The sequence below is a fragment of the Hevea brasiliensis genome, chromosome 9, assembly GCF_030052815.1.
Source record: "Hevea brasiliensis isolate MT/VB/25A 57/8 chromosome 9, ASM3005281v1, whole genome shotgun sequence".
In the NCBI taxonomy this organism is placed as follows: Eukaryota; Viridiplantae; Streptophyta; class Magnoliopsida; order Malpighiales; family Euphorbiaceae; genus Hevea; species Hevea brasiliensis.
In genome coordinates, this window is record NC_079501.1 from 16,196,153 (window position 1) to 16,268,241 (window position 72,089).

General features: G+C 34.5%; 5 protein-coding genes across 8 annotated transcripts; 2 read left to right on the plus strand and 3 right to left on the minus strand.

Annotated features, from left to right (window-relative positions):
- Positions 1-1,404: 1,404 nt before the first annotated feature.
- On the minus strand, positions 1,405-12,618 carry LOC110632344 (kinesin-like protein KIN-7H). Of its 2 annotated transcripts, XM_058153159.1 has the most exons (15): positions 12,391-12,618; positions 11,774-11,959; positions 10,960-11,194; positions 10,423-10,512; positions 10,196-10,296; positions 9,986-10,099; positions 9,828-9,909; positions 9,679-9,746; positions 9,519-9,584; positions 9,314-9,438; positions 4,958-5,294; positions 3,760-3,864; positions 2,724-3,662; positions 2,019-2,338; positions 1,405-1,928 (listed from the first exon to the last, which is right to left on the minus strand). In XM_058153159.1, exons 3-15 carry the CDS (start codon positions 11,168-11,170, stop codon positions 1,601-1,603), a joined length of 2,886 nt encoding a protein of 961 aa, XP_058009142.1. In that variant the 5' UTR covers positions 11,171-11,194; positions 11,774-11,959; positions 12,391-12,618; the 3' UTR covers positions 1,405-1,600. The 2 variants fall into 2 exon arrangements, with proteins under 2 accessions (XP_058009142.1, XP_058009143.1); XM_058153160.1 differs by lacking the exons at positions 11,774-11,959; positions 12,391-12,618 and having other exon boundaries at positions 10,960-11,687.
- Positions 12,619-18,490: 5,872 nt separating this feature from the next.
- On the plus strand, positions 18,491-20,049 carry LOC110632334 (glyoxylase I 4). The gene is made up of 3 exons (XM_058153161.1): positions 18,491-18,769; positions 19,209-19,311; positions 19,445-20,049. The coding sequence occupies exons 1-3, from the start codon at positions 18,606-18,608 to the stop codon at positions 19,736-19,738; spliced, it is 561 nt and encodes a 186-aa protein (XP_058009144.1). The 5' UTR covers positions 18,491-18,605; the 3' UTR covers positions 19,739-20,049.
- A 19,228-nt stretch (positions 20,050-39,277) lies between these two features.
- On the plus strand, positions 39,278-47,010 carry LOC110632342 (probable serine protease EDA2). 2 transcript variants are annotated; one of them, XM_058153163.1, is made up of 13 exons: positions 39,278-39,560; positions 39,747-39,872; positions 40,609-40,764; positions 41,684-41,866; positions 42,097-42,213; positions 42,334-42,387; positions 42,467-42,538; positions 44,814-45,019; positions 45,165-45,259; positions 45,694-45,768; positions 46,306-46,389; positions 46,700-46,798; positions 46,896-47,010. In XM_058153163.1, exons 1-13 carry the CDS (start codon positions 39,384-39,386, stop codon positions 46,904-46,906), a joined length of 1,455 nt encoding a protein of 484 aa, XP_058009146.1. In that variant the 5' UTR covers positions 39,278-39,383; the 3' UTR covers positions 46,907-47,010. The 2 variants fall into 2 exon arrangements, with proteins under 2 accessions (XP_058009146.1, XP_058009145.1); XM_058153162.1 differs by having other exon boundaries at positions 39,280-39,560; positions 46,700-47,010.
- Positions 47,011-47,508: 498 nt separating this feature from the next.
- Positions 47,509-50,318, minus strand: LOC110632343 (fructose-bisphosphate aldolase, chloroplastic-like). Its single transcript, XM_058153164.1, is given in 4 exon segments — positions 47,509-48,496; positions 48,499-48,580; positions 48,804-48,918; positions 48,920-50,318. Coding segments are annotated over 4 exon segments (480 nt in total). The 5' UTR covers positions 48,973-50,318; the 3' UTR covers positions 47,509-48,266.
- Positions 50,319-50,455: 137 nt separating this feature from the next.
- LOC110632348 (protein CHAPERONE-LIKE PROTEIN OF POR1, chloroplastic) lies at positions 50,456-55,106 on the minus strand. Of its 2 annotated transcripts, none has more exons than XM_021780552.2 (5): positions 54,847-55,106; positions 54,412-54,610; positions 54,200-54,306; positions 52,611-53,055; positions 50,456-50,880 (listed from the first exon to the last, which is right to left on the minus strand). In XM_021780552.2, the coding sequence occupies exons 2-5, from the start codon at positions 54,555-54,557 to the stop codon at positions 50,724-50,726; spliced, it is 855 nt and encodes a 284-aa protein (XP_021636244.2). In that variant the 5' UTR covers positions 54,558-54,610; positions 54,847-55,106; the 3' UTR covers positions 50,456-50,723. The 2 variants fall into 2 exon arrangements, with proteins under 2 accessions (XP_021636244.2, XP_021636243.2); XM_021780551.2 differs by having other exon boundaries at positions 54,412-54,564; positions 54,847-55,099.
- Positions 55,107-72,089: the final 16,983 nt, after the last annotated feature.

A 72,089-nucleotide genomic window follows, 5' to 3' on the forward strand; every position in this document is an offset into this window, starting at 1 on the left:
CCTGCAGTTTAATGCAAATAAAATGGTAACGGTCCTATATTTTTGTATATTCAATAAAATTGAATCCCTTCGATAATATATAATTAAATTTAGAATAAATTTAAATTTAAAAATTAATAACCACATAAAATTTAAATTTTATGTATTAAATATTTATTATTTAAATTTTTATATGAATAATTAATTAAATATAAAATTTATATTTTTATAATAATATTTATAAATTTTTTATATTATATTTTAAATAAAATTTAAATATTTTATAAAATTATTAAAATATAAATTATTAATAAAAATATATTTTATATAAATTATTAATTTAAACATATTTGAGTATTATTCAGTTAATAATAATAATAATTAAATTTAAAATAAATTTTGATAATTTAAAATAAAATTAAATTTGAAATAAATTTAAATATTAAAAATTATGAATTATGTTTGGATAAAGTGATTTTTCGGAAAACTTATCGGTTGGATTCTTAATTGCAAGGATAAAATCATATGGCCTCAAAATTTTCCTTCTACACGTTGTATTTGGGAAAAGAAAAAGGGCATATAATTTAATTTTTAAAACCTAGGAAAAGGATTTGGACTCATGACTGTTACCTGTAATCATCACTAATTATTGCATCTGCTGAGTCAATCCTTATTTTACAAGTAAGGTGCATCCCTGTTAATTAATGAAAGTATGGAAGATGCAGCCTTCTTGCAAACCATACAAAAATCATTTTAACTATACTAAATTCTCATTTGATATTGTGTTTTAAAGTTTTAAATTATTTTTTTATTAAAAATATTATTTTAAATACTATTAAAAAATTAATTTAAAAAAATTATTTTATTATTTTAATATTTTTATAACTAAAATTGATCATATTTAATTTTTAATTATATTTTAATAGTATTTAACATTTTTTTTAATAGCAGACAAACAAACCCTGAATGAAAGAAGCATTCGGAATCATATAAATCATGAAAATGGCGACATCAACTGCGTGTACAACAGCTTTTTTTTTTTTTTTTTAATAATGAAATTTGACTGAAAGTTGAACTTAAAACTTAGAACTTAATAGTTTGGAGACGTTCTCAGTATCACAAACTAAAACTCATTGCCAGAACAGTCTAGATTTTGGCATTTCTTCCTTGAATCAATAATAATAAACATTATATATATATATATAGCCTAGAGCATTTGGAAGTACATGCGCATATGATTTCGAAGTGGATTCTCACGTTGAGAAGTTGCTAAAGAAATATAAAAGAAAAATGGCATTCAGAAATACTGCAAGTAGGAGGAAGGATATTCATAATTTCCTAAATTTATACTTCTGATCACTAAAATAAAGAAACTTTCATATTAACTTCGCAGGCCCAAAAAAAAAAAGGAAAATTTTAAGGAGAAAATGGAAACATCAGCCTTGCAATAACACCATTTCTACCATGAACCGATTTACAGGCTCTCTCACGAACAATTACAGTTAGAATGAGAAAATTCTCATGAAAAATACCTTTAACTCGAACATTTATCAGTGTATTGGTGCTGTCTGAATCATCGATTAGCTATGATACTTTTACTCTATGTTACTCCACAAAAAACTTACAAAATAGACAACACAGTGCGTCTCCAAATAGAAGATTTCCCTCTCCTTAGGTGCTGCGGTGTAAAATTGAGAAGCCCATACATTTCCTTCAACGTTTGCTCTTGCCCTTCAAAACCAATCAATTTTGCAACAAGAGTGGCACTCTCGGTAATATGGTCCGTATCTGTTGTCTTAGTCCACAGGTTGTGGACCAACTGCATCCTTCTATTGCTTGAACTCAATGAAATACCCCACTTCAGGAAAATGTTCTCTCTCTCTTCTCTACAGAGCCTCTTCTGCATTTGCCTACACAGCATCTGCCTTTCTTGATTCAAAGCCCTCTTGCTGTTCACAATAGAAAAACATATTATCATACTGCATTTGCATACCTACCCACGTGTATGTATTTTGTGTTAAATTTGTAACAAAATATACCTTGAAGTGAGACTTAGACTTCTTCCATCAACCAGAGTTTCATTACCCCGGGAAAATGTGTTCTTGAGGAAGGACAGCTTCCTGAGCTCGATCTCCATGTAGAAAGAATCTGTTGGATCACCCTTAAACAGCAGGAAGAAGTAGGTCCTGTGAATCAATGAGACACTGCAAGTATGCCAAAGTTCAATAATCTCCCCTTGGAGCCTCTTAAATTCTGAAGCCCACTTCACAGCACTATCTAAGTCATCTTGGATTGGATCCAACCCAACATCTTTTACATTCTTTGTCGATTCAATGGCTTCTGATTTTGTTTCTTGTTCCTATCAATGATGATAATCAAGATAAAGTGAATGAACTGTGAGCTCATCAATCAATCTGATATTGGTCCACCTTCAAATTCAACAAAGGGGAAAATGGATGGACAGTGAAGAAGCAGAGAGAATTTATTAAAAAAAATGATAATAATAAGAAAAAAAGATTTATGATACATCCCCCTACATAGCTGAATAGTTTTGGCATTCCTTCTGGATTTGATAGTTATAAATAGTCAATGATGTACAAACAAAAAATATGGCCTTAATTGTTCCCATTACTATCTTCTAATAAAGTCCATAATTGAATGATAAAGTGATAAACAGTGCGGAAAGAAAAAAGGCATTGAGATATTAGAAAAAGAAATCAGGATAAAAGAAAACAAAGACTCACCGGATGATCAATCAAGTACTTTATTCCCCCATCTGAGTTACTGACACTGGCAGTACTCCTCCAACCAATTGAATTTTCAATATTCTGCAATTGATGATCATCAACAGCAGGACTACGCACAGAAGTCGATGAGCCATTTCTTGATAACTCTTCAGCATCATGGCCCTGCTTCATTGCAAAAAATTTTCTTCGAGAACCCTCATATCTTCCAATTAAATCTTTCTCAAACCTCATAGATGGTGTGCTGTCATTCCATTCTACCTTCTCAAACAAACATGCCGGCATACTCATGAGTCTTGCTCTACAACTTCTACTCCTGATCATCTTCACACTTCTAGTCCTAGACATGCCTTCTTCCACCAACCATGGAGATGGTTTTTCTGGTGATGGTACTATAAAATTAGAAAGCAAGCAATTCAGCTCTTTCTCTTCCTTCAATTGGGGTGACTCTAATTCTTGATCTTGTCTATCTTCATTCTCAGCCTCTGTCAATCCTGAGGTGCCTGTGTTTATATTAGGAGATGAAACATTAGATTCTGTGTATCTCTGCGGGCTAGTCTCTGATATTTGTGAATTTTCATATCTGTTTGCGCTTGACTCATCCATTGTGATGCATTGAACTTCCTTGACGAAATTGCCTGGATTTTCATGAGTCAGTTCCTTTCTGTCCTCCACATGTAGACCATCATCAACAAGATTAGAAGTACAAATTGACAGTTCTGGAGTTTGAACAAAATTCTCTTCAAAGTCTACAAGTTGGATGAAGTTCTCATCAGAATTGCTACTATTGTCTACAGCAGAGCACTGAGACGCATCAAAAGACCTGATGCCAATATCTAGGAAGCGAGGATCCTCTGAAGCAAGTGAATATGATACTGAATTTTCAGATTTAAATGAACTTCGCACTCTCAATTTTGGGTAATGATGATCTGTATCTGCCTGGACAAGGAATAAACCTTAGAAAAGACAAATGGAAATAAATTTGGATGCTTTTGGCTAGATAAAATGTTGAGGGAGAGGTGGAAGATGTGCATACTGATATTGTTGAAGATCCATCATCTTCAGCCACTCGTAGTAGATTCTCAACCTGGGAATTAACAAGTTCTAGTTGCTGATTCAGTTTCAAAACCTCTTTCCTTAGCTGCATGAGAGGAGAAAAATTGAAAATTCAATATTTAACCAAAAAGAAAATAGATAAGTATTGCATCCATGAATGAAAAAAATTATTCATGTTCTGAACTCCTGCAGGCTATGAACATAATTGTTTGGCACCATTATTGAAACAATGAAATAAAAAAGTTATAAAAAAAAAAAAAAAGGAGAGGAGGAGATACTGAGACTCGATGAAAGTTACATGCACAAATTTTTGAGGATAAAAAAAAGATTGGACTAATTCATAATGGGGGATGCTCCCAGATCTAATTTTAAATATAAAGGTCAATGAAGGCTAGGGGAAGTTTCATTATGACATATGGGAATGCGATAGAGAGCTGGTTTCCAGTGGAATCAACTTCATATAATGGTTAAATTAACTTCTTGTACAAGCTATCTTTCCCTGCTCTGGTTGAATTCTAGCAAATGAAGAAAGGCCCACAATAATTTAACAAAAAAAAAGGCCCTCCAAGATTTTGCAGTCAACCAGCTGAGGTTACACATATAATGTCAAAGTCAATATATGGTCAGCCCATGGGTAGCCTCTGTGGCAATTGGACGTGCTTCCTAGTTGGTCAACATTCTGAATCCAGGATTTTACCTCCTGACAGTTACCTGGGGCATGGAAGGGAACTGGTTGACAAAGTTTCTAGGGTTGATGCTCAGGAATTGGGTTCAACATTGAAACATATATCATAATATGGATATGTTTCCATGGATGCATATATGTGTCAAATGAAAATATGTTCTTGTTGGAGAAAGAAAATATGCAAAGGGAGGTTTATAGTTCACGCAATTTGCAGAAGATGAACATATTGAGAGCACCGAATGCAGGAATTAAGTTTCGAAGCTTTAACAATGTCTTTTCCTGATAAGCATAAAGATGAATTAATATTTCTTTATTTATTTATTATGGCTAGGCTCTATGAGGCACATATATGATATACCTCATGCATTCAATATTATTGATATGTACCTCTATTTCGTTAATTCAAGTGTTCTTTCATAAAATCAAGAAGCAGGCTGATGGTAAGTAGGAGTTAACAGGTGCTTGATGTGATGCAAGGAGCCTATTACATCACCTTTTCAATCTGAAGATCTTTTTCTCTAAGTAATTCTGTGGAATCTGATATGCCGGAGTTAGATCCTTTACTTCTCAACTCACTCTCCAATCTAGCTAATTCTCTTTGCAGTTGCTTTACCATTGCTTTATCAGACACAACAACATTGACACGTGCATCGGTTGTCACTTCTTTAGCACAACTTGCAAACAGGAGGGTGTTTCTAGATTGCTCAACATGGGTTCGTGCAGGGCTTATAGTACAGATGATGGCAGTCCTAGCATTGCCTCCTAAGGAAGACTGTAATATGCGAGTCAGCTTTGAATCTCTGAAAGGAACATGTCCATGTCTTCCTTTGCTGCATCCAATGTTATATAAATTAGCAACGCATTTGATATTCAATAGGACTTGATTTGCGCAAACACTAAAGGGAAAAGAAAAAAAAAAGGCTCCAAAAAATGCAAAAGATTTAATATACCAATTAGATGAAGAATTACATATAAATAAAATAGCTTCAGGAAAGGAAAGACGATGGCAATACCCACATCTAAACTTTCGCATGAATAGTTAAATTATAACTTATATAGTTCATAAAAAATCCAATTATAAGGCAATTCTATCTATTTTTTTCGTAAAATAATAGACTATGATTTATTTAAACACTAACTAATCAAGTGAGTGGGCCACCTGTTGTCTGTTTTCAACGAGATTGTTCATTGTAAGCTTTGCCAACTATTATTGCCAGAGAAAGGAAACAGGAAAAAAGAAGTCTTTGTAATGAACGATAAGTAAGCAACTACAGGAGAATAGAATTAATGCATCTAGCCCATATTTCCATGCATCAATCCATGTCCAAATGATACACTTAGTCATATTGTGGAATATGGATAACATTGTTATGAGAGGTGGTTATGGAGGGAAAAGCTAGTGTTGCAGTTATAGATATCATAGAAGAGTAGTTATAACTGATAGAAGCAGTTACTAGCTAGAAGTATAAAAATAGAAACAATACTTGTAATCACTTCAAGAATAAATGCAAAGAATTATCTTTCTTCTTCTCTAATTCTCACTAAATCTTATCCCCTTTTTGTATTTTTTCTCACTTGGTCTGTTTTTATCTCTTTCTCCCCATTTCTCTGTTTCGAAGGGCATAACAGGTCTAATACGTAACGGTTGGAATCAGAGCTTAAAGTGGATGGTCATTGCTGGATTTCTACTTCTTCAAGGTCGCAATCATTTCCTGAACCCAAATTCCAGGTTTCTCTTTGTTCCTCTATCTTTCTCTTTTCTTTCCTTCTATTTCTTCTTCCTTTTTCACTCTATTTCTTCTTTCTCTCCGTTTTATCTTATGTCCTTTTCTTCTCTGTATGGATACTCCATTTCTTCTTTGTTCTTGGCAAAACCCTAATTCTTCTTCTTCTTCCTTTCTTCTTGGAATCGAGATTTCTTCTACTCTTATTTCTATTATTGTTCTTCGTTCTTTCTGTCTTGCAACTCTTGAAATTCCAGGAAATATCTAAAATAACAATCTTTCTACTCTCTCTGTCTCTCTCTGCAAATATCTCCTTTCTTTTCTCTATAACTTCTTCCAATCTCTTTTTTCTTTCATTTCTATTTTGTTAGGATTCCAAAACCCTAACTTTTTGAATATTCAAGAAATATCAAGAATCAATACAAGAGTATCTTTCTACTTCTCTTTTCTCTGATTCGTCCAATCATTTTTGTTTCTCTTCTCAACTAATCTCTCTCTCAGATTTATCATTTAGGGTTTCCATTTTCATTTCTCTGTGTAGAACCTCTGTTTCATATCTGATTTTGTTCCAGGTGACAACTAGGAGAAATATCAAGAAAATATCTCATTCTTTCCTCCTGAATTTCCTCTCTTGTTACTCTATTTTCCCTTCTGTTTTTTCTGTTCTCCTGCACTTGGAAAGTTTTTCTCTTCAAGAATTGTTAGGGTATCCATGAACTAAAACCTTGGCAACAAAAGATCTTGCTGGATGTGCTTGAACATCTCGAGAGAAAGCAAGAAGAGTTACGGGGAAAAAAAGATTGGAAATGGGGAAAATCTGAGAAGCTTGATGTCAATGAACAGAAAACTGATGAAGATTACCTTCTTGGAAATTCAAACAAACCAAATGAAGACCAAGATGGCTCAAGTTAAGTTTCCCATAAGAATGACTAGGGCACTGCTGAGATGGAGCAGGATTTTCTTGTTAATATGTCTACTGTAAGTGAGGACTTTGAGGAGAATGATGAAGATGTAGAAGACATAAACCATGGAACTGAAATTTCTTGAAATAATGGCAATGAAATGGGATTGTTGATTCAAAAAGGAGAGACAAGGGATTTTGAAGTTAAGAAGGAGACTGACCGTCTTGATGATGCAACAATTCTTCATGGTGATGGAGAAGAGAAAGAGGTTGATATTATTGGTAATGGAGAAGAGGAAGAGGCAATATTGTTGGTGATGTAGATGAGGAAGAGGTTGATATCATTGGTGATGGAGAGGAGTTTGCCTTTGATCATTCAAATTCAATTGAAAAAGAAGACATGGCTGTTGGTGATACTATATTTCATCGACATCAAATGGTATTGCATGCAAGGAAATATTGGGTACAGAAATAGTGGATTAAGTTTTCAATTTGAGTTGTGATTCATATAAAAATGTTGAAGAAATATCCAATTTGTCTTTCTCAAAGGAAAGAGTGTGGAATATGCATGCGATTCTCATCTTTTCTATGTCAGTATTATTCATATTGAAGTTGGGAGGGTAAGGTTGCAGTAGGTTGGTGACAAGGTTCCTATAGCTTAGCTTCTATTCCCAGAGATACTCTTGCTCTTGGTATTCAGCAACTCATTAATAGGCACTACAAGGTGTTTGTGGAACAAAAGTTTGAAGAGAAAATTTCAAGGAACCAAAAGGATGTTTCTCTTATTGAGAATGTTTTGATTAAAGAAGAAAACATCGGAAATTTTTTAAGAAGAAAGGTATTCGGATCTTGGTAGTTTTTTATTTGAGCTGAGATCATGTAATCCTACAAAATGAGAATGAGTATGAAATTAGGAGAAGACAGAGAAAGAAAATATGTTCTTTGAAACACTACAATCATTTACTGTTCAAAGAGAATGAGTTTGAAACAAGGAGAAGGCAAAGAAAGAAAATCAAGCCTTGCTACAACTGTTTGTTTGCCAAATGACTTTCCAATTTTAGTATGGAGGATATTAGTTTTGAACAATAAAATTCATTACAGGTGCTAGTACTAGTACCTGGTCTATAATTGCAATATGTTATGCTGATTGTTGTTCCTTTCTTCATTCTTGAGGACAAGAACAATCTCAACTCTCAAGGTGTGGGGTAGAGAGCGTTATGGAGGGGAAAGCTAGTATTGCAGTTACAGATGTCATAGAAGAGTAGATATAACTGATTGAAGTAGTTACTAACTAGAAGAAGTATAAAAAAATAGAAACAATACTTATAGCCACTTACTCAAGAATCAATACAAAGAATTATCTTTCATTTTCTCTAATTCTCTCAATATTCTCCCCTTTCGGTTTCTTTTCTCAACTCTGTCTATTTCTCTCTCTCTCTCTCTCAAAGAATTCTCTCTCAATCTCTCTCTCTCTCTCTCTCTCAAAGAATTATCTTTCATGTTCTCTAATTCTCTCTCAATATTCTCCCCTTTCTGTTTCTTTTCTCAACTCCGTCTATTGATACATAACATACGTATGGAATCCTATCACTGTATCTTGTTTGCATCATTCTAATGCATGATGAAGTCTTATTCTGCAAGAGAAGTGACACCTCATTCTGATTTATTTTCCCTTTTCTATTTTTGAATTGGTTTTAAAATCCGAAGACGCTTCAATGATCAATGTAAATGCACAGATACAGTAGTTTATGGATAAAATAACATTATGTTCGGTTGCTTCAAAGTGACTTGATAATGTTGTCTTTCTATTTTCTCCTTAGAAATCCTATAACTAAAGTGTAGGTAAATATTTTTCATAGTGCATTGATTGATTACAGGAAGATAAAACAAGGGAAGCTTCCAGGTCTACACTTGATAAAGTGATGAAGGAAGCATAATTTGTGCAATTTCTTATCTCACTGCATCCAATAACAAGGATGTCAAAATTTGAAATTTTATATAAGTTAAAATAACAGCAAATGCATCTGATGGGCTAAATTTGAAGTCTTACTATCATACTTAAAAATCTTGCAAAATTAGCTGCCAGCAACACTATTTCTTAAGTATTATTGAAGTTCGAAAAGTTTAAAAAAAGGTTGCAAAAGCTCACCTTAGCTTACGGATAGCAGTATTTCTTAAGTATTATTGAAGTTTGAAAAGTTTAAAACAGGCTGCAAAAGCTCACCTTAGCTTACGGATAACAGTCCCCAATGTCAGTAAACTGCGATTTATATGGCAGCCTTCTTTTAACCTCATGCCAGCTGACAAAGACTGAGATGCACGCTCACTTCCTGCTAGATCAACAAAATTCTGCATGGAGAACAATTGTTATTACAGATATTGCTGTTAGTTTTACCAGATGAACCAATGACAACTTTAAGGATTCATACCACGGTAGCTGCAAGGATGCTTGACTTGTCATTGCCTAAATACTCAAGTGCAGAACTTTCAATTGTCTGACATAACTCATTATCAGTAAAACAATACAAAAAATAATTATTTGGCATTGCTACTTTGAATTTTATAGTGAAAATAACCAAGGAGTTATACCAGTCTCAGAATTTGATGAGATCTGGAGCTTGTTTCATTCATGGAAGTCTCCCCTATTTGTCTCTGTGCTGCAGCAATGCACCAGGACATTGTTAAATATGTGGCCACTGGTCTTCCAGTGAAAGCAAAAATTATTCAAGGGGACTTGCCTTCACAGATAGATAGAAGTTCTTTGAAATGATTCCAGTCCCTTAGAGTTTCCTCTGTCAGTCTCTCGACAATGGTTCCTCTCTGTTAACGATGACAATTGTTATTGCATTGGAAAATGCACATAGCAGTTCTTCACAATACAAAAAACTAGAATTACCTCTGGGTCGTCTAGAAGTCGAAGAGGAGTTGTATCCATACTAAGGAGGTCTCGGACCGATTCATTGTAAATTTCCATGGCAGAGAACTTCAAAATAAATTCCCTTTTCTTGTGCTAAGAAAGGGAAAATATAGAAGGTTTTCACCAAATCAAGGAGGATCCCAAAAAACAAAATAAAACACTGGATTAAGAGCAGCAATTTTGCATTACCTTGTTTATATAATCATATATATCTGCTACAGTGTACTCGGTAATTCCACCCATGGTGTATGTCTTTCCACTACTTGTTTGTCCATATGCAAATATACTTGCTGAAATAATTATCATTAAAAGGAAAATGAGAAATGATAAAAAATAAATAAATAAATAAAGAAGAAGTTGGAGTAAATTTCATCCAAAATGAACAATGAAAGAAATTAACTGGAGGCTGTACTTACAGTTTATACCATTGACAACTGAAAGTGCAACTTCCTTGGCTCCTACGTCGTACACCTGCCTTGTGGAGGAATCAGGCCTAAATACTCTGTCTACAACCAACAAATTAACCAAAGAATAGAAAGAACAATGTAAGAGGATGGTATGATGAGAAAACATTTGGTGTCAGATAAAGTGCTAAAATAACTCTCTAGAAATACATTACTAAGAAAAACATTAATGAACACATGTAAAAACAAATACAACCAACTTCACAACATGGCAGTGGAACAAAATTATCTCTCAATGCCTAAAAGTGCATAAAGTCAGCATTAGTATACCAATAGACAATAAAAAAAATTAAGAAAAAACAAGCAATATGATATCCAGGTTCCCAACAACAGAATAATCTTTGTATCAAAAAATTAACTGTGGTGGCCTGGCCACATTAATTCTTCTCTATATCAACAAATTTTGGCAAATCTGGGACACAGAATTGGAGATGCAGTTAAAAGACAAAACCAAATTATATTGAACAGTGAAATAAGCAAATTTCTTACCAAATGTGTAGACAGTTGGGTACATGGAACTCTCAGCAACTGAAAGGTTATTCCTATAAATGAGGGTGTTATCGTTGATGCATTCCCAATCTGATGCATCATTCCTTGCAGTTTCCTTCTCATTCAAGGGCCTCAGCCGAACTGAAACAAGAATTTTCTCCTCACCTCCAGTGGACCCCTGTATCGGCTCCTCCTCATCAGCAGCCCCCATCTCTTACCTTTTGTCTCAACAAGACTAGAAAATCATACAATATGTAAAGACGTCAATGTATGCTCATACAGACCACACAAATATATCTTGCCTCTTTTCATCGGCTTCCTCTCTTTTCCTTATTGTTAATTTAATGCATTATGGTTGGGATTTGTTTAATAAAACAGGTTTGCTGGACTCATCGAGAACATAAATGCCACGCAACCTTAACTACCACAATCATATACATCGGCAAACTAATCATGGGTTAGTGCTAATTCACCGACACTTTTGGTCAGTTCTTTGTCTCAAGCAAGAAACCCGATTTCTTTTTCTTCCATTTCTCAATTAAAAAATAAAGGCATGAATAAATACATGTGCCCATTTGTTAGCTATCATTCTTGGAGTCAAGCAAATGGTTGTTGTCCATTTAATGGACGAATTTGGATTTTTCTAAAATGGTCCCCAATAACAAATTGCAAAAACACTTCGATCTTCTCTTGTTATCTTTACACTATCTGGATATAGAATATGTTTCGTAATATAAACTATATATATAAAAAATAAAATAAAACTGCAGTAGTGAAAGTGAGAAATAAAATAAAATAAAATTTCTTTTTTAACCTTGGAGAGTGAAAATTCAGAGTCTCTTTCCAGGAATGTTTGTGGCCTCTGGAAGAATCCTTAATGACAGCATGTGCAGATTATCTGTACTACAACCAGCCAAACCTAACTGAGACGAAGGCGCTTGGATTTTCTGCTCCAAGATTTTCGTGCTTTCGGCTGTTTCAATATCGTCTAAATGTAGCCCTGTAACAAGCAGAACTCTCATCACAGGTAGCCCAGAATCCCAAAAGCAAATATTATTGCAACTTATTTTAACCAACATTACCAAAACCAACGCATTACAAAACAAAATTTGCCTGCATCTAGCAAATGAAGAAGAAGAAGAATGAGCCTGAACTTGGAGTTCAACTAGTCATTTTAAAATCCAAAATCATGAACCGGAACCACAAAAAGAAAATCAAAATACAAGTGAGAATTGAAAACACGCAGGAATTGAATTCCAAACAGAATCCAATTAAACGCAACTAGACAACGCCCTGGCAACAACGGCAAATGAAATTTGAATTTTTTTTTTTCCACGAAATTCTCTGGATCAAATCCTTCAAATTTAAGAAACATGCTCAAAAATCATTCAAGAAACAAAAAAAAAATGTAGAGGATTATTATTCTCTGACCTGAAGGATCTGTGATCTCATTTGAGAAACCGCGAAAATTGAAAATAGAGGGAATGGAGATCGAGAGAAAACGGATTCTCCCTCTCTCCCTGGCCTGCGACGAATTTTGTGGGAATGGATTATAAGAGGAAATGGAAAACGGAAAATTGGAAAATGGGAGTCGGTTTGGTTAGTTGCTTTCTCAGGCTTCTAGTCTTGGCTGCTTTTTGGATGTTATTATTAGCCTTTGATTTGAAACTACCGCGCTAAAGTTCTGAACCTAAGCTGACAAGTTTTTAGCCTAATTAAGTCATTATTATGTTTTACCTAATATGCTTCCTATTCAAGCTTAAATAATTCCCTAATCGCATTCATTGTTTTTCAGTTAGTTCGATGATAACTAATCAATTATTTTTAAGTTTGGTCAGTGAATTGGTCAGGTCATCATTTAATCACTTTGATCATTTTGACTTGATTAAAAAATTATTTTATTATTACAAAAAATTTAAATCAATATATTAATAATTGTTAAAGTAAATTAAAAATTAAATAAGCCAAACCAATTTAGCTAATTAGGTCAGCTTTTAATATGAAAAATAAATTCTTCAAAAAAAATTGTCTGTCACACACATATATTTATCTAAAAGGCCTAATTACAAAATAAATACAAATATATTATTAATATTTTTAAAATTATTATTATTATTGAATAATTAGCTCATACTAAATCAATTATTATGAAACTATATGTTTATTTTGAGTTAATTTTTCAATCATATAATTAATAAAAACAATTTAAAAAAAAAAGTGTGAGCCATTGATAACTTCAAAAGGCGTTTAAGAATTTCAATGGTTTCCTATAAATAAAATATTAATATTGTTGATAATTTTTTGCATTTTCTTTTGTAAATGTTGACCTCCAAGTTTGCATGCATGAGAATAAGAATACATAAAAATGAAATATGGAGAGGGAGTTTAAAACATGAGCAATTATTCAGCACAGATGATTGTATTCTGTATACAGTATCTGAAAAGTGGAATGGTTCTTCTCCAGTAATGTTGCGTATTGTAGCAAAAGCTTATTGCAAGCTTTTTGAATTTTCTTGGCTCCACAGTCAGACAAACAATAAAGCTGATATACAAATGCAAACCATGAGAGTGGGGACTGTTTTTGACCAAACACCCCATGTGATGAGAAGGAAGCGACTAATAATAACAATTTTTTTTTGAATTGGATTGCAATTTCAGCATGAGACTTTACACAATTAAGAGGAAAGATAAAACTCATTAATTCTAATGAAATTAGGTTTAATTGTTACAAGAAGTTAATATATAGTATCCTATAATTTTTACAAATAGTATTAAAATTACGTTTGATAAGATTATATAATTATGAAATTGTGATTATATTATATATATTTTACTATTTTATTTAATTATATAGAAAAATAATATAATAAAATAACAAGATTTAGTAAGTCTAAAGCGTTTAGAATCCACTCGAGCATGCGCCCATTTCATTACTTACATTTCATTAATAAGAAAAATAATATAATAAAATAACACCGTTACTTAGTTATTATCAATATTTTATTATTTAGTTAATTACATTTCATTATATAATATTAAATATAAAAAAAAGACTAAAATATTGATTGTTTTATGATTAAGTCAAGTCAAAAGTAGACCATCCACACATGATGTTTCACATGGATCTCTTTATTATTCATTTTCTTTTTCCTCTTACCATTTTTTTTTTTTCTTGCATGTGTAAGAGGGAAAAATATCGTGAAGAATCTACTTTTTGATAAAGAAAAAAGAAAAACATTTATGGATATGTGGTCATTTTCAATTTTGAATTAATGAGTTGTGTTGGACTTTAGAAATGCAGATGCATGTGCTCACTTCCCTCAATCTTTTCTCTTTAAGTTTGCCTCTAGTTAAGAGTTTAAAGTCAGTTTTCCTTTTTCTCATTTAAAACATTTCTGGTGGCATTCCTCTCTTTCTATTAAATAATTGTTATGAGATTTTCTTATAGAACCTTTAGAAACATATATGATGATAGTTTCTTATTCATGCTCACTTAATTTCTATTAAAAAAAAAAAAAGCATAAGCACAGGGAACCGAGTGAAGGTGCATTGGGGCATCTCAAATGGGCTGTTTGGACCATTTTGGTTCATGATTTCGCCGAGGCTGTGACTAAATCTTCTCAAGGTTCCGCACATGCAAGGGTGAATACTATTTAGCTTGAAATTGTATAAATCGAATTGAATCATTTTAATTCAGTAATTTTATTTGATTTTTAAGATAATTTGATTCGATTTTATATTTTAAAATTTTTTATTATTTCGATTCTATTTGATTTTGGAGAGAACAAAATTGGTTGAATCGAACTGAATCAATTGCTTTATTAATTTTTAAAGTGATTTATTTTTATAGGAAACTTATGAATTATATGTAATTATATATATAAAAATTATTTAATTTTATTATTTAATGGTTATTAGGTTCAAATCAAGATCAAAATCATATCAAATAACTTGAAAATCAAGTCAAAATTAAAAAACTCATCAAAACTCAAAATTAATAGGTTTAAACCGAACTGAACTGAATAGAATAGTTTGATTCGATTTCTAAAATATAATAATTTAATTAATTATGTTTTAATAATTCAATTCGAGTCGATTAGATTTAAATCGAATGTTCAACCCTACGCATATGGACCCAGCTCGTGTCTATGCCTGTCACATAAAAATTTCATTTGTTTTTTTATTTATTTATGCCCTCTTTGTTTTTATTTTTAATATATATAATTTTATGAATTATTAAAAATGATTTTTTTAATATGCTGTCATTAAATATTATAATACGTAAATATGTGAAATTAGTTGCCGTATAGGTTGGTGCGTGGAAGATGAAAAAGGTGGATTGTGATTTTCTTGAAGCCAATTCAATCTCCTTTTCATCTACATGTCAGAATTTTTATACACTCATCTAAATAATAAATGTTAATGGAAGTTTTATTTAATTTTTCATATAATAATTTTTTTTTTTTATTAATTGAGGTTATGAGTTGAGACCATGCACCTTGATGTAGAGGAAATTTTGCGCTATGCTTACGGCAATAATGTATAATGTCTTTTTATTTATATATATTAAAAAGTATAAGAAATGAATTTGTAAATGGGCTTTGGTGAGTTTGTGTGACCTTTTATTTATTAAAAAAGGATAAGGCGTAGGCCTGCCAAAATAATTCTTGAATATAACATGGGCTTGTGAGAAAGCCATTTTAATCCCTTATAAATATTCACCCTCCAAAAAAAAAAAATCCCTTTTATAAATAAGGCTAAATTTTAATTTTAATTTTATTTTTATTTTTTTTATTTATTTTAATTAATTAAGATTTTAACTCTAAATTTCATATTTTTAAAATGATTTTAATATCATTAAATTAAATTTTATAATAATTAATTTATTCTAATTTTAATTTTTTTGAAATTTAAAAGAATTTAAAATTATTAAATTTAATTAAAAATTAAAAAAAAACTCGTTTAATTAAATTTGGCCTTTTTCTACCCTGGTTGGGAATTGGATAATTTTTTTTTATACGCAGCCTTTTTTTTTTTTAAAAAAAAAGTCTCCTTCAATAAAATTTCATATCAAATATTTAAAGAGTATAATATAAGTTGATTTTTGTTGGATAAATATTTTTTATATTTTTTAATATTTGAGATACTCAGAAAAAATGAATCAATGAATAATAATTTTTTGATAAAAGAAAAAATAATATCATTTTTAAAGAAAATAATTTTTTTAAATAAAAAAATATTTTTTACTTTTTAGATTTTAATAATCTTATTAAAATATAAAATATTTATGTATACATAATATAAATATATATAATTAATTTAATATTATAATTAAATGATAAAAATAATTTTATAAAAAATATTTTTTATATACAAATTATCTTCTATAAAATAAACTAAACATTAAGAATAAATAATGTTATATTTTAAGAATAAATAAACTAAACCTTTTAAACGTCAACAAGGTCTTGATTTAATCATAGACTAATTAATATTGAAACCCCAAATTTGAAAGTTATATTTTAATATATTTTTTTTATCACATGATCATGTTATACATTTTTATTTGTTATTTTTGATAAAAAGAATAAATAAAAATATCTAAATCAAAGCTAAGTCTTACCCCATACGTCAGAACTTTTCTATTTTCAAACAAAATATATGAATTAAATTGAAATGAAAATATCTGACTTGAAACTTCCAGTGTGGAGACATTGATGAATTAGCAAATGCACTAAAAAAATCTGATACGGTTCACGCTTTCACGGACAAGCCGTAACGCGGGTTTCGTTCCTCACAAGATGGTATGGAAAATTATAAAATATATGAAAAGTATTAAAAAATAATGTAATCTACGAAAACAAAAAAAAAAAAAAAAATCAGTTACTTACTTGGTTTAAGAAGGTAAGTCCTAATTATTTTATAAGCAAGAGAATATAAATATTAAATATATTAAATAATTTCTCGTGATTTAATTATATATAATTTTTTTAAGTATATTTTACTGCAATTCATATAATGTAATGCTATCGGAGAAAACATTAAAAAAATTTCTTATTATTTTTTTACCTAAATTTGCACTTTCACCTCAAACAATCTTTCATAGCCTAAAAATAGTGTTTTTTATTCAAATTTACATCTTAACCTTCGTTGAATCATCACTATGATAATGAAATTTTATATAAAATTTGAATCTTGACGCTCGACCCATATTAATTAAATTTCAATATAAGGGAATTTAAAGTTGGCATATCAAAGTAATTACACTGATTAAGGATTGATATCTAGAAGAGATAGGAATTACTAGTTAATTACATTTCATTATAATTTCACCCTATGGATAATAGACAAAAACATTGATTGGGCTAAAAATTGACTGGTGTAAAAGTATTATTATACATCAAGTTAAAGTTGATAGAGTTTAGAAACAAGTGTGTCATCTTCATTAAAATGTCGACTTTCAATCCCTACTTCTCCGACGCTGAAAAAGTGTAAAAGAAGCCATAACGGGTCATTGGTTTTAAAGTTTCAATAATCATATCTTAATTGCTCTACGCCAACTAAATATGACACTATATACTATTCTCGCTGCTGAATATGAAAACTATTATATGTCTATGGCAACAATTTTAATTATCACCCACCCCCAATCTTTGCACATAAGCGTTCTTTGTCGAATTTTGCTAATTATTCGTTTCTTTTTTTTATCAATTTATTATATTAATTATTTAATGTGTGCCATTACAATATTGATATATATTTATATTAATTATTTAAGAAAGAGTTATACTTTAAAAAAGGTGAAAAAAAATCATGGGATTTTGCACTATAACACATCAGAGATCGTAATTTGTATTTTTCTTCATTAGTAAATATAGTCTAAATAGTTATTTACTGTTAAATGATACTGACATAGTGAATATATGGTGGCACAAAAGAAAATACAAGGTATTAATTTGATAAAAATTAAATTTCAATCACTCATATGTTAAAATGCCAAATTATATATGTACTTTTAAAATAATATTATGTTAGACCCATTAGTATCTTGTTCAATGAGTTTTAATTAATAAATCTTTTCAAGGTTCGCATAAATCATCTTATGGATCAATGTAATATTAATTTCATTTGCAATAAATTATCTATATTAAAATTAAAAAAAAATAAGTAGAAAAAAATTATATATATATATGAAATGATCGAATCATGACAAGTAACACATACATGGGAGAGAGAGAAATAAAAAGAAGCCACTAACGACCTTTCACTTGTTGCCATATCTCATAGATAGTGCAAGTAACTTCAAGAAGAATTTTTTTTTTTTCCATTATTATTATTAGGTAAAAGGCATGAAAAATATGACTGCATTCTAAATTGTCTATGATTGGTAAGAGAGAATCTGCTAGGAAAGTTCCTTATAACCAACAACCAAAGAGTGAATTTGAATTGAAAGTGGTAAGATATTTCCCACACTTCCCGCTTTATAAAAACCATGGTTTGCTAGTTGTGTGGTTCATACACATCAAGAAAGATAAAGCAAGTAAACCTTGAGTGAGCAAGTAAACCTTGAGTGAGCAAGTAATCAGATTAAGAGCAGAAGAAAGTCTGTAGTTGCTAGTTTTAGAGAGAAGAAGAAGGAAAAAAAAATGGAGATTGAGGAAGTGAGCAACTATGAGGCGCTGCCCCTTCTAACCTTGAATCATGTTTCTTTGTTGTGTAGATCACTGTGGGCTTCTAGGAGGTTCTATCAGGATGTTTTGGGCTTTGTTCTCATCAAACGACCGTCTTCTTTCAATTTCAATGGAGCTTGGTTAGTCTTTTCTTTCATGCCATTTTATTTTTCTCTTCTTTTTTTTTTTTTTGATATATTATCCTTTCTCTTTATATGGAAGTAAAAAAATATTTTCATTTGAAAAATATTTAGAAAGAATACGCGCACGTTAGATGGTCTTGTAAATTTTTTTGATCGTAATTCATATTTCAATATGGATATAACAAATATAGGGAAAAAAAAAATTGGAATCCTCAAAATGTAAGCAAAATTCCTTTTAGGGAAGCATACACATACTTGGCCTACAAAACTTGTATTATTTTCTACTTCATTAATAGCCAATAAATCATGATCTTTTATTGGAAATTAAAGTTACATTTCTTCTTTTTCTTAGTGTTACATAATTTATAGACAAAATTTATATTCATAACTTCTTTTGAAATAAGAAGAATTCACTGACATATTTGAATTAATGTAGGTTGTACAATTATGGCATTGGGATACACTTGATTGAGAACCCAGCCATCGCCATTGTTGAACCTCGTCCAATTAATCCCAAGGACAATCACATCTCCTTCCAGGCACGATAAGTAAAAAGCTATATAATATCTAGTTATAACATTATTTTACATCTTTTTCGTAAAAGCAATTCCAATTTCAATACAGCAATAGTAAGGAATTTTTTTTTTCTGAATTTTAATTAATATTTCACAGTGTACTGATGTTGGACTTGTTAAGATGAGGCTGCAAGAAAAGGGAATGAGGTATGTGACAGCAGTGGTGGAAGATGATGGGAACAGGGTGGATCAGGTTTTCTTTCATGACCCAGATGGATACATGATCGAAATCTGCAACTGTGAGAACATTCCAATTATTCCACTCTCCTCCTGCTCATTCAAACCTAGAAATATGGGAAGCTTCAGGACAGCTACACCCAACAAATGTGGGTTTATGGAGAATGTGATGATGGAGAGCTTGAGCATGGACATGATGAACATTTCTTTTTGATCAGCTCCAAGATTTGGGAGGGAAAAAAAAGCTTTCCAATTTCTTTTGTTGCTTTAACAAAAATTAAATTCCATTTACAGGGTCTTTTTATATATTTATATATGACAATGGGGTAATCAATATATAGTTGTATTTTTGATCATGTAGGTGTTTAATAATAAGATTGTAGGAAAGAATTAGATACATGAGTTGGGTTTTGGCTCTGTTAAAATACCACATGTGGCATTTCGATTTCTGTCAAAGTGAAAGCATGTTTGTATCTTTTTACTGTTTATTCAATAGAATAGAATTCCTGCAATTTGTTTTGTGTTTATACTTTCTAGATTCAAGGAATCGCATTATTCAAAATATAACTTCCAATAGTACGTCAAAGTTTTTGGTTATTCAAATAATAATGAACGTTATTAGAAAATTATTCAAATGCAATTTTTAGGGAGCACCAAGCAATTCTAGCAAAAAACATAGCATACTTTTCAGCATAAGCTGTTATATAGAGTCAAATTTTAATAGCTGATAACAAGAGGAAATGGGTAATTCTTGAATAATATTCAACGTTCAATTGAGAGGTCCTAAAATAGCATTATCCAAGCTGAGAGGTGCTTACCTTTAGTCCTCAAATTTATGGTTGCTTCTGCGGAAGTTAGATCCGCCATTAGCAAGAAAATACAGCCTACACTTTGTTTATGCAATAACATGAAGAAAATGACTTATCTAAGCGAAAAATCATCACATAAATCACCAGTATTAACCATTCATATTGTAGCTTAATTACAAGGTGATCTCAGAACAAGTAAACAAATTAGCAACAGTGATTGATCAACATGCTAAAGTTTTGGCTAGCAAATAGCACACTCAAAAGATCGAATTGCGATACAGCTCTGACTCGTTATCTTTAATTACACATTCAAAATGCTTCAAGCACAGAATAACAACCTAGAAGGTGAAGAATAAGAATTTCTCTACAACACCATGAACAACTGATTAAAGAACACTTTCCGCCGCATTATATCTGGCTAAGATTCTCCAGAAATTTTATAGGTAGCACAAAGAAAGAGTTTCCTGAAGGGGCTCTTTTGTCTCTACAAAGAGCAACTTCAGCCTGCAAGTTTGTCCATATTCAGAGCACAAATAAAGCGGATTTGGTTCTTCAACTGCTAAGAGCTGAAGGCTTTACTCAATCTCAAATTGATAGATTAATTTCAACGCCAACCACATCTTATTCTATCCGATCCCAATAAAATCCTTAAACCCAAGATTGAATCCTTTGAGTCACTGGGTTTTGTAGCTCCCCGGCTGCCCAGCAATCATGACAGTAGATAAATTTTAATTATTAATTAATGTTTAATTATTAAGTAATTATCAATCAAATAACTTTGCTTATTAAGTAATTATTAAGCAGACGGTGAGGACATTGTCCCATATTCTTCAGCTGATGATGATGAAGGGGATCAGAACCCAAGGAAGAAGAAGCGACAGCGAAGACAAAAGACACAACTGGTTGACTTATATGAAGAGGGCAATTGGAGCCCTAGTTTCTATCATCAAATTTCGTAGTAGAGCAGTCTCCCATTTTTGAGTACTCAAGTAGCTTCCCAGTCCAATCAGACGTGATACCTGGCCCTCGCTTCCCATTACCTAATATGATGTTTGAGCAAGCAATGATGCCTGAAGATGGAGCTGCACTTCCACCAGATGAATAAATAAATTCCATTCTTTGCTTTCTATCAAATTATGATCTAATGTCAGATATAAGATGTTGGAACTGGAATTTCTCCTGACGATGAGCAAGGTAAACATTTGGCGGAGAACACCTACAACGGTGGCTTCTTCTACTCTACCATGCCACCTCTCCAAGGCAACAAAGAAGACGACCACAACAACAACAGCCACCTTTCCTCATCCATGCCTCCTCGCGACTTTTATTTTCCTTAGAAGTCGTGTAGAGAAGAATGTCTGTAGGATTTCAGTTAATGCATGCTTACCGTTTGGCAATTAATCTTTAAACAACAACCACCTTTCCTCGTCTAGGCCTTCAGGTGACCTGTATTTTCCTTGGGAGTATTGTAAAGAAGAATGTCATTCTGTAGGATTTCAGTTAACGCTTTGCATTTGGTTATTGATTTTTATTCAGTATAAATCTTTCTTTAATTGTTTGCTTTCTTTTACCATCATTATATATATATATATATATATATATAAATTGATTCACTTATCTGTGAGTTAAAGATATCACTTTCTGCATACATATGGTCGCATGTGCAAAATGGTGTCTTTCTTTTATCTTGCAGATGATGGCTAATTTTTTCAATTTCCTTCATGGAAGTTATTCCCCTATACATAACTGACTCATTTCCAGATTCTGGTTTCTTAACTAGGTAGCTTTTGGACTTAAAGTTTACCTAATTAATGGAACAGATTGTAGTCACTTTTAAGCATAGTTATCTTCATAGAAATTATTGCCCTATGTCTTATGATCATTGAGAAATTTGTATCTCAATTTTTCAAGTTTTGTGAAATTATTTATGGCCAAGTAACTAACATGGGTCATGTACCCTATGCCAACAGGGGCTCAGTTCAGGACAGTAATTGCAAGTCACTTTTTGAGGTTCTTAAATTCAAAATTTGAGGAAGGTTCCTAAAACAAAGTTGTATCCCTATTTCTCAGGTTTCTGGAAAGGTATGTTCATCCCAATTGGATTTTTCTAGTGGGAGTTATGACTAAAAGACTATTCTGGGGGTCAAGTGAATTTTGGTCAGGTTATAGGTTTTGATGCAGTGATTTGTTCTAACTATTTGACCTAGTTCTCTTAATTTTTGAGTTTTGGTTAAATACCAATTTTGTAGACCTGTGTCTTGTGGACATTTTGCCACTGATTTTATTACATTTGAATTCCTGTAGACCAAGTTATAGCTATTTTTCCAAAACTGATAGGGTGAGTTTATGTCCAGCAGTTTCTGGAAAATCTAATTCTGGGCAATTTTGTGACCCAATTCGGGCCAACAATTTGATTTGGTTTTTGGCATTTCTGGATTTAGTGGTCTTCATGAAAATTATAGCCTTATATCTACGCATTCCAATGGTATCAAATTCAGGTCATTTGGACTAGTATAGAGGGAGTTATGACCAAATGAATATGTATTGTTCATTTGGTCATTTTCTGGGTTTGGTGCCTGATCATCCGGATTTGGGCAGTGTTTAGGTCAATTTTTTGACACAATTTGGGCATGGTGTCTGCATGAAAAATTGGCTATTTTGAGTCTAATTTCACCTCCAATTGGCCTCATACCAATTGGAGTCACATATTTTCAGTTATGGTTTCACAAACCCACTAGACTAAACATTTTCATTTGTAGAGACATTATGTTATTTATGCACATGATATTTTTTTTTTGTTTTTTTTTTAATAAAATGACAATTGCTTTTGGCCCGTTTGTAGAGGAGGCCAAGTATAGTTCATGTCTTGAAATAAATACATAATCGACTAGATGAATGGCTTTGAATCAGAATTAGGGCTTAATCCACTACAGGAGCCGATTATGGGTCTCTCTTGAGAAATTGAAATCAGAGAATCATACTAAAACCAACAGCTCAAACCACTATTTTAGCTAGTTCAAACTAATTTTTTTTAAATATAATTATTTGATGGCTTTAGACAGTGACATGTGAATAAAATTAAGACTGAATTGAAATCAAAATTATCAAAAAAATTAAAATTGGAACCGCAATTAAACTTGACCAAAATTGACTACTACTAAGCTAATCTAGTCCAATTTTTATTTAATTCCTCCACAAGCGTTGAACTATCAATTCACTAAGGAATACAAACACTAAGTGTACCTAATAATTTCTCGTAATGTAATTATATATAATTTTTTTTCTATTATGTTTTACTGCAATTCATATAATGCAATGCTGCTAGAGGAAACATCAAAGAAATTTCTTATTATTTTTTTGGATCCTATTTGCACTTTCACCTCAAACAGCCTTCCATGGCCTAAAAACAGTGTCTTTTTATTCAAATTTGCATCTTAGTCTTTGTTAAATCATCATCATCCTTTTTTTGTTTTGTAGATTTTACATTGAATTATGATAATGGAAATATGTATATAATTAGAAACTTGAACGTTCCACCCATGTTAATTAAATTTCAATATAAGGGAAGTTAAAGTTGGCATATCATGTAATTAAGCTGATTAAGGTTTGATATATAGAAGAGATGGGAATTACTAGTTAATTACCTATCATTATGATTTCTCCCTGTGGGTAATAGAAAAAAACATATGATTGGGCTAAAAATTGACTGGCATAAGAAGTATTATTATATATTACGTTGAAGTTGATAGAGCTTGGAAGTAATTGGGTTATCTTCATTAAAATGTCAAAATTCAATTCCTACTTCTCCGAAGCTAAAAGGGTGTAAAAGAAGCCATAATGGCTCATTGCTTTCAAAGTTTCAATAATCGTATCTTAATTGCTCTAGGCCAGCTATATATGACACTTATATACTATTCTCACGGCCCAATATGAAAAATATCACATGTACATGGCAAAAATTTTAATTATCACCTACCTCAATTAAGGCTGTGTAATCAGTCGATTCGGTTGAATCAAACTGAACTAAAAAAACCAAACAACAGAAATGTAAAAATATCAAAACCAAGCGACACCAATGTTATAAATAAAATTGAACCAAATCGAACAATTTATTTTCGATTCGATTTGATCCAGTTTTTCGATTTCTAAAATTTTCTTACAGTTTCTCGAACTTCTATTATTTTCTTGCATTTTCTGAGAATCCAAATATGAATGGATTTATTATTTACCTCATTCTCCTTTTACCTCAAGATGAAAAAAAAAGGTAAATATGCAAACCCCTCAAATTCCAAAAACTAACAGAAACTCGTGAAGAAATTAGAAAAATCCAAAATCGCAGAAACCCAATTTTGTTAAAGCCAAAAAAAATAAACAGTAATATACTAATATCAAAAATAATAAAGTACAATAACACCACAATCTTTCAATATCTCTCCACAAATTACAAGTTCTCAACAACTCTACACAAAAATTGACACTGAATCCTTAATACGAAATGGAAGAAGTTGTCAAAAAAAAAATCTAGAATGTTGCTGATGCATAAAATCCAAAATCCCAGATCTAGACATCGATGCATCCATGTAGGTGGTGATAGGGAGGGGCAGAATCGCGGGAGAGCCAAGATCACAGAAAAAGAAAGTGAAGAAGAAAAGATGTGAATCTGCCTTGCATAAAAGATGGATAGGAGTGGGATTGTCTCTACCTCTCTGGAAACGTGAAAGAGAAACTTAAAATCAAGAATGGCAAGCAAAGTAGAGAGGAAGAAAAAGAGAGGAGAAGAGAGGAGACGTGCACGAAGAAAAAGCATGCAGGAGAAAGGATTTCAACTTTTGGGGATTCTAAGTTTCTCTTCACAACTTTGAGCTTTGAAGATTGAAAGATTTTTTTTTTTTTGTTATAAGCAAAGAAAATTTTTATTAAATAAAGAAAGAAAGAAGTTCAAAGGTACAACTCAAAGAGAATAGACCGAGTAAGAGGACTCAAAACACATATGCTAAAACATAGAAACAAGATAACCCACAAAAGCTGCATGCTCCTAGATGCTAATAGACGAGAGAAACGATACAAAATATGAAGATAGATGACCAACAAAAATAAGAAATAAAACAGTCCCTTAAATCCACAAGACACAATAAAAAGTGAGTATGATAGTCAAAATGCAGTAACAACCAGGGAAGCTGAAACTAAAGCAACAAAAGACACACATTGCAAAGAAAGAAGGCATAACAAGAAAAAATTTGCAGAACCCCAAAAATAGACTTAGCTAATTCCCTTAAATGTCTCCAATTTCTCTCGAATTTGCTTGAGGAAGATTTGAACCACCTCATCGTTAGGAATTGAGAAAGATTAGCCTAACTCCTTCCAGATAGCTAATGTCTTACGCACTTCCTTTTTAGCATCAAAAGGAGGAGAATCACCTAGAGTATCCATGCTAAGAGGTGCTAATTGAGATGCAAAACTAGAAGTCCTACGATGAGAGTTCATTCTATGGATATCACTATCCGCAGGCTATTCCAAAGTAACACCTAATGCAGCAGGAGACTCTTGGCATTTACTTTTTATAGCCTTCTTCCTTCTGCCCTCACGAGAGAGTTTTGGGGAAATATCAAGCAATTCAGACATCAATTTATTTTTTTTATTTTTTTTTGAGTTTTAGTAGCAACTCCGCCTAAGTAGTTTGCGCTTAGCCGGTCCCAAGCCCGGATAAAGGAGGAGGGTTGCGGTAGGTGACAACCAGCGTAAAAATTTTCGTCACACCTTATGATATGGATTCAAATGATATAAACGTTGGGGCATCCTCTACTAACGACGCGCTACATCGGAGCCCGGGTGTAGTGAGAAATATACAAGGGTGTAAGGTGTTCACCTAAAGCGACGCGTTATGCCGGCGCCCGGGTGTGGTGTTAAGTGAGCAAGGGTTCCCACATCATAGACGGGTGTGGGTAAAGAAGTTAGAACATAGGATAGATAGTAGAACAGATAGTGGAACAGAACATAAGATAGACATAGAAAACAATAGAAAATACCATAAAAAGAGACCAATTAGGAAGGAACAAGATAGGAGGAGGATAAGGGTTGGTACTTGGAATATTGGATCACTTACAGGAAAATTAATGGAGCTTGTGGATACCTTAAAAATGAGAAGGGTGAATATTGCTTGCATTTAGGAGACTAAATAGGCAGGAGAGAAAAGCAAGGAAGTGGGTAATTCAGGGTACAAACTGTGATTTACCGGAAAGGAGAGAAATAAGAACGGAGCGGGCATAATCATAGATAGGACATTGAAAGACGCTGTAATAGCTGTGAAAAGAGTAGGAGATAGAATTATGCTAGTAAAGCTAGTACTAGAACGAAAAATAATAAATGTAGTTAGTGCTTATGCCCCACAAATAAGACTAGATAGTGAGAGTAAACAAAAGTTTTGGGAAGATATGGATGATTTAATACAAAGCATACCGAATGAAGAGAATATTTTCATTGGTGGAGATTTGAATGGACATGTAGAAAGTGATAGGCAAGGCTATGAGAATGTTCATGGAGGTTTTGGTTTTGGCAGTGGAAATGAGGAGGGAAAAAACATCCTAGATTTTGCTATGGCATACGACCTAATGCTAGCAAATACCTACTTTATAAAAAGTGAGTCACATTTAGTGACTTTCAAAAGTGAGCAACATAGAAGCCAAATCGACTTCCTCTTAACCAGGAAGACAAATAGAGCTCTATGCAAAGATTGCAAGGTCATTCCAGGAGAGGCTTTAACAAGTCAACATCGATTAGTGGTCTTAGATGTCAAGTTTAGCAACAATTCAAGTAAGGTCAGAAGAAATAGTGTAGCTCGAACAAAGTGGTGAGAGTTCAAAGGAATAAAGCAAGTTCAAAAATGAGCTTCTCGAGTCTAAAGCATGGAAGCTGAATATGGAGGTCAATGATATGTGGATACAGATGGCATCAAAGATTAGTGAAGTAGCTAGAAAAGTACTTGGAGAGTCTAAATGGCATGGACCACCCTCAAAAGAGAGATGGTAGTGGAATGAGGAAGTACAAAAGGCAGTGAAGAGAAAAAGAGAATGGTATAAGAAATTACCTAAATGTGATAATAATGAAGCATATGAACAGTACAAGATAGCAAAGAAAGAGGCAAAAAAGGCAGTTAGTCAAGTAAGAGTACAGGCCTTTGAAAAGTTATATGAGAAACTTGGAACTAAAGAAGGAGAGAAAGATATTTATAGATTAGTAAGGAGGAGAAAAAGGAAATGTCAAGATCTCAATCAAGTTAGGTGCATTAAGGATAAAGAAGGAAAAGTTATTGGTGAAAGATGAGGACATTAAAAAAAGAAGGAGAAATTATTTTAATGATCTCTTTAATAATAGTCAAAATGGTAATAGCGTGAATATAGACTATAGAACGATAGAAAAGAATGTGAATTATACTAGAAGAATTAGATCTTTAAAAGTAAAGGAAGCACTTAAGAGAATGAAAGTAGGTAAAGCCTGTGGACCCGATGGATTACCAATTGAAGTGTGGAAGTGTTTGAGAGATATGGGAGTGGCATAGTTAACTAAATTATTTAATAAGATTCTAAACTCAAAGAAAATACCTAATGAATGGAGGAGAAGTATTTTAGTACCTATTTTAAAAAATAAGGGAGACATATAGAGTTGCTTGAACTATAGGGGAATTAAACTCATGAGCCATACTATGAAGTTGTGGAAGAGAGTTGTGGAGCATCGACTACGTCATGATACTTCTATCTCTCTCAATCAATTTGGCTTTATGCTCGGTCGTTCAACTATGGAAGCGATCTTTCTCGTTAGAAGCTTGATGGAGAAATATAAAGATGTGAAGAAAGATCTACACATGATTTTTATTGATTTTGAGAAGGCTTATGATAGTGTTCCAAGAGATGTCCTATAGAGTGTGTTAGAACAAAAGAGGGTATCTATTAGGTACATACAAGTGTTGAAAGATATGTATGAATAAACAACTACTATTGTGCGCACAGTGGGAGGGGACACAAGAGATTTTTTGATCTCAATTGGATTACACTAAGGATCAGCTATAAGTCCTTACCTTTCTATATTAGTTTTAGATGAATTGACGAAACATATACAAAAGAGTATTCCTTGGTGCATGATATTTGCGGATGATATTGTTCTGATAGATGAGACGCGAGAATGAGTCAATAGAAAGTTAGAGCTTTGGAGAAGTACTCTAGAGTTAAAGGGCTTTAAGTTAAGTAGAACGAAAACAGAATACATGCATTGCAAGTTCAGTGAAGGCCAAACTGGTGATAGGGAAGGAGTTAGTTTGGATGGAGTGATACTGTCTCAAAGTAATCACTTTAAACATCTCGGCTCAGTCCTTCAAGTAGATGGGAGATGTGAGGAGGATGTTAGTCATAGGATTAAAGCCGAATGGCTGAAGTGGAGACGTGTCACGGGAGTTTTATGTGATCGCAGGATTCCCAGTAAGTTAAAAGGAAAATTTTACCGTACAGCCATACGACCGGCTATGTTATATGGTAGTGAGTGTTGGGCATTAAAGAAGTCGTATGCGTCTAAGATAAGAGTTGCAGAGATGAGAATTTTAAGGTAGATGAGTGGTCATACTAGACTAGATAAAGTCCGTAATGAGAGTATTAGAGAAAAGGTAGGAGTAGTACCAATTGAGGATAAGTTGAGAGAAGAAAGATTAAGGTGGTTTGGTCATGTGAAGTGTAGACATACAGATGCTCCAGTTAGACAAGTAGAGCACATTAGGTTAGAGGATAAAAAGAAATAAAATGGTAAATCTAAATTGATTTGGAGGAGAGTAGTACAATATGACCTAGAAATATTACAAATTTCTGAGAATTTAACCCAAAATTATTTAGAGTAGAGAAAACGAATCCATATAGCTGACCCTAAATTTTTGGAATAAAGGCTTAGTTAAATTGAGTTGAGTTGAGTTGAGTTTGAGTTTTAGTAGCATGTTTAACTTAGAGCATTTACAAAGATTAGGGGTTGGTTCAACAAGGGCTTCACAGGTGGGACTACAAAAGTCTCAAAGGGAATAATAGCTAAGCTATTAGCTAGAGGTTCTGAAAGGCTAAACTCGAGCAAAAGTGGAGCTGGGCATAAAGATGTAGATTCCAATAACTCTAAATTAACTGACGGCTCATGGAAAGGATCACTACCCAATTTTCTGGATGCAGTATCAAAAGCTTAGGGATCCACATAGAAGGCCTTCTCATGCCAAGAGCTAGCAAAAGAAGTGTTGCCCTGCTTGCGTCTTTCTTGTTCCCAGAAGCCGCCTTCCAGACCATCAAATGAAGGCCCTCTACTATCCTCATTTATTAAGGTGGTACCTTGAGCTGAATAGTTGCAGTCTTTACCATATGGAAAAACTTCGCCGTAGCATTCCCACTTCCCAAGTGTTCCACTGCATGCTCAGGTTGCGATTGCTGCTAACTGTCTCGAGCTTCATGTGATTGCTGCTAATTGTCATGGGTTTCTTTGGGGATTAATGAATCATTAATCCTGCTATGACTAGTCACATCAGCGAGAGAGTTGGCTGATGTGTCATCTCCTAGAGATTTTCCCGTCTTTCCATCTTCATGCTCATAAGCATTGCCGCTGCTAATTTGGGGATCAGCTGTGTGGAACCAAGGGGCATAGGAGTTAAAAAAGTCATTGCAAGGTTCTTCGATTACTAAGATGTGAAACTAAGTACCCTCGATGTCAACAAAAATGGATTTTAGAATAAAATTTGTGGAGCTTGTAACCGCAAGAATTCTTTCTGAATGTACCACAAGATTTTTCTCAGGTAATATTATCCATTGTAATGAATGTACCACATTTGCTACCAAGCCATTTGAAGAAGTCGGCATCCCAAACATGCAATGGCACACCGTAAAGACGAACCAAACCAGACGCTTTATTGAAGACAAAGAAGCTTCCCGCGGCTTAACATCCAAAAACCAACGCTCAAGACAATCCATATTCTCTTTGAAGAAACCATCCATCTAATCTTTTGAACCAAAAGTGATTAAGACCGAATACAGAGTCAATTATGGGCCTCTCTTGAGAAATTAAAATCAGAACCATACTAAAACTAACAACTCAAACCACTAGTTAAACTAGTTCAAACTAAATTTTTTTTTAAAATATAATTATATGGTGGCTCAAGAAAGTGATATGTGAATAAAATTAAGACCAAATTGAAATCAAAATCATCAAAAAAGTTAAAATTAGAACCGCTATCCAATTGGACCAAAATTGACTAGTACCGAACTAAGCTAGTCCAATTTTGATTGAATTCCTTCCTAAGCGTTTAACCAGCAATTCTAATCCAAAACTAATCCGAGCCAACCGACTACACATTTGAGAGAGTTTCACAATAAAATGCATTTTTTTTAAATATTATTTAAAATATATTAAATTTTAAATTTTAATTATTTTTTAATTTTTTATAATTATCAAGAGTCCCACATTTAAAAATACAAAGAATTCAAAGAGCTTATAATTGTGAAAAGTTAACTACCTGATTAGTTAATTCTAACCTTGGTCCTAATAAAAAATAATCAATATAAGTAAAAGAAAAATATCAATAATAATTTTAAGAGAAATACCAAACAGATCCAAAATTTCTAACTAATATATATCCAATAACCTAAAATCTCAGCAAACAAAAGTTTTGATTATAATTACAATGTCGCATACTATCAACAATCAAATGTAGCATATTATCATATTATTAATGTAACGACCCAGCCCAGCCCAGTCAGTATTGTCCGCTTTGGCCCGTGGGCCTCACGGATTTGTCCCTTGGGAGGTTTCGCTCCCAAAAGCGCGCTGAAAGGTTTGAAAACTGTCCTTTACATATTGGGCCCATTCGGTACCTGTAGGCGTTACGTATCGCCGTCCCTACAGTCCGTTACAACCCACCAACTTCCGCTGGGGGCGTCCTCGCACCCACTCGTACTGGAGGGAGTCCGGCTCTGATACCAATTGTAACGACCCAGCCCAGCCCAGTCAGTATTGTCCGCTTTGGCCCGTGGGCCTCACGGATTTGCCCCTTGGGAGGTTTCGCTCCCAAAAGCGCCACGACCGTTTAGGTGACCCCACATATATGGCCCAGATTCCCTTCTCCCATTTCCGATGTGGGACGGGCGGCACCTGCAGGCGTTACGTATCGCCGTCCCCACAGTCCGTTACAACCCACCAGCTTCCGCTGGGGGCGTCCTCGCACCCACTCGTACTAGAGGGAGTCGGCCGATACCAATTGAACGACCAGCCAGCCGGTCGCGTGGGCCTCACGGATTGCCTTGGGAGGTTTCGCTCCCAAAGCGCGCTTTGGGAGCGAAACCTCCCAAGGACAATCCGTGAGGCCCACGCCAAAGCGACAATACCGACTGGCTGGTCGTTACAATTGGTATCGAGCGGATCGTGGTGACGGCGATACGCACGCAGTACCGAATGAACTAAGATGTAAGGTTCGGCCAAAACGGTTAAGCGCTTTTGGGAGCGAAACCTCCCAAGGGGCAAATCCGTGAGGCCCACGGGCCAAAGCGGACAATACTGACTGGGCTGGGCTGGGTCGTTACAATTCCGAAACCTCCCAAGGGACAAATCCGTGAGGCCCACGGGCCAAAGCGGACAATACTGACTGGGCTGGGCTGGGTCGTTACAATTGGTATCAGAGCGGACTGTGGTGACGGCGATACGTAACGGCCGCAGGTACCGAATGAACTAAGATGTAAGGTTCAGTTTCAAAACAGTTAGCGCGCTTTTGGGAGCGAAACCTCCCAAGGGGCAAATCCGTGAGGCCCACGGGCCAAAGCGGACAATACTGACTGGGCTGGGCTGGGTCGTTACAATTAAACTAATTTAATTATTATATTATTTTTAATTTTTTATAAGATGCATAATTTTTTATATTCTTATCCAATTTTCTCTAGTTAAAATATTTTTTTATAAGAAATAATAAAAAAAACAAAGAAAATCAACGCACAGACCTCTTAGGGTTCGTTTGGATGGAGTGAAGGGAGATTAATAAAGTAAGGCAACGAAAAGTAAAGGAAAGTATGGTATAGTAAGGCAAGAAAATAATTTTATATATATTTGGGAGGAAAGTAAGGTAAATAAAGATTTTATAATATTATTTTGTTTGATTGGATGGTATTGGAAGGTAAAGTTAAATATAAAAATTACAAAATTATCATTTTTATAAAATTTGTTATTTTATAATAAGAAGAGATAATTTGCACTTTTTCTAAAATTAATATTGACAATACAGGAAATCAACAAATAAAATTTTTGGTAGTGTCACGACCCAACCTATGGGCCGGACCGGCACTAGGACCTGGGCCAGCTTAAAGCCCCCGAGGCCCGTAGTAAGCCTAACTGTTCATTAACCCAACTCTAAGGCCCATTGGGCCCAAATTCAAGAAAACAAACGGACAGAGTCCGGCCATAAAATGGACTTTCCAACGGGGAGTTTTCGACTCACCCGACCTGTAAACACAATAAACAATCCATTGGGGAGCTCAGCTCACCCTCTACATACTCATCAACATAATAATAAATGGGAGCTCAGCTCCCTCATCCAATCCATCAAAACAGACTTAAAATATTAAGTTTACAGGTCCAACATGATAATAATATTACAGACCAAATTCAAATAATTACTGCTAACACATGCGAAAATTCTAGGAGTAAATAAAATTACACAAATATCGATAAACAACCTGCGAAGTATAAAAGCAGGTCAACCCAGAATAAAATATCCTCCTGCGGCCTGTAAAAATTTTTGAACAGGAGTGAGCGTTCGACTCAGAGAGTAAAATATCAATTTTAACCATAATCTCTATAACTATCAGTAACTAATGCACACTGTAGAGTGAAATGCAACATCAACATCATATTCACATCAAAGCATCAAAAAGTTAAATTGGAGCACTCACACACCCTGTAGCATCAATCATAATATATTGGGAGCTGATCCACTATACAGCTCTCTTAAATCCAACCTGGTGCAAGCGAAGAACTCAAGCCGGACTTTCGCTTACTAAACCAAATCGAGGGTCCCAAATGAAGAACTCAAGCCGTGACTACCCCTCGAAGGAACGGTCCCAGTGAAGAACTCAAGCCGTGACTACCCCGTCCTATCCATAGTCCACACCACATCACACGCACGCCAACGCACGCACCGCTCCAAATTACCACAACAACACTCATGGCACATTAATGCTATGAATGCAACATAATTCGTGCCTAGAGTTTAACTACATAAATATATGCATATAAGTGATGCATGGGCATCTTGAACATATAATAATATCGAAATTACAATTAAAATTAATATTTTACTCACGGACTTGACGACAAATTCCGTGGCGGTTGGGCGGAGGAAGAAGGTCATCCGCTCACCGACAATTACATTACATCAATTTAATAAATTAGACTCAATACAAACAAATAAAAATATCAAGGCACGCCCTAAGTCGTAGAAAATCCGCAGAGTCTCCCTATACCTAGGACCTACCCAACCCGCAAAAGGGCTAAAAAAGCACTTCTATACTCACAAACAATAAATCAACAGTTCAATCATATCACACAATTTCTCCTGGGCCCATCAAATCAGTCATTCATCACAATACGCAAAATTTCAATTTTGTCCTTATTATAGATCATTTTTGCAAAAATTGCTCAAACAAGCTCTAAAAATTATAAAACTTTGCCCCGCGGTCCTTAGCAATATTACTAAGCTATTGCAAAAAGAATCGTAATTTTCTAAGCTACCACGAATATTTTATGGATTTTTAATCCTATTTAAGCACTAGAAAATTACGAAAAAACAAGGTTCGGGTTTACCTTTGCCGATTCCGACTTCGGGAACACGCTCGGGACGTCTGACAATGGGGGGCTAGCCAAAACCTCGGCCCAATTCGGAGACTTTTCCGGTAACGGGTCTGTCTGGCCCGAAATTTGCAGACCCGATCAACTGTCGAATTTCCGCGAATCGAGAATACCTACACGAAGCCCATAACACGGGGGTTAGTACATAAATTTTTCAGAATTTTCTAAGCTCATTTAATGCTCGAAAATACACTGCGAAGTTCCGTGGGACCCACCGAAAAACGGTGTCGGAAAAATTCAAAATTTATGTCGTTGCGAAGCTCTCGACGAATGGAGCGTGCTGGTGGCCTCGGTTTTCTCGTGGGATTCACGGTTTTCGAGAAATCTAGCCCAAAAGTCGAAATGGGCTAAAATCTTCCCGAGCAAAAATCGGACAATCCGCTCGATGGATTTCGGCGTTCTTGGTGTCTATGGAAAGCTCTCGCCGAGTAGATGATTTTGGACACAAGACCCGGTCCAATCGGATCGGCCGGATTTGGCCGAGGAAGTCGGCTGGCGCGCAGGGACGCCGCGGCGTTTCCGGCCGCTTGGGAGGCGCCGGCCATTGGCTGGCTGGCTACGCGCCGCCGGGCTGGTCCGGGCTGGCATGCGGCTAGGGGCGGAGAGGAGAGAGAAACGAGAGAGGAAAGGGAGAGAGCCATCGCGCGCGGGAGAAGAAAAAGGAAGAAGGAAAAGGGCCGGTCCGATTCGACTGGTCCGATCCGGTCCGGTTCGATTCGGCCGGTTCGATTCGAAATACAAAATTTTGAATTTTTACTCTGCCTCGGGACCGAAAACGAGGTCCAAAAATTCCGAAAATAATTTCATAAAACTCAGAAAAATACGTAGACTCCAAATATATTTTTAGTTTTGCCACGTGGTCTTTAAATTAATTTTTAAAAATCATCAAAGTTTATATTTTCGGAAAATCGAACCCGATTTTTAAAATCCGAAAAATCTCAGAAAAATTCCAAAAATTCAAATAAAATTAAAATACCAAAAATACTCATAAATAATAAAATTTTGGGGTGTTACAGGTAGGTTAAAAATTGGAGGGTTTTGGGGGGTTTTCAAGCCCCAAGTAATCTCCCAAAAACATTCAATTCACTTAACCCTTCTCAACTCTCCTTCTCAAACAAGGTAAAATTTCTTTAAAACCATACCTTAATTTTCCTTACCACCATAAACTCTCAATCCAAACAAAGGATTAGTTACGAATCTTTGGGCAAAAGAAACAGCTACCAACCTCAGAAACGAACATAACGCAAGCCATGGGGACGATGAGACCGTCTTCCATAGCTTTGTGGCTCTCATCCTCGTTGATTCTCTCGACTGTGCTCTATGTCTTTTCTACACCTCATTCGTTGCTTCAATTTACTCGAACACTGAGGAGCTATGCTTCAATCAGATTTTCAATCACTATTCTCCATATGTACCTTTTATTTCCTTTTTTTTCAGTTTTTTTTTTGGCATTGTATTTATAAGATTACTTTCAGTTAAAGCAGCGCTATTGTGAATTTCTTGAATACTTCAGAGTTTCAAAGGGACTCATTTTTGTGAAAATTTGTGGTGAATCTTCATGCAGATGATGATCGACATTTTTAAGAGAAGACAATCGGTTGTTTTTAAAAGACATTGTTATTTGTACAGACCTTATGTTAGTTACGTATAACGGCATGTTGCATTTTTTTAAGACATGCCAGAGAGGTCAATAAATTACAGATGATGGCCCTATTTGTTGGGGCAGCTAGGTTTGAGTCGACTCCTGCAACAGATCGGTTGAATATGGAATCAGCAGGGTTGCGTGTAAATTAAGGCTTGAATTGGAGCCGATTAAGTTTAAAATAATTTTTTAAAATATAAATTATGTGATAGCTTTAAAAAGTGACACGTAAATGAGATTAAAATTTAAATTATCAATAAAAAAAAAATAGAATCGCTATTAAACTGGTCCTAAACCAAACCGAATCAGTCTAACCTAATTTTGATTTAATTCCTTGGCAAGCATTAAATTCTGGTCCCAAATTAATCGACAAGTTTGACAACAAAAAAGTATTTTTAAAAAATATTATTTTAAATACATTAAATTTCAAATTTTTAAAATAATTAATATAATTCAAAAAAATTGTCAATAATCTCTATCTACATAAAAAGTTGGAAGGTTTTTATTTAGTGCTGCTTTGCAGCATTTTATGAGAAAAACTTAATATGTGAATATATTTTTTCTTAGTTTTATAGTATAGTTCTTATCAAATAGAAATTATTATATTTTATAATTATAATAATAATTATTTTTTATATTAAATATTTAATTTTATTTTTTATTTAATTATTTTTTTATTTTTTAAAATATTTTTATTATTATCACAATTTTTACGATTAACTAATTAAAAATATTAAATATATTTCAATAATTTTATAAATTTCTTATTTAATAATTTTTAAAATTTGAATTATTTCATTTAACTATAAAAATTTAAAAATTATATGTATTAAAATTAAAAAAAATAATTTAAAATTATACTATAAAATTAATCACATTGAATCTCTCTCTTTTATATATTTAATAAATTTTAATTTATTTTAATATTATTTTATTTTTAATAATATTAATTATTTATCTCTCCTCTCTTTTCTCTCTTTTTTCCTCTCTTTCAGACCACTAGATTCATTTCTTTTTCTTCTAATGGTTTTTGTTTTTTTTTTTCCTAATAATCTATCATATTTATATCCATTTGAAATAAATTTAAATTTGTCTTATCAAATTTATATGATTCAGGAACATATCTGAGATTTCTTCCTGGTTGTTCCTCCTCGTTATTCGAGATTTTCTCCCCCTAGTGGAATTTTTTTTTTCAATATTTGAATGGACTATTTGACAATTTAAAATATAATGTAAATCATTTGATTTCTTTTAGTTTGAGACTCAGATATGGATAATGCTTTTTTATTAGTGGAGCCTGGTAATGTGACCTGTTTCTTCATTAACGCTTGGTGGTTTAATATCTTTCGTGAGCCACAAAGATAACAAATTTCTGAAAGAGCAGTATTGTAGAAGTTCTTTTTTTGTTGTCATCCAAAATCAATAAGGATCAGTTATCCAAATATAATATTTTAATTATCTATATTTGTATTTTTTTTCTCTTACGAAAATATAATATTGTACTCATCTTATTATTCTTATTAATGAAATATTAAATTTTATTTTCTCTCAAAAAAAATATTAATGCTATATAATAATAATTGTGGAAATGGTAAACAAAAAATTTATATTAATATTTAATTTAATTTTTTTTATTTTTTATAGTATAATTAATAAATAATTAATATTTTTTAAATAAATAATTAGTATTATTACTTTGATTAATATTAATCATGTTATATTGTTTTATTATTTTTTAGAAAATTTTTAAAATCATATATATATATATATATATATATATATATATATATATATATATATATATATATATATATATATATATATATATATATAATTTCATTAACTTCTCTCTATTTTTTACTAATTAATTATATAATTTCTCTAAATTATGATTAAGTTATTAATTATCTAATTATGTATATATAAATTATAAATTATTTAATTATTACATTTTAATACTATAATAAGTAATTATTATTATTATTATTATTATTATTATTATTATTATTATTATTTCAAATATTTTAAAAGCTCAATTTAATTAGATATAGGAAAAACTAAGAGTCAATTATATTAATTTATTAATTATACTCAACAAACATATATGCTAATTTTATATAAATTCCATTTTCACTTTCTAATAAAAAATAAGTGGTCTAAATTTTCGTAAAATAAATACAAAATAGATAGAACTTTAAATCTATTATATTTATGCCAAGGGATAATTTTTAATAAATTTATTGAAAATAAATTTTTTGTATTTTCTAAACACTTGTAACATACAATTATTGCATAATTTAATTTTTTAAATATAACTCTTAATTAATTTCATCTTTCAAATTTAAATAATAGAAAAATATTAATTAACAAATATAAATGTCATTCATTATGAGGTGTCCTAATTTTTAATTTGAAAAATAACAATATCAGTAAAATGAAAATTAATTTTTATTTTAAAGGAAAATTAAAATCGTTCAGTTGAATATTTTTAAACACATTTACTATAATTAAATTTAATATTTAATTGTTAATAATTTATTAACTCAAGACGTTTAATTTTAAAATTCAATAAATATTATCATGACTCTCTAATTATTGTCAAAATTGAAAGTTTAATTTCTTTTAAAATATATGCTTCAAATTTGAACCAAATATTAAGAAATATTTAAATTTTTATAAGAAATTAATGATTAATTTTTTTTAAATATATCTAATTATTAAAAGTAATGTCTATCTATTAATTTTTAATTTTTATTAAAAAAATTAATGTTAAATTTTTTTATATTTTTTAAACAGCTATAATATAAAATTACTAAATATAATTATCACATATTATAATATTTCATAATCTTTAATTTGAAAACGTCAATGATAATAAATTAATATTTATATTTACTTTAAAGAAAAATTAATATTTAAAAATTTTACATTCCTTTTATATATTTAATAAATTTTAATTTATTTTAATATAATTTTATTTTTAATATTTTAAAATAATTTAATAATAATAATAATTATTGTTATTATAAGTAAAGAATAACTCACGGTGATTAAAAAAAATAATTATTAAAATTATTGATTTGAGAATAATTATCGGTTGATTTGATCAAAATTTATTATGAATGTTTTAAAATTTTAAAATTTTAAATTATAATATTAAAATTTTTTTAATTAAAAATAATATTTTTTAATTAAAGATAATACGATGACATAGTTAAATTTGATATAAAATTTTTTTTATCTCTTTTAATATATATATATATATATATATATATATTAAGAGGAATACTAAATATACCCAAAATTTCTGCCTGATATATCCTGTAACCTAAAATCTCTGTGAACAAAAATTTTGATTATAATTATTATTAAGCTATTTTAATTGTTTTTTATAGGGAATAATAAAAAAGGGAAAAAGAACACCACACCGACTTCCTGGTTAAGGAATCCTTGGGCAAGAGAAACAACCACCAACCTGAGAAACAAATAGCAAGCAAGCAATAGGGACGATGACGATGAGGCTGTCTTCCATAGCTTTGTGGCTCTCATCCTTGTTGATTCTCTCGACTGTGTCTTATGTCTTTTCTGCACCTCGTTCGCTGCTTCAGAGATTGTCCGAAAGCAACAAGTACTTGACCACTGAAGAGCTCTGGTTCAATCAGATTCTCGATCACTATTCTCCTCATGTACCTTCTATTTCTCCCTCTTTTTACTTTTTATTTTTTTCAAGTTCACGAAGTGGCTAGTGAATTCGCAGCTAACCAATAGATTTTGTGTTCAATTTCTTGTTCTTTACGGTTTATAAATTATCAAATGGATCGGAGATTTGAGCTCATGAGCTTTTTCTTTTCTTTTTTTTTTTTCATTTGTAGGATCACCGTCAGTTTAAGCAGCGATACTATGAATTTCTTGAGTATTTCAGAGTTCCAGATGGACCCATTTTTTTGAAAATTTGTGGTGAATCTTCATGCAATGGCATAGCCAATGACTACCTCAATGTAAGTTTCTTAGGTTTGGAAATGTTGCTTTAATAGGTATGTTGGGTGTTTAGAGTCGATTTTTAAAGATTCACTCAAGTCCGCTGACGGTCAATTTTGAGCGTTTCCAATCATATTATGTTTATACAGCTGCATTTAACAAATCCCATAAGTTGTAAATGTGAGAAGGGTGTGAATCACTACCCTTATAGGACTTTCCCCTATTTATATTCATATAACAATAATAATACAAGAGATAAATATGAATTGTGCTATGCAAAATAAGTGCATATTGTGTTGTATGGCTAGTGCTTCTTGGCAGCTATTTGGCATCAGGTGTATTGGGATCGCGAAATATTTTGCTATGCGTGCATCTAAAGCTCCTTTTACTAAGATCAATGTGGTTGTATGTAAACCTAGAGCAATAGCATGATGAATCAGGAAATCTCCAAGCCCTGTTGTTAAGAATAAACCCATCCTCAGTTCGGATTACAGGCTGCAACTTGCCTGCATGAAGGCGGAAGCCGGAATCTCTAATGATCACCGGTCAACCATACAGTGGTGAATTCGTTCCCAGGCCTTGTACACACTGCCTGTCACACAATGGGAGCTAGCCATGCCTGAAGTTGTTACCTTTTAACTAGCTACGCTATCACTAAATTCCTGGCATTTTATATTTGTTGTGATAAAAATTGGATCTTTTTGGTTCTTATGAAGAAGGGAAAATTTTAATATCAAACCTTGTTATCTTACGCAGGTTTTGGCTAAAAAGTTTGGAGCAGCCATTGTTTCACTTGAGCATCGTTATTATGGTAAAAGCACACCGTTCAAATCTACTGAGACAAAGAATTTGAGATATCTTTCATCCAAGCAGGCGCTTTTTGACTTGGCTGTTTTCCGTCAGCATTTTCAGGCAAGTTATATTGTAATTTCCTAAACATTTCTTTTCCCATTTTAAATATCATCATGTAGGTGAAGACTGAAGACATTCCTTAATGAATCCATTCGATACCTTAGTTGCCTCTCTCTGTCTTAACCTATATGAGTGAAATCAAGATCAACCCAATGTAGTGAAGAAGTGTGGAATCAGATTTATTTTAGTCATGCATTTTACTTTGCTGCAATCCTAGCATAATTGCAATACCTGCTTGTTCTAGAGTTTTGTTCTTTTCATATGCTGTTCTTATTAATCTTAGCAAACTACAAGTGCAGATGCTCCTTCAAAATCCATTTATGTGCACCATGCATACCATATTGTTATGGTTATGTATGGAAGATTGCAACGATGCTTAAATGAAAGTATGCAACCCGTTTGTAACAAACATGTGATAAAATTAAACTCGTTCTATTAATAGATATTTGGAATAATTGAAAAGTGAATTTAATTCTTTTAGTTCCTTATATTTATAATGTAACAAAGGTGCTTTCAAGAGTACTTGTGCTTTTTCAGTAATAGGCTCACCTCTACTAAACCGAAGGAACTGAATTCTTGCACAATGCCACATTGTAACCCCTCAAGATTGAATTCTATCACTTATAGAGGTTTCCAAACATGAGACTTTGGCAAATAGATGGTATGAATTAAATGTTTGCATCGACAGCTTTCCAATTCCAAACACATAGAGAAATGACCATTCTAGATCTTCAAGATATTAACTCACTGTATATACATCAAAGCAACGCTTTACCATATTCCTGAATTTGTGCAGGAGTTGTTAAATTGGCTTTCTATTCTAGGTTGAAAATGATTTTGTTAATTTGTTTGTCCTTGAGGAGCATAACTATGATTATCATTCATTAGTGCAGTCCAATTTTTCTTTTTCCTTGTGTAGGAATCACTAAACTTGAAGCTCAATAGAACAAATGTGGAAAATCCATGGTTTGTTTTTGGAATATCGTACTCTGGAGCTCTCAGTGCATGGTTTCGTCTTAAGTTTCCCCATTTAACATGTGGAAGTCTTGCAAGTTCTGCAGTTGTTCATGCTGTTTACAACTTCACTGAATTTGATCAGCAGGTGAACACAATGTTGATTCTGTAGGATAAACATCAAATACGTCTTGTAAGATGTCCTTGTGCAGGCTTTTATTTTTCAGTTTATCTCTCTGTAATATGTTCAGCACCCCGCCCCCCTGTTTAAGAAATGGTTCTACATTTCTATGAGAAAAATGGTTCTACATCATGAAAATTTTTGTCTGCATCTGCTTTCCTGTAAGCCTTTTGTGCCCCTATGTACTTTTTTGCCAGATTGGTGAGTCAGCTGGTGCTGAATGTAAAGCTGCATTACAAGAAAGTACTCGACTTGTAGAAGAAAGGCTGGCATCAAACAGAAATGCAGTAAAAACATTATTTGATGCAGCTCAGGTTTGCTTTGTATCCTTGTAATAATTCATTGTTTCAGAACCCGCACAATGAGATGAACTACTGACTTGATGAAGTCTTATTTATGTTCCTCATCTCACAGGTTTACCTTTTCTTTTGCAGCTTGAAATTGATGGTGATTTCCTGTATTTCCTGGCAGATGCAGCTGTTACAGCAGTAGGTGTTATTTCCTTTTTGAGTTTGTTGCTTACTACCAAATCTTGTTATTTATTATGTTGGTATCCTAATTTTGCAGTTTCAATATGGGAATCCAGATAAATTATGCTCCCCTCTTGTTGAAGCAAAGAAGGCTGGAAAGGATTTAGTGGTAAGCCTTACTTTCTTTACTTGACATCGTTCTTTAGGGTAAATCACAAAAGTCTCTCTAAAATTTGATAAAATGTACGCTTGAAATTTTATTTTTTGTTAAAGTGAATTGTTTGTCCTTGACTGTTCAAATCCACTGCACTTCAGTTTTTCAATTATGCTTTAATCCCGCACTTTTTAAATGAAACAAACTTTTAATCCTTGATTTCTCATATATCATACCAAGTAATGGCTTACATATATTATTCTCTTTACTCCGGATTGAAGAGGATTAAAAGGTATAATTAGGGGTGAGCATTCGGTTCAAACTGAACCGAACCGAACCGAATTAAATTACAAAAATCGAACCGTAAATTTTAGAAACCAAACCGAACCCAACCGAAAATGGGTGAAAAACCGAATCGAACCGAACCGTTTTATTTCAGTTCGGTTCTGTTTAAACCGATCGGTTTGATTTTTTATTGATTTTTGAATTTAGACTTGATTTTCAAGTTATTTGGTCTAATTTTAACTTTGGTTTGAACCTAATAACCATTAATCAATAAAATTAAATAATTAATATATATAAAATTAAATATAATTCATAAATTTTTCATAAAAATAAATCAATTCAAAAATCGATTCGGTTCGATTTAATTTGATTTGACTATATAAATTACTATTCGGTTCGGTTCGGTTTAACCGATTTTTTTTTTCAAAACCGAACCGAAATAACCGAAATTTTTATAATTTAAAACCGAACCGAATCGATTTAATTTTAAAACCGAACCGATTGAACCAAATTAACTCGGTTCGGTTCGGTTTTTCGGTTTGAACTGAATTCTGCTCAGTCTTAGGTATAATGTATAAAAACATAGGGATTGAAGTTGTTTCATTTAAATGTTAGGGGCTAAAAGGTTATTCCATTTAAGAAATTGGAGAGTAAAGTTTTCATTTTAGCAGAAGAATTAGAGTATAAGAAATTTGATCATTGGGCTAATAACCCAATGATTTTGTGCTTACCTTGTACTGTAGGTGGTCAAGGGTTTCAAGCCTTTGCAGGCCTTTTTACTTTTAAAAATTCCATTGTACCAAAAAAAGATGTAAGAAACTTGAAAATTTAAGTAGCATACAATTTGCATTGAGAAAAGTGAGTACCTGAGAGTATACTGAGTGTATAACTGTATATTTTGGCAAGTAACAGGGGGCCATTTGTAATTCATCAATGAACCATCTTGGGCTTGGTTCTAGTTTTCTTGCATATACTTTTTGTAGAAGTTGAGCACTTTATCAATCTCGCTACTGGGGATTGGCTAAATTAATCTGTGAGATGCAGTGAGAATTTGCATATGGCCTAATGCCATATTGGCATGTCCCATTGAGAACTAAATGATGGATTAGATAATCAATCTTGGACAATTAATTTGCCATGCAGTGAATTAAGTGATTCTTGCTGGACTTTTAGTCTAGTACATTCCTTGTATCATTCTTTAAATGTGGTCCTTGCATCAGTTTAGATGCTTACAAAATTATGATTTGAGGATGCTTTCTATGTTGGCAAAAAATATTTGTCATCATGTTGATTCCACTGCCCAAAATGGATTAATTGCTCAATAATCTTCCAAGAACTTAATCTGTCAATAATGTTCTCTTGGACTTAATTGTTTGATTGCTTTGGCTATTGGCTAAGTGCATGTTGAGTAGGTTGCAATGAAATGAAAATTCAATACAACAATGAACTAAAAATTCATTTCACTACATTAAATTACATTCAATTACGCTATACCAAATATGCACTAACCTTTTGTTTGGGATTAGGTTTTTTAAAGTAATGCAAGGTTTTTCAAAATTTAAAAACTTTGAACTTGTGTTTGGCAGGATAGAAGGTTTTTTAAAATATGGTTTTTGGAGGTTTTTGAAAACCTCCAAAAACCTCCATTTTCAACCTACCAATTGGTGGGTAACTAGGTTTTCTCTTCGAAACCTCCAAATACTTTAAAAAAAACCTTTCTTTTCTCCCAAACACCAAAAAATTATGAAAGTTTAAAGACCATGAAAAACCTTACTTTGAAAAACTTCAAAAACCAAAAAATTATGAAGGTTTATAGGATAGCTCAAGATTTATGAATTACTAGTTTCTGTTCTGTGTTGCCTGTATTTTCTAATTCTTACTAGGATTATATCATTTTTTACCCCTTTCTCTTTGAACATGATAATAGAATGTGAATCATGATGACATTTTTCTTTAGTTGTTAAATATGCTTCAAATGCCAAATTGATGGAACATTTTATGGCAGGAAGCTTATGCCAAATATGTTAAAGAGTGCTACATGGGAAGTTTTGGCGTCAGTGTTCAAACATATAATCAAAAAAATTTGAAAGACACTGCTGTTACTGAAAATAGTTCTGATCGGTTATGGTGGTTCCAAGTTTGCACTGAAGTTGCATATTTTCAAGTGGCACCCTCAAATGACAGTATTCGCTCCTCAAAAGTTGACACAAGGCACTTTTTTAATCCTTTATGTTCTGTATGTTCCATATATGTTTAGATTCTCTATATGTCTAGCATATATATTAAACATAAAAAATGGTAGTGTTTGGCTTACTATACTCCTTTTCTATCTACAAAATTGTTATTCATGTTGCAGATACCATTTGGACCTATGTAAGAATGTTTTTGGCGAAGGCATATATCCTGAGGTTGATGTAACAAATATATACTATGGGGGCACAAAAATTGCAGGTCCAGATGTTGACCATTTTATGTTGTTTTATTCATTTATTTATTTTACTTTTTGTGTCAAAATATATGTATTGTTCACTGTGCATGTTCGTCTTATTTCTGTGTACCATGTTGGATGGCTTGTGATGTAATTTCTCGCTTTTTTTAAAACAACTAGTTAAGTTTTGAAACGAAAATTAAATCCCTGGGTATTAGACCAAGTTCTTGTTTCCAGAATAAATATGCTATATCTGCTGAAGAATAAACTAGTAAATACTTCAGAAAGAAAGGATTCTAGTGTGAAGCATTGGAAGCTTTGGAAGATAAAAATTGTGTTGCATTTAAGTGGAAAAATGATTAGTTATAAATATGCTGTTGATCTTCACTATATTGTTGTTGCCTTAACAAAACCACCATAAATATTTGCATTTATGATAGCTTTTGTATCTTTGCAGGCTCCAAAATTGTTTTTACAAATGGTTCCCAAGATCCTTGGCGTCATGCATCAAAGCAGTTTTCATCTTCTGATAGTAAGTTTTCAATAACTTATTTCAGAATCTAATCCCTGGGGAAAGAAAAGTGGGAGAGGGGTGTGGAGTAGGCATTATTTTCATAGGAACAAAATCAATCTCTCATTATTGTGCTCAACTCAACAACAGCTGTGGTGGATTGCATCTTAATGTCTAAAATCAATTTGTAGTCCACCTTGTCATCATATGAAATTTTCAGTTATTGGGGCCCTGCTTCATAAGTTCCTGAATTGTGTGCAGTATTGCACTTCTGCCACATATTTGAACTTGGATTAGATACCATTTTAGTTGGATTTGCCATCTGAGCTCTTCTAATGCACCCTTTAGATGTAATTAATTTTTTCATCATCTCTTCTGGTTCATGCTTGTTGAACGCTTGTACGAGTTGCTGCTATTTTGACTTTTAGAAAAGTTATACACAAATGATCTGGAGACATGATATGCAGAACCATGATGCAGCATCCTGTGACACTAATATTCAGAAAATGCATTCATTGTCATAAGTATTGATCAAGAACTTTCTTTTAAACTCTGCAGTGCCTTCATATGTAATCACATGTCATAATTGTGGTCACGGTACTGATATGCGAGGATGTCCCCAAGCTCCTTTGAGCCTTGAAGGTATGTATAGTTTTCCTCCTTTTTTTCTTTTTAAATAACTGTATGTATAATTTATGTTGAAAATCTGGCACAGGATCATAAACGGGCTTATTGTCTTCTCAAAAAATTTCATTGTTGGCTGCTAGAAGCCAAAAATCTTTAAAATTTTCTTAAAAGATTTGGACCACAATAAAGCTGGAAATTTTATCTGTAACACTGTCTTACTAGCATCCTTCAAAATATATTTAGAATATATATCCTTGACCTTTTTTTCCAGCTTCAACAGTGATAGTTTGCTCTTCAGTCTTCTGAAATAGTTGTTCCATTTCAGGTAATGCCCAAAACTGTAGTTCTCCAGAAGCAGTTCACAAAGTAAGGCAGCAGGTCATTGAACAAATAGACTTATGGCTGTCCGAGTGCCATGCTAGCGGTAGGAGTTACATATGATCCAGTTTAGAGCAGAGATGCATAAAGATGTGAATTGGTCAATAAACTAACCTTGATCTCATGTATTATCTTCTCAACAGATGTTAAGTAGCTCATCTATGAAGGAATTCAAGCAGACTTGTGTAGTAGACTGCTTAGGTTTTGTTTGTGGCACTTGTCTGTTATTTCCTAAATAAAGGAATTTGATTAGACTTCCAGAGTACACTGTTTAGGTCATGTTAATGATTTCAATCAGAATGAATGTTGACCCTTCTAGGGTTAACTTGTACCTGTCAATATAATCTTTATGATCAAAATTCCTTTTCAAGTAATAATTTCCGGTGCCTCCCGACAATATACCAGAACCAACTTAGGGATTAGATATATAGTGTAAAAGATCTTTCAGAAGCATGTCTGGTTACATTGCAGGATTCAATCAGAATATGGGGTATTTGTGGTTAGGTCAGACTCCTCTAACTACCAAATTGTGAGGTGAAAAGGCAAATCTTTTCCTTGTTAGGAAATTGGACTGAACTTTTAGTCACATCGTAGTGGGTATTGTTTAATAGTAGAAGTATAACTCCTCGTATAATTTCTAATAATCAAGGTATTCCTGAGCCTCTTGAAGGTCTCTGCCTTCTTTTCAGCTGGTAAACCTACTACATTTTCAAGCATCACTGAAAGTTGCATCCCCGTTCGTTGTACCACAGAAACTTCCAAAAACATTTAGAACTGCACATTTCAAACATTGCAATTTTTAGGTGCCAAGATGAATTCCCAGGTAACAATTACATTGCAAAGGTAATCTGCACACGCATCCTCAAAACCATGAACGTGCTATAAACAAAAGGAGTCTCCATGGGCTACAAGAATAGAAAATGGTTTTTCCTTCTTGATGATAACTATCCTCATCAACATCATTTCTTCTACCCACTGGTTCTAACGGCCCAATAAACATAACCCTTAACAAACCTTCGTTTCTTGGCTTCTTCTGACTCTCCCTCGCCTGTGTATTTGCCAAAGTTGATAAATCAGACGGCAGTTGATTTTATGTTGTGTTTACCTGAGAAATGGAAGCGTAGCGAGCTAGACCCCAGGCTGCTTCCTTCACTGCAAATGCAGATGGGCGCCATTGGGAATGCTCACCACAGTACGACTTTTATGTCCTCACAAAATTTCACTTAGTGGCAATCATGATTAAAACCCATCAACATGTATAAATATAAACACAAACACATGCCACTGGATCTTATAAATATAAATAGAAATAGAAGAAATTCAACTAAGTAGTTTGCAGCAGGATAAGAATGAATTACCATTTGGCAAAACGAGCACCCTATTGGTAGTATGCAGCAGAGCGGGAGGCAAGGCCATCAAGACCTTGGCACCAAGATTCATCATTGGAACCAACCAGAGGAACCAGACCCGGTAGTACCCGTTCATCATCCATCTCTCAGTATCCTAGCAAACTATCAAACCACAATCACATACAAAATGCACATTGAATAGAGTACCTTAACCTTGTCAACCTTTATGCCTGGAACAATGTTTTGCTCGACAAGCACATCAACCATCTTCTTTCCATCGGTGGTAGATTGGTAGAGAGTCTCCTCAAAGAGAATAGCACTAGAAACACATTGGCCAAGGCCAGGGGCAGTAACAAGCAGGGTCCTATACGCCTGGCGGTTAGCCTCAGTGTTGGCCCAACTGAGGCCAAGCGCTTACCACAAGTGGCATTTGACTCATCCATGGCCAAGACTCCACGGCCTGGAGATGCAATAGTTTTCTACACACATTTCAACAATTCCCATCTCGTCTCAGTAAATGGAATTTGTTTCTTGTCAAAAACTGAAAATATATTGCTGATTGAGATTTGAATATCCGAATCATTTCTTATCATCAAGTTGTACTCACAAGTAAGTTCTACCTTAAAGCATTAGATTACATGAAGAAAATTTTGCATGCTAGTACTAATTAAATAAAAAAAAATGAATAGAGTTAAGAGATACCGCAGTCTTGACTAGCTCATCAGCATATGAGCTAGAACGGACGCAGAGGGCAGACGACGCGACAGGGTGACACCTAACCATAAAGGCAGAAGGTTGGCGAATAGCCTGACCCTTGCCACTCTGACTTGTCTAGAACAGGTGAGGTTTTAAGGAGAGAAGCAGAGGCCATCTCTGTAGGAGTATTAAGGCTTTGGGGTATGTCTTCTTTCCCTTGAGCTCAGTGAGGCTGTATTCAACGCAAACACATTGCTCTATTTCACAACATTTATAATTGTAAATCCTTAGCCATGATATCTCATTTGGGGCTGTAGTGCAATGATTGCCAAGTAGGACGATAAGTGTTTACTTGGCAGGATACGTCTTCATTGCTGATATAGGGACCGATGAAAATGAGTCTGAAAATTAGAGGTTGGGTACTCTCCCAATTTTTGAAAAGAAAGAAAAAATTGGAAATCCCTATTCCTAAGATATTTTTGAGGTTAATAAATGAATAAGGTATGTATTCTCTTCATTTGTCCTTTCTACTGAGGAATAAAATCGGCCAAGAGGCAAGATGTGTACAAATGTATCATTTTTTAGGAGCAGTATTTGTACACCCAACAAAGATGTACAGCGAAGAACAAAAAAGACGGTGCTTTGTTGTATATATGAAAATTTTCATAGCAAAATGTGTCGTAAATTTGAGTCAAATTCCAGTGGAATGGGTAATTTACAAAAACAAGGGATGATGCCAAATGTTTGTGAATTGGGTTATTAAGAATGATCATTACAATCAACACCACAAGTCTAATTTGCGGCGGGTACACTTCATTCCGTTCAATGACTATTACAATCAACACCACAAGTCCAATTTGCAGAGGGTACACTTCATTCCGTTCACGAAAAATAATAGAATAAAATAAAATAAAATTTATATTTTATAAATTTTGTATTTTTCACAATTATTATGTATTTAAAATTTGAATAAAAATCAAAATTGTGAAATAATAATTCTATAGAATAATTATACCTATATAAGATTCAATTCGAAATTAAATTATTTATTCAACATTAAAGGATTATTCTATCATAATTTGTTTAGCCTTCATCGAAGAATGGAATCAGATCATTGATTAGTTCTTCCTACAAAACCAAAGCAATTGATGGACAGAAAACAACGAACTTGACACTACTAAAGGTGGTGGATAAAAGGGTTGTGTTGCTGGAAACAGAGGGGGTCCCTCAGGCCAAAAGATCTCACAATTCTGTGCCTGTACACATAATAAAATGTGGCTGAAGTGAAGTAAAGTGCAAAGAGCAAGTCGCCCAATAAGACATTGAAGTAGCCTTTGTTGATGTGTCCAAAATTGGTCCATAAAGATCTTCAGGGAGTACAGAAACCATATTAGGCCATCCTAAACCACCAGTTGAAGGTGCCTTTTCGCAGCTCAAGTAAACCAGAAAGTAGACAGAAGCTTTTAATAGCAAATTTAGCCCCACACACAGCTTTCCGTAGCATTATCATAGGAGACCACTCACCAAGTGGCCTCACAACAAGCAAACGAAACTCGCTAAATCAACCACAATATAATGCTCGACCACAGGATGGATTGTGGGATACATCACTTGTTACGACAACAAAATAATGATAAAAATATGAATGGGAAGGAGAATGCAAGAAACATGAAATAAATGCATAAATTCATCTTTTACTTTCATCTAGTTTTACATCCTTTCTCTAAAGAGCAAAACAGTCATTTCCACGAATCTTTTCTTCCTAATGGAACATTCACGAAAAATTTAACATGCTCAACGATGCTACAGTTAGGAAGACGATGCAACTTAAAGCAACAAGGCAAGATTGATGAACCACTGACCATTCACAAGTCACAACAAAACTGAGTTCTTGCAATGGGATCTAGTACTAGGAGAAAATTGGCACTACTTCAGATAGGCAGATGAAACCCAAAGTAGCACATAAGTTACCAATGAAGTAGTAACTTCAAAACTCCTTAGTCCTTTAATGAAAGGCAGTGGTGGAATCACAGATACCATCAAGAACGTTCCCAACAGCCATGAGAAAATAAAAGCTCCAGCACTGCACCATAGTAACAAACTTGTGATTCAGAACATTTTATTGTTCCATAACTCAGGCTTGAACAGCAAAGAAGATTTGAGAATGCATTTTAAGGAGGAAAAACAAATGAAGATAGGTTATGTTCTAGAACTATTGGCACAAACACCTTGCAGGTTTTGTCTTCTAGGTCTGGTTTGAGTCAGTTCGAAAGCTAGGATGCACATACAAACTCAAAATAAATAACTGAAACTAACTTTGGTTGGCTGAAATAAGCAACTGTTTGCAAGTATTCAAATCCAGTTGAAGTGACAAATAAGAGAAAAATTATAAAAGATACTTAGCATCACACTTTGAAGTCCTTTGGCATTACACCCAAGGTTCTCTTAAGCATTGCACTTTAGAGTTAAATTGCATCATACAATTTAAAGTAGCATGACAGTTGAAATTTTTATCTTCTGAAAAATGAATAACAAGCATGAGTATTTATGGACTCTATGCAACGCCAATCCTTCAAAATTTGGAATTCCAATAATCCTCCAAGGACTTACACTTCCAAAGAAACTGAAAAGAATAAGCCTGTTCATTTGTGAAAACTGGAGCAGTTTCTAGTAAATTCTTCCATGGAAACAGAAAACTACTCTATTCAATTGGAACAGTTTTACAAATTTATACTGGTGTTGAAAACAGCTATAACTTGTTCTCAACTATTTTCTTTTATAAACTCCACAGGTTTTCTACTTGTTTTTTGAAAACATTGTACATATATTTTTAACCATACAATAATCATCATCACAATCTGCTAAGAACAACTACCATTGACAACACCATCGCTAACGCCTACGTCACCTTCTAGTTGTCACCAATGGCTTCACAATCACATCTTCATCATTGGTACAACCATCAACACCATCACTATCGATTGCCACTAGTGTTGCCACCATCTAAACCTCCAGCACTAAAATCCCCACAACCACTGCAACAATTGTCACTCTCGAGTTCCATAACTACTGCTACCAACACCATACAATTATCATTAGCATCACCTCCATCACTGCCAGCATTACTGGCCTTGTTATTGCCCTAATGCCACTTAAATCATAACTATTGCAAATATTATTGTCATCACCATCCACTGTCTCTAACGCCATTGCAGCTACTGTCACTGCCACCTTGACCACCCCATCACCACCATTTACAACTATCACCTCACTATGACTATCAATGCCATCATCACCTCACTATGACTATTACTACTATAACATGAATGACTGACTAACACAATAAAATTTCCTAATTCAGTTAAAATTTCTTAAGTAATAACAAGCATAAAATAGAGATAAAAATGAACAAATTTTCCAGTGAAAATGAAAACTGGAAATGGAAAACAGAAAATTCTTTTTTAGAAATAAACAAGCTTTTTATGCTTTCCTAAACCTATAAGAACTCAGAATAAGACACAAAGTGAAAATCATTACTGAAAAACTGAAATCGTATAACCAACCTGCTCTAGCAAAACTAGAAATTATAAAAATACTCATGAAACCCAAATTTGGAATATCAGCTAACTTATTTGAACAGAAAAATTAGATGTAGTGAAGGAATATTTCTAGAATGATAATTGTCAAATCACTACCCTAAAAGTAAAAATCACAATACCCAGAATTTCCAGAAGATATGGTATAGATTTAAAATGATAGAATAGCAAAAAAATAATAATTATAAAGTAATGATACAAAATATCATCAACATACCCATAAAGAAAGGCTCTGATTTTACTCTTCAGCCGATCATATATAAAATATATAGTAGCCATTAAGGAAATGGCTACCTGTAGGGTTGGACCTTCTTCAGTTGGAAAGAGGACAGTGAGAACTCCAAGTACTAAAAATGCAATTGATGTTTTAATGATGACAAGTGTCGATGGAGTTTGAAACCTGCTTGCAATAGCCAACACAACTCGGGATTGCTTTATTTCCCTAACCTTTTTCCGAATGTCAATTTTTGGGTTCTTCCTATCATAAAACTTCTGCATGATTATTTTGTCATGAGCAGTTTCAATTGCATCCACACTGGGTTTGTGCCCAGCATATTTATGTATAAGGAAGTTCCTTGCAGCTTGAATTTCATCTTCAGAAGCCTCCCTGCTGATCCCAAGCCGTTTGTATGGGTCCCTCACATGAATTCTAGGAAAAACAACTGAAATTGAAAAAATACTTGAATGATGCTATTTTTAATAGTATCTATCAAACATGATAATACGCTAGCGCCACCTAAAATCAGTCAGATTAAAAAGTAAATCAGAAACCCATTGATTTTTAACAAGCATCTATTGATACATTGCTTACTATCCAACCAACAGTCATTAGCATTGTGGAATGGAAGTAAGAATAATAGCATTCATAACTTTTACACTTTATACAATTTGGCATAAGAAAGTTTGACAGAGCAGAAAAAGCATTGCAGACATGAGCACCAATACAATGGCTCAAAAGAGCCATGCAACATCTGCTTAACAAAACCCTCCAAAGGTGAAGTTCAAAATTTCTAATAACAATGACATTCTAAATGTTTGAGAAGACAATATTCCCCCACAAATTCCTTCTGCTACTCACTTCTTGGGCCATCATGATTTCACAACTGGAATCTAGGATAATAACTCCATGGTTTTATCTCTAGTATGAAGATATCAAAGCCACTTGTGAAGTAGGCAAATATCATGTTTCAACATACTCATCATCTCATTAGGATAGACTACTGAATTATGATGGTAAAGAATGTAGTAATGTACTAGTAATTCACTTGGGTAAATTTACATACCCATCCCTCAGGTTCAGGACAATGTTTTATAAAAATTAAAATTATATCATTCTATTTAAATGTGTGATTGAAAATTAACATAATGACTTTATTGCGCTTAAAGGAAAATTAATGTCATTATTATTATATTAAGGTTAAGAAATGCACATTCTATTCGCTAGAAAATGGCTACACTAGTGATGAGAAGAATTTTATTTATAAATTTGGAACTAATTCAACAAAATTATTGTGTATTTTGGGTATTACTAATTATATGAAATTTCAACACATACTCAGAATTTGGACTTGATTGTTAAAATAGAAACAAGATGTAGAATGGGAGTGTAAGTTTCACTGAAAAAAAAAAAAAATCGTAGTAACCTGAAATTATGGACAAACTTGATAGGCAGGAATGTAACTTAACCAATTTACTTGTGAATACTAAATGGAAAATCTATGTATTAAAAATTACGAAGAATCTAAGCAACACAGTCATGAAGAAAGATACCAGGATCTTCAAATGACCAAGAAAGTTAAATATTACCAGGTTGATCATTTGTCATGTCACCACCATAGGAAGCATCCATTGCACACTTGACCAGGAGAGTTTGCTTTGCATTGCATCCTTTTACAGAACCAAACCAATAACATCTGTGTGATTCCATTATATAAGAAAAAGAAAAAAAAAAGAACATTATAAACACAAACCCGATGCGTGATGCAGAGTTTAATACCGACAAAATAAACTCAACATACCTATCTAGACGGAGAAAGTTTAGTTTATCTTTAGGTTCTCCAGCAATAGGAAAAGCAGACCTTGGCCTGCAAAATGAGCCTAAGCCATTCACTGGTACCCGGGGACAACACCTTGAGGGACTACCAGTTAGTCCAGATACAGTCATCTTGACACTGCCACAAAAGGGAACTCAAACCAATGTCAGCAGTCACAGAACCGCTGCATTATAAATGCAATGGAGACGATATAATCAGGAAACTTAAAGTTGCCCAGAGGGTCCAAAAATTTGCCAGAAGTAACAAATAACAACAACAATAATAAAATAAGTGGCATTAGATAAATCCTATCCTATGCAATTTCGACTAGCCTTTGTCCACTGAATTTCAAGAAAACAGAAAAATTAACTGGAAACAGCGATACCCAAAATTAAGAAAGAATCGAGAAGCATAATTTACCTGATAAAGAGGAATTAGAGATAAAGTAGAGACTATATAGATATAATCTGGTAATTGCGAGGGCTGTTAGATTGATATCCGACCTGGCGCTAACACAGTAGGAGGACAGGGAAGGCTTAGAAAACACTAAAACCCTGCTGCTTAATTGAAGCGCGAACTGGGTTATGGGTCTGATGCGATTGGGAGCCTCCCCTATTGGTGATGGATGCGCCGGCGATGGTGCATCGCCCCCACCGAATGTTTAGTCTATTAATACGATATCGTTTTCATGGTTCCAGAGTATGAAGATGACGACGTCGTTTTTTAGTTTGAACAACACGCATATGTTATGAAAAAAACAATTCCGTTGCAGGGAATCGAACGCCGTCTTGCGGGCGAGAGCCGCATATCCTAAACGATTAGACTATAATAGGCTTTCACGGTTTTTAAAATAACTCCAATATTATTTAAATAATTATTATTTAATTCAAATTTTAATTTTAAATATATTAAATTAATAATTTTATAAATAAATATTTTTTACTTATAAATAATAATTTGTATGAAAAAATTTTGCCACATATAAAATTCCAACTAAATAAAAATATTAATTATTGATATAAATTTATTTTAAATTCGATGATGATAATAAAAAAAAATATACATTATTTGAGTTCATCAAATATTCAATTTATTGTCATTCTTAAAAAGAGAACTAATAAAATCAAATATTGGAGTGATTATTGATTAGTTTTAGATGAATTTTCATATTTTTAATTTAAATATTATTTAAAAGTTTGTTTAATATAATTGATAAATTAATTAGTAAATAGACTCAATAACTTATCCCATTTTATTTTGATTTTGGATTGACTTGGTCTTGCAAATATATATTGAAATCTCCATTATCCTAATTCCTCTCACTAAAAAAAAAAAAAAAAACCTATTTTAAAATCATAAAATAACTTTATTATTATATCTAATAATTAATGAGCTACAAAGTATAATTAGCTCTTTCAATTTTTTAATATAATTATTTATAATGCGTGAAAATAGTTTATTTTTTTATTTAACTTAAATTAAATAATTTATTTTTTTATATATTAACATAAAATTTATCAATATATTAATATATAGTTAGAGTTGAGGTCTACCTTAGTTCATGAATATTTATAAACAAGTTTGAAATAAATCAAGTTAGAACTACATTTATTTATAATATAAATAAATTTTTAGGCTCGTACTAAGCTTGAGTCAAATTCTAGTTTAATATAATTAAAATAAGTCGAGCTGAAATTAAAGTATTAAAATTCTAGTTAAACGCGAGTTCAAACCGAGCTTAAGCTTGAAAATACGACCTGAGCTAAGCTATTTAAATTTTATTTCTATACAGATCATTTACTCGCCTGAAAAGTTACTTCCGTCAGCCTCCTGAAAAATTATATGTTCTCTTTATAAAAGTGCTTGGGTAATATACGATATATTTATAATTCTACTTTTTACAACATAATGAGATACAATATTAAAAAATTTGAAATTTATAAAATTTTAATGATTAAATAAACATTATATATATATATATATATATTGTCTTATTAATTTAAAAAATTTATATTTCTGTAATATAAATAATAAATAAAAATAATTAAATTTTAATAGGTATATGAATTTTTTTCTAAGGAGGGCTAGTGTAGTGATCCAATTTTAGTTTGTATTTAATATTGTCACGACCCAAATTTTTGAGCCGTGACCGGCGCATAATTTAAGTATTTTGAAATCATGCAAGTTTTATCAGAGTATCTTGAATAAATATATTGTCACTTACTAATTCTAAAAAATAGACAAAATCCAAATAAACAAAATACTGAACAAATATCATAAATATCCCATAAGCAAACTGCGAAGTCTCTACAGATTTCAAATAAAAACTTAAACTGTTCAACAAACTAAACTAATTATTAGTCCGAGGAAACATAAATTCGAGCATACCATGAGAACAAATCAAAAATTGTCCGTCTCTAGAAAATGGACTGAATATTTGGATCACCGCGAATTCTACCGATCCAAAGCAGATAATGCATGGAAAAAGCGTGGTTTGAGCTAATGCACAGTGAATGATAATTATATCACACAACAGAACAAGAACAGGCAAACGCTTGATTAATTTCGTAATAAATTTTCTATACAATAAAATCATGTTCATGCTATCAAAATCATTAATAAAATAATTTCATAAAACATATAAATAAAATAAATTCATTCAATAAAAATTTTATGGTACAGTGTACCAGGGTGATAATACCCCACATCACCAAATGTCAGATGGTAAGCGCGCTACTAGATATTAAATACCTTCCTCCTCCTTCACAGATATTAATGCATATGATACTAATGCAAACCATAAATTGCAATGATGTATGATTTAATAATGCAACCTAATACCGTGATAGTCTACACGGTGGAGCCAGATAACAGATACAAATACTGGGCACATGTACCAATTCAAAACAGAAAATCAATTTGTACAAATCAATCAAAATCAATAAAAAAAAATTTCAGACAGCAAATAATAACTGATAGTACAATTCAATAGTTTATTTCAATAATTTTAGAGAGTCAATAAGATCAAATCAATCTCAAATAAATTCAGTGTAACACATCGATAAATTTTATATTCACATATCAATCATATAAAGACATTAAAGGTCTGTTCCTGGGATTCTAATGGCTCTAATGCATAGATAATTTATAAAATTAATTATTTAATCAAAATCGAAATAAAATTCAATAATAAAATAAAACTCTAGAACCTCACATATAAAATAATTATTAAAATAATGATTTAAAATTTCATTTAATATCAAATTTAATGCTAAAAAATTTTAAAAGAGACTAAAACGGTGTTATGTACTATAATTACCACTTACCTGTAACTTCCAAAATAATAGCTAGATTCAATAAAAGAGAGATAATTTCAGCTGACAGATTGAATATTCGAATTTCCTACATATCCAAAATATAGTAAAAATTTGATTAACTAAACTAATATAACAGACCCATTGAATATATATAAAATTTTATTTTGGAGCCAAAGTTAAAAATAATAATAACAATAACAATACCAAAAAACTATGTTTTGAGGAAACTGTAAAAGTAAAGTAAGAAAAGAAAGAAAAAAAATATAATATAATTTAATAATAACTTTAACAATATATATACATATATAAAATCTAAATTCAATGTTTTTTAACTCAGTTCAATATCAATAGTCAAAGAAAAAATGAATTTATAGAGTAGTTGTAACAATTCAAGAAAATAAAATCAAATCAAATTCACCCATTCTTGAACAAAGAATGAGAATTTTTATCTTAAAAATAGAATTCAAAGTGATGAATAGAGAAGTAAAAATTTATGGATTTTTTGCGTGCATCAGATTATAAATCGTAAATATATATATATATATATATATATATATATATATATATATATATATATATATATATAAATAAAAGATGATGAAAATACCTGTTGAGAGTATTTGGTAGAAAAATGAGGTGATAAACAGGCTTTGAGAGTAAAGTTTAGCAGAAAGAGATTATTAGGGTATATATATTTGAAGAGTTCTATTAGGTATAGAATGTGATAAGAGTTATTATTAAACTGGGTTGTTCAGATTACAGATATATATTAAATTTCAAAAATAATATATATATATATATATATATATATATATATATATATTTATATTTATATTTATATAATAAATAAGCAGGCCATCCAATAAAATATATTTTTTTATAAATATATTAAATTATTGTTAGCTAATTAAAATAAAATAATAATAAATAATAATTATATATGGGTTTCCACATACTTCCCCCCTTAAAAAAATTCGGTTCCCGAATTTAAATAGATAAAATTCTAACCTGAAGAATCAAATAAGTGAGGACATTTGGCTCGCATTTCAGATTCTGCCTCCCATGTGGCCTCACCACTTGAGTGATTATGTCACAAGACTTTGACCAAAGCCACTTCCTTAGACCGAAGTTTCCTAATTTGTCGATTTAAAATTTTTACTGGTTGCTCCTCATATGACATATCATCCCTAAATTGCATGGTTTGAGGTTGCAAAATATGAGATGGATCTGGTACGTACTTCCTAAGCATAGGAATATGGAAAACTGGATGTACATGTGCAAAACCAGGTGGAAGTGCTGAACGGTAAGCAACTGCTCCAATTCTCTCCAAAATTTCAAATGGACCAACAAAATGAGGGCTAAGCTTCCCTTTCTTCCCAAACCTCATGATTCCTTTCATAGGTGAAACTCTCATAAATACATGATCACCAACCATAAACTCTACATCTTTACGCTTAAGGTCAGCATAACTTTTCTGTCTACTTTGAGCAGTCAAAAATCTATCACGAATTAGCCAAACCTTCTCTGAAGTTAATTGTATAAACTCTGGTCTAGTAAGCCTTCTTTCTCCAACTTCATCCCAACAAATCGATGACCTACACCTTTGACCATATAATGCCTCATATGGAGCCATCTCTATACTTGCCCGATAATTGTTATTATAAGCAAACTCCACTAAAGGCAAATGATGATCCCAACAGCCACCAAAATCCATAACACATGCACGAAGCATGTCCTCCAATGTCTGTATGGTCCTTTCTAACTATCCATCTGTCTGAGGGTGAAAAGCAGTACTAAATTCTACTCGTGTTCCTAAAGCTTCTTGGAATTTCTTCCAAAATCGAGAAGTAAACTGAGTACCACTATCAGAGACAATGGAAATTGAAACACCATGAAGACTAACAATCTTGTCTATGTACAACTGTGCAAGTTTAGCAAAGTCATATGTAGTCTTCACATGAAGGAAATGAGCAGATTTTGTCAATCTGTCTACTGTCACCCAAATTGCATTGTAACCATTGCATGTACTAGGTAAACCCACAACAAAATCCATAGTAATGTGCTCTCACTTCCACTCGGGAATAAGCAACGGCTGAAGTAACCCAGATGGTCTCTGATGTTCTGCCTTAACCTGTTGACAAGTCAAACATTTAGCAACAAAGTCTGCAACATCCCTCTTCATGACACTCCACCAATAATGCTCCCTTAAATCACGGTACATCTTAGTTGAACCTGGGTGTACTGTGTAAGCAGAATGGTGTGCCTCCTCTATGATTTCTCTTCTCAACTCATCAACATTGGGGACACAAAGTCTAGTGCCATAATGAAGAACTCCATCATCATTTAATATGAACCCCTGAGCTTGGCCTTGATGAATACTATCTATAATCTCACACAACTGAGAATCCCTCTTCTGAGCAACCTTAATTCGATCAATCAAGATAGGCCTAACTCGAAAATGTGCTGAGAATGATCTAACTACGATTTCAAACTCTACTCCCTAATCTAGCAACTCATGTAATTCACCAATCAGAGGCCTCGTCTTGGTAGATATATGGGCTAAACTACCAGAAGACTTCCTGCTTAGAGCACACCACATTAGCTTTTCCAGAGTGATACTGTATGGTGCAATCATAATCCTTCAGCAATTCTACCCATCTCATTTGCCTAAGATTAAGATCACGTTAGTCAAAGATGTATTTGAGACTTTTGTGGTAAGTGAAGATTTCACAAGTCTTACCATACAGATAGTGTCTCCAGATTTTCAAAGCAAAAATTACTGCAGCCATTTCCAAATCATGAGTTGGATAATTCTGCTCGTGCCTTTTCAACTGATGAGAAGCATATGCAATAACCCATCCATGCTGCATCAAAACACATCCTAAACCAATCCTAGAAGCATCACAATACACTACATAACCCCTTGATCCAGACGGAAGGGTTAACACTGGTGCTGTAGTTAAACGAGTCTTAAGCTCCTGGAAACTTTTTTTTCACAAGCCTTAAACCACTGAAATTTTACATTCTTCTGTGTTAACTTAGTTAAAGGTGCTGCAATATGAGAGAAGTCTTGAACAAACCGTCTATAATACCCTGCTAAACCTAAGAAACTATGAATCTCTGACACAGTTGTGGGTCTAGGCCAATGAAGCACTACCTCAACTTTCTTCTTATCAACACACACTCCATCCTTAGATACTGTATGGCCTGGGAAAGCCACACTATCTAACCAGAACTCACATTTTGAGAACTTGGCATATAGCTTGTGTTCCCGTAAGGTCTGAAGGACAATTCTCAAATGCTGCTCATGCTCCTTTTTACTCTTTGAGTGCACTAGAATGTCATCGATGAATACTATAACAAATTGATCTAAGAAAGGCTTGAAAACTCAATTCATGAGATCCATAAAAGCGGCTGGAGCATTGGCAAGACCAAAAAACATTACAAGAAATTCATAGTGTCCAAACCTAGTCCTAAAGGTCATCTTGAGTATGTCTTCTTTCTTGACCCTCAATTGATGATACCCTGATCGAAGATCAATCTTGGAAAAATACTTTGCACCTTGAAGTTGGTCAAACAGGTCATCTATGCGTGGAAGAGGATACTTATTACGCACAGTCACCTTATTCAATTGCCTATAATCAATGCACATTCTCAAAGACCCATCATTCTTCCGTACAAATAACACAAGAGCACCCCATGGAGAAACACTAGGGTGAATAAACCCCTTATCTAGTAGGTTCTATAGCTGCTCCTTCAACTCCTTAAGTTCTACAAGTGCCATACGATAAGGTGGCATAGATATGGGCTCAATTCCAGAAACTAAGTCTATACCAAACTCTAGCTCTTGCTCCAGGAGTAAACCTGATAAATCTTCTGGAAACACATCAGGAAACTCCCTAACCACTGCAACATTCTCCAAACCTGCACCTTCTACCTGAATGTCTCTAACATAAGCTAGAAACCCCTTACACCTCTTTCGCAATAATAGGCTAGCACTCACTACTGAGATAAGATTACTAGAGGCTATACTGCGATCTCCCTAAAATTGAAATTCTGTCTCCCCAGAAATTTTAAATAGTACAACTTTATTATGACAATCCAATGAAACGTGGTAAGTGGCTAACTAATCCATGCTTAAAATCACATCAAACTCAAACATATCCAAAGAAATAAGATATGTAGCTAATTCCCTATCTCCAATGTGAACTATACATCCCCTATACATCATATCAGTGTCTATTGCATCCCCCATAGGTGTTGATACAGATAAAGGATACTCTAACAAAGTAGGTGGTGTACTAAATCTCATGGAAAAGTATGGAGAAACAAAGGAATGACTGAAACCAGGATCAAACAATATTATAGCATCAAATGAGCAAATAGGAAGTGTACCTGTCACTACTGCATTAGATGCCTAAGCATCCTGCTGAGTCAAAGCAAAAACCCTAGCTTGACCTCTACCACCAGATGTCTGTCCCTGAGTTTGAGCAAATCCTCTATCACCATAAGCTCTACCACCCTAACCACAACCACCAAAACCCTGACTTCTACCACTATATGTGAAACTGGCTGAACCTGTGAGGGAGCAGAATGTGCTGCCTGACCAGCACCCTGAGTTGTCTCACTAGTTGGACAGTTCTGTCTATGGTGTCCCAGCCGTCCACAACCAAAGCATGCTCCAGTGACCCAATGACAAGTGCCTTTATGTGGCTTACCATAATGCTGACAAGTAGTGGTAATAGGCTCTGTGCTAATCTGGTTATACCGAGCATTCCCTGCATGAGTCCTTTGCTCACATCCCTGACCAACTCCAGATTGATGTGCCCTATTGCCAACTGTAGATTGAGAACCCTGCTTATTATCCTGATAAGAAACCTGCTTATTATCCTGATAAGAACCCTGATGACTCTGTCCTCTGTTAAATTGATTACCTTGACTATCTTTCTTAAACCGCTTGCACTGCTCACGAGCCCAATGTTCATCATCATCATACATCTCCATCTGTCTAGCCTGATTAACCACCTCTTCATATTTAGGTAGTCGTAAAAGAGCTACACGATCAATTAGCTTGTCTCGTAAGCCCCTTTCAAACCTGTGGGCCTTCTTCTCCCCATTTGGAATCAAGTGTTTACCAAAACGGGATAATTTGGTAAACTTCATCTGATACTCTGTAACTGTCATTTTACCTTGCTTCAAGGTTTCAAACTCTAAAGCCTTAGCCTCTTGAACACTAGGAGGGAGAAATCACTCTAAGAAGAGAGAGTGAAACTCAGGCCAGAGGATAGAACCTTCGGGTCGCCCATTCTTCTTAGAGATATACTACTCACGACCAACTCCCTTAAGCTGATTTCCTGCCAACATCACCATCCTATCACTACTGCAACCCATAGTGTCATAACACTCTCCATGTCATCTAGAAAATCTAAGGGATCAGTTAATGCATCCTCTCCAGTGAACTCCTTTGGTTTTAGCTTGAAAAAGTCTATAGAGTCAAGGAATTGAGCCCTATCCTGAGCTGGTGCTGAAATAGAGCCAACCACTGGTTACTGTGATTGAGTTGCAAGGTACTCAGTTATAGTATTAACAACACGATTCACTGCATGCAATCCCACTGCCAGATCTACCACAGTAACATGACCAGCTCTAGATGCTTGAGTTGCTGTCACAAGGTATTTTGTGGTCGCCTGGACGAACCCTCACCGAAGTGGGAAGGAGTGAGGAGTTGCCACTTTAATTTTGAGGGAAATTAAAGAAAACCATTTGTGAAATGCAAATTAAAATGAAACCACTTCAAATACAGAGATTCTAGGTTCGGGGTCCGTAAACGAGTGGGGAAGGTGTTAGGCACCCCACCTCGTCCCTCAATGAGGGTGAGCAGATTTAACCTTACGTTCTTTATAAATTAAAATCGATAGTTAGGGGTGTTCGAATGGAAATGTTAATCCTTTTGATAAAAGGGAATATTTAATTTTTCACTAATTCGGATTACCCAGATACACAAGTAAATGAGACGACCTTAGTGAATTGATGTCGCGTAGCGGTTTTTCATTTATGGGATTGTTTTGCGTATGTGTTAAAATTCGATTTGAGAATCGGATAAGAACTCTCCTCCGATCTCTTTTTAGATTAAAATTTCTATTGGAGATCGGATAAGAACTCTCCTCCGATCTCTTTTAGATATTCATTAAAAATTTTGATTGAGAATCGGATAAGAACTCTCCTCCGATCTCTTTTTAGATTAAAATTTCTATTGGAGATTGGATAAGAACTCTCCTCCGATCTCTTTCAGATATTCCTTAAAAATTTTGATTGAGAATCGGATAAGAACTCTCCTCCGATCTCTTTTAGGTATTTATTAGAATTTTTTATTGAGAATCGGATAAGAACTCTCCTCCGATCTCTTTTAGGTATTTATTAAAATTTTGGATTGAGAATCAGATAAGAACTCTCCTCCGATCTCTTTTAAATATTTATTAAAATTTTGGTTTAGAATCGGATAAGAACTCTCCTCCGATCTCTTTTAAATATTTATTAAAATTTTTGATTGAGAATCGGGTAAGAACTCTCCTCCGATCTCTTTTAAATATTTATTAAAATTTTTGGTTGAGAATCGGGTAAGAACTCTCCTCCGATCTCTTTTAAATATTTATTAAAATTTTGATTGAGAATCGGATAAGAACTCTCCTCCAATCTCTTTTAAATATTTATTAAAATTTTTTGTTGAGAATCGGATGAGAACTCTCCTCCGATCTCTTTTAAATATTTATTAAAATTTTTGGTTAAAAATCGGATAAGAACTCTCCTCCGATCTCTTTTACTTGAATGAGAGTCGGATAAGGACTTTTCCGACCTCTTAAAATTTGATTACAGCTACAAATCATAAGAGCCTAAGACTAAGGGTTCTGGCATTCGAAGATGCCGGAGACCCGAATGAGGCTTCTTTTAACTCATTGGTACCTCATGACTAGATAGGGGATATCAGACTGAATTTTACCGACCTCCTATGTGACCGCCTTACTAATACCTTTCGGCAGGCAATATTTGCTCTATTTCATTTGCTAATCTGAAATTCAATTTTACTCTGACTCTCCACCTTACCCAGTCATCTTCTCGAGCTAGTCTAGTGGTTCGACTTCATAACTCTTTGATTTATTATCCGAACGTTTATTTAAAAAAAAAAAAAAACTCTTATGTTAAGATACTGCTACCAACACTTTATCAAACTACCCATACGTTACCCGTAACCCGAACACCCGCGTTGGGAGATAAATAAAGATCAAGAATAAATAAATAACATGAACTGTTGTATCAAAAGATAAACTCATGAGAATAACCACCTACGTGGGACCTTCTGACACAAGACAAACTTTAATGAAAATTACGAGTATAAATAAAAAGAAAATAAAGACAAACACTGGATAAGGCAACGGTTCAGACACTCACCTGTAGGAAGTTGAACCTATTGGACTAACTATGGAGTCGTGAATGTTACAGAGTAGCGGGCTAATAGTCTGGGGACTAATGCTTGCCTTAAAATGATGAATGCCTAGTTAGCATGCAGTCGAGCCGGAATGATAATGAATGAGATTGAGCTCAGAAAATAAAAGTGGATATAAAGGTGATGAAAACAGAAATGAAACTTAAGAAAGGGTATCGCAGAGCAATGAGCAAACTGAAAATCAAGAGTTCCAGTGTCCAACACTTCTTCAAAGAAAATACTTTAGAAAACTGGTTTCTAAAGTCTTTCTAGCTTAAAAATAGCAGAGTAGCAAAACTGAATCAATTTTCAGAGCCTCTCCATTATAATCACCACCTTTTTTTTTTGTCCCCCTGAACAGTTTTCATGTAGGTATTTATAGGGACCGGGTGCTCCTCATGAAGGGTCAGGATTTTCTTTGAGGGAGATGGAAGGTTTGGATTTTAAAGGACATGATCTGATGTTTGGGAATTAAAGAGAATCAGAATGAACAGCTGAGATCCTTTTCAGAATATTTGTCCTTTTAGTCTTCTAATCTGACGGTTCCAAATTTTCTTGTCCAGGGCGATCCGAGGGCTGGGAATAAAAGGCGCCGGTCTTGTCGTCTTCTTCTTTGATCCAAGGGCTCTGAGCTCGTCCTTACAAGTAAGATCAACGGTGGAGATTGGGATGTACAGGACTATCATGACATACTCTGGCACCTATCAGTAATGTGGGCGATTATGCAAATGAGGCGTGCGGTGGAGATCTCGTCTGCAACGCTTTAACTACCTCGGCTCTGATTATGACGACAGTTATTGGAAGTTGTCTTATTCTCCTTGCTTTCCGATCTCCTCTTCCTTCCGATCTTTCTAACACGATCCTTTTCCGATCTCTCATGCTGGGCCCCCTTCTTTTGATCTCTCCCACTCCAGTCTTTTCCTTTATCTGGTTTGGTTCAGTCAAAGCATTAATTCCTTCAATTTTCCAGACATTCGCTTCGTTTTCTGCTAGCAATAAATGCTCAGACCTTCTCTATATATACCCCCGACGGGAAATCCTCCCGCATTTCATTTTTCTTCTTTCTCTCTCACTTTTCCCATTCCGGCAACAATTCCGGCCATGATGGCGGCTTTTGATCTTTTTCTGGCTGTTCGCCTTGTTCACTGACTGAAAATTTTCAATCCCGATGATCGGAAGATCACTATGGCTACCTCTGATGACAGTGAGAGAACTGGACTAATTTACCGACCCAGATCGAGAATGTCGATCGTGTTAACCTTGAATCGGTTGACCGATGTAATCGGCGAATCTATTTTGGGCGAGAAGACTGCTAATTTCCCTCCTATCACTGGTGACCGCCCCTCGAAGCTCTTTTGGCTTCTCATCACACTGGGTGTTCCGACAACGGCTCGGTTCCGAGTGATAACATTGATGACGATCTCTCTCATCCTCATGAGAGTCATAGTCACCTCATCTGAGCTGTACATCTATCCGATGTCCACGGCTGGTCTCCTGATCAGACATATCTTTTGATTCAGCTACGAGACTAGGCTTTGACATAGGCCTTCACTAGCTAGGGTGTACTGCCAATCTCTAGAGATCGCCCAAATGATGTAATCTGACCTTCAATGTAATCCGATCTCTAGAGATTGCCCAAATGATGTGATCCGACTTTTAATGTAATCCGATCTCTAGAGATCACCCAAATGATGTAATCCGACCTTTTGGAAATAAAATTTTATTTCGTTAATTATCATTTTATTATTATTGTATTGGTTATTTTCCGATCTCTGAAGTATTTACTCGATCCGACTCTTAATTTGAATGACCCTTAACCGATCTGTGATTCAAAATATCTATCTCAATCTGCCGATCTCCTTATGGAATCTCTGGAATATTCGTGAGACGTGTCAGAAAAGGCTGGGGAATCCCGCTAACCGATGCGCCGCTTGGGACACCGTGAGCATTAAATGCTCACATGGGTATAAATAGGGGACGGGTCAGCCAGTTGCTTCCTTATGTCATTTTCAGCCTCTCGCGAGCGATTCCAAAATCCTCTCGTTTTTTCAAGTTCTTCCGACACCGATCACACTCCGGTAAGGGTTTTGATCTTTCTTTTAGTTTAAATTTCCTCTTTTCTTTGAAAATGAGCGGCGCCGAGGGTCAGAGAGCGGCAAGCCCCCCTTCCGTTCAGGTCTCATGGTCGTCAGATGAGGTAGAGGTAGTCGGAACAAGCGAGCGATCTGAACCCCCTAGGACCTCCATTCCAGCCCGCGGTCAAGCAGCATCCTCGAGGCAAACACATTCTTCAGAGAGAGAAAACCTTCCCATGGACGAGCTGCCATCAATCCTTCAAAAAACTGACCTGCAGTCGTTTAGCCAAGAGTATAACATTCAGCCCGATTCATATGAACTCATTAAGTGTCACGGCAATCTTCGAGCCGATCACTTCTTCAAAGAGAATGATATGATCATGGTATACGAAGAGCAATTAAAAGTCAGGGTGCGGTTCCCTCTTGAAGACTTCTTCAAGGAAGTCCTAAAATTTGGGCCTTAGTGGTACTTTCTATATCTCTGATCTTTGGGCCTTAGCGATCTCACTGACCTTTTCTCTGTGCAGGTATGGCAAGCGGCGAGGCTTCTAAGGAGAGCCGGAAGCAGAAGAGAGAGGTCTCCCGAAAGGTGCGGGAGATGAAGCGTTCTGAGCTGCTTCAGACGCCCAGGCATGATCCCGGGGAGATGCAAGGAGGCTCGTCTTAACCCTTGGGATAGCCGATCCCCGACATAGAAGTGGTCTGGTCTCCTCCTCGTCAAGAAGAGCCACCACCACCCCCTCCAGTTGCTTTGAGTGCGGAAGGGGGTCCTTTCCAACCACCTGTGAGGAACCTTTCCCGCGGCGCCCAAATCCTGATCCACTTGCTGGAGAAGAATCGCATGGTTCAAGAGAACCCGGGTTTTGCTAAGGTCTTGGGGTCCTCCATCTGCCTTCGGGAGGATCGGGATAGGCTAACCCCGAATAGCCTCGACGATATCCTGACACAAACTATGAGCCTGAGCGTGGAGAGTCTGGTGAACCAACATATTATCCTGGAGAAGGCTCACCGCTTGAGGCAGGATGTCGAGAAGGTGGGTCAGGAAGTTGCTTCCCTCCGATCTCAACTTTCGTCCACCCAAAACTACATATCTGAAATTGAGGGGCGGATGAAATTCGACGAGGATAAGCTGGTCAAGCAGGCTCATGTTCTTGAAGAGGTTCGGGCGCTCCGAGCTGCTGAAGTCGCTCGCCTCACTGAGGAGCTTAAAGCAAAAGAAGAAGAGGCAGTGACAAGGGAGGCCGGTGCTTATGTGAACGCTCATGGGGATCTCTTGGCCGAGCTTAGGAAGCGTTATCCCGAGGAGGACTTCTCCTGGATGGTGGACCTGGCTCCCCAAGATGAAGAGAATAGCGAGGAGGAGGCTGAAGGTGAGAGAGGAAGCGAACAAAATGTAGAACAGGCTGGGGGTGATCCTCCAGCCGAATGACTTGTATAAATTTTAATTTGAAATGAAATGAAGTTCCCCTTTTTTTGTTCAATGATTGGATGAGATCGGAAAGTATCTAAGTTGCATAAGTACTTGATTGTCTGAACATATTAGAACAACAACTAAAAGTGATTATTAATCTAAGTGTAAGAGGTCGGAAAACATTATAAGCATGAGATCTGCTGAGAACAAACGCTAAACGGGACTTGATTAAAATTGGAAATTTGATTTGAACACTTAAGATCAGAATCATCATTAAACCGGATTGGAACCTTAACTTTATCAAATGATTATTCCCAAACTTTTAAAAGGGAGATCGACAATAAGACTGGTGGCATGAAGGCCTAATGTTGGTTCAATCTCGTTTGACAAGAGAGATCGAAAATGTAATTGATTGGCCAGGGGACTTGACAATTGGTGAGGCTTTAAATGATACGGGGACTTAGTATTGATTCGATTCCTTTTGCGGAGAGATCGAAAATGTGATTGGCTGGCAAAGGGAGACTCAGTGCTGGGGATCGGTTTCAAAGTTTATTGATTTCGGGGATCGGCCAAAATATGGTGTCGACATTATGTGAGTGTTCAGTGTGTGAAGGGACACCTTTACCTCTTCCCAATATAGGGAGAGTTTTTTATTTTTCCTTTTTTAGACGAAGAATGCTGTAGGGAATAAAACAAGCAAAAAGGTTAGCAAAAATAACAATAATTAACATAAGGAATTTTGCAAATTAAGCCCACCTAACTATGGTTGGATCGTAAAATTAAATCTGCTTTTGGGCCTCTGAACCGGGGTCAAGTTATTGGTTCGCTCCCCAGTGGAGTCGCCAAGCTATCACAAGGTATTTTGAGATCTCGTCTGCTTCTTCTTTAACCACCTCGGCTCTGATTATGACGACAGTTATTGGAAGTTGTCCTATTCTCCTTGCTTTCCGATCTCCTCTTCCTTCCGATCTTTCTAACATGATCCTTTTCCGATCTCTCATGCCGAGCCCCCTTCTTCCGATCTCTCCCACTCCAGTCTTCTCCTTTATCGGGTTTGGTTCAGTCAAAGCATTTATTCCTTCGATTTTCGAGACGTCCGCTTCGTTTTCTGCTAGCAATAAATGCTCAGACCTTCTCTATATATACCCACGACGGAAAATCCTCCCGCATTTCATTTTTCTTCTTTCTATCTCACTTTTCCCATTCCAGCAACAATTCTGGCCATGATGGCGGCTTTTGATCTTTTTCCTGCTGTTCGCCTTGTTCACCGACTGAAAAATTTCGATCCCGATGATCAGAAGATCACTATGGCTACCTCTGATGACAGTGAGAGAACTGAACTAATTTACCGACCCATATCGAGAATGTCGATCGTGTTAACCTTGAATCGGTTGACCGATGTAATCGGCGAACCGATTTCGGGCGAGAAGACTGCTAATTTCCCTCCTATCACTGGTGATCGCCCCTCGAAGCTCTTTTGGCTTCTCATCACACTGGGTGTTCCGACAGTGGCTCGATTCCGAGCGATAACATTGATGACGATCTCTCTCATCCTCATGAGAGTCATAGTCACCCCATCTGAGTTGTACATCTATCCGATGTCGATGGCCGGTCTCCTGATCAGACACATCTTTTGATTCAGCTACGAGACTAGGCTTCGACATAGGCCTTCACTAGATAAGGTGTACTGCCGATCTCTAGAGATCGCCCAAATGATGTAATCCAACTTTTAATGTAATCCGATCTCTAGAGATCGCCCAAATGATGTAATCCGACCTTTTGGAAATAAAATTTTTATTTCGTCAATTATCATTTTATTATCATTGTATTGGTTATTTTTCGATCTCTGAAGTATTTACTCGATCCGACTCTTAATTTGAATGACCCTTAACCGATCTGTGATTCAAAATATCTATCTCAATCTGCCGATCTCTAACTAGCCGATCTCCTTATGGAATCTCTGGAATATTCGTGAGACGTGTCAGAAAAGGCTGGCGAATCCCGCTAACCGATGCGCCGCTTGGGACACCGTGAGCATTAAATGCTCAGACGGGTATAAATAGGGGACGGGTCAGCCAGTTGCTTCCTTATGTCATTTTCAGCCTCTCGCCAGTGATTCCAAAATCCTCTCATTTTTTCAAGTATTTCCGACACTGATCACACTCCGGTAAGGGTTTTGATCTTTCTTTTAGTTTAAATTTTCTCTTTTCTTTGAAAATGAGCGGCGCCGAGGGTCAGGGAGCGGCAAGCCCCCCTTCTGTTTAGATCTCGTGTTCGTCAGATGAGGTAGAGGTAGTTGGAACAAGCGGGCGATCTGAAACCCCTAGGACCTCCATTCCAGCCCGCGGTCAAGCAGCATCCTCGAGGCAAACACATTCTTCAGGGAGAGAAAACCTTCCCATGGACAAGCTGCCATCAATCCTTCAAGAAACCGACCTGCAGTCGTTCAACCAAGAGTATAACATTCAGCCCGATTCATATGAACTAATTAAGTGTCACGGCGATCTTCGAGCCGATCATTTCTTCGAAGAGAATGATATGATCATGGTATACGAAGAGCAATTAAAAGCCGGGGCTGCGGTTCCCTCTTGACGACTTCTTCAAGGAAGTTCTAAAATTTCACCAAGTGTGCATAGCCCAAGTTCACCCGAACTCATAGCGGATCCTAGTAGCCTTCAGAGGCCTTTGCCGAGCCAAAGGACTCAGTCCAACGGCGAAGGTATTCGCCGAGCTGTATAGGCTAACTCGCTGAAAGGACAATAAGTACTGGTTCTTTCAAGCGAAGCCACATTGCGGGCTCTTTACCGATCTGCCCTCCTCCCTGAAGAATTGGAAGAATCGCTTCTTTATTCTGAGGAGCAAAATTCCGAATGGCTTTGAGGGTTTCCCATGTAGCTGGCTACACCAGGGCCCCTTACTTCCGAAGTGCATCACCCTGAATAGGGAAGAGGGCCTAATGGTGATGGAACTGAAAGATCAGGCAGCCAGACAGAAATTCTCTTGTTTAGATACAGTGACAGCCGAACTGCATCATTGGACTATGCAGCTGGTCACCGGCCAAGAACGCGGGCTTCAGCTCTCTGACCTCGGCTTCGGTACTTTCTATATCTCTGATCTTTGGGCCTTAGCGATCTCACTGACCTTTTCTCTGTGCAGGTATGGCAAGCGGCGAGGCTTCTAAGGAGAGCCGGAAGCGAAAGAGAGAGGTCTCCCTAAAGGTGTGGGAGATGAAGCGTTCCGAGCTGCTTCAGACGCCCAGGCATGATCCCAGAGAGATACAAGGAGGCTCGTCTCAACCCTCGGGACAGCCGGTCCCCGACATAGAAGTGGTCCGGTCTCCTCCTCGTCAAGAAGAGCCGCACCACCCCCTCCAGTTGCTT

Excerpts from the sequence above, each read along its gene's own strand:
- LOC110632344 (XM_058153159.1), bottom strand. The coding sequence starts at position 11,170 with ATGGGGGCTGCTGATGAGGAGGAGCCGATACAGGGGTCCACTGGAGGT. Across the intron at positions 10,513-10,959 it reads CCCAACTGTCTACACATTTG|ACAGAGTATTTAGGCCTGAT; the intron begins GTAAGAAATTTG and ends TGTTGGTTGTAG. Across the intron at positions 3,663-3,759 it reads ATGGATCTTCAACAATATCA|GCAGATACAGATCATCATTA; the intron begins GTATGCACATCT and ends TTCCTTGTCCAG.
- LOC110632334 (XM_058153161.1), top strand. The coding sequence starts at position 18,606 with ATGGAGATTGAGGAAGTGAGCAACTATGAGGCGCTGCCCCTTCTAACC. Across the intron at positions 18,770-19,208 it reads TTCAATTTCAATGGAGCTTG|GTTGTACAATTATGGCATTG; the intron begins GTTAGTCTTTTC and ends GAATTAATGTAG. Across the intron at positions 19,312-19,444 it reads ACAATCACATCTCCTTCCAG|TGTACTGATGTTGGACTTGT; the intron begins GCACGATAAGTA and ends AATATTTCACAG.
- LOC110632342 (XM_058153162.1), top strand. The coding sequence starts at position 39,384 with ATGACGATGAGGCTGTCTTCCATAGCTTTGTGGCTCTCATCCTTGTTG. Across the intron at positions 42,539-44,813 it reads AGGCTGGAAAGGATTTAGTG|GAAGCTTATGCCAAATATGT; the intron begins GTAAGCCTTACT and ends ATTTTATGGCAG. Across the intron at positions 45,260-45,693 it reads TGGGGGCACAAAAATTGCAG|GCTCCAAAATTGTTTTTACA; the intron begins GTCCAGATGTTG and ends GTATCTTTGCAG.
- LOC110632348 (XM_021780552.2), bottom strand. The coding sequence starts at position 54,557 with ATGACTGTATCTGGACTAACTGGTAGTCCCTCAAGGTGTTGTCCCCGG. Across the intron at positions 54,307-54,411 it reads AACTTTCTCCGTCTAGATAG|ATGTTATTGGTTTGGTTCTG; the intron begins GTATGTTGAGTT and ends GGAATCACACAG. Across the intron at positions 50,881-52,610 it reads ATCAGAGCCTTTCTTTATGG|TGCTGGAGCTTTTATTTTCT; the intron begins GTATGTTGATGA and ends ACTATGGTGCAG.